This window comes from Zingiber officinale, chromosome 6A (genome assembly GCF_018446385.1).
Source record: "Zingiber officinale cultivar Zhangliang chromosome 6A, Zo_v1.1, whole genome shotgun sequence".
Classification (NCBI taxonomy): Eukaryota; Viridiplantae; Streptophyta; class Magnoliopsida; order Zingiberales; family Zingiberaceae; genus Zingiber; species Zingiber officinale.
This window is the reverse complement of record NC_055997.1, coordinates 63,148,889-63,220,776: the sequence shown is the minus strand read 5'-3', so window position 1 is coordinate 63,220,776 and position 71,888 is coordinate 63,148,889. Positions and strand designations below refer to the sequence as shown.

The 71,888-nt window shown below is 41.6% G+C and overlaps 4 protein-coding genes across 4 annotated transcripts; all 4 read right to left on the bottom strand.

Annotated features, from left to right (window-relative positions):
* Window positions 1-77: 77 nt before the first annotated feature.
* LOC121996448 (1-aminocyclopropane-1-carboxylate oxidase-like) lies at window positions 78-1,746 on the bottom strand. The gene is made up of 4 exons (XM_042550431.1): window positions 1,399-1,746; window positions 1,044-1,294; window positions 786-933; window positions 78-686 (listed from the first exon to the last, which is right to left on the bottom strand). The coding sequence occupies exons 1-4, from the start codon at window positions 1,498-1,500 to the stop codon at window positions 240-242; spliced, it is 948 nt and encodes a 315-aa protein (XP_042406365.1). The 5' UTR covers window positions 1,501-1,746; the 3' UTR covers window positions 78-239.
* Window positions 1,747-8,180: 6,434 nt separating this feature from the next.
* On the bottom strand, window positions 8,181-9,505 carry LOC121996447 (1-aminocyclopropane-1-carboxylate oxidase-like). The gene is made up of 4 exons (XM_042550429.1): window positions 9,395-9,505; window positions 9,048-9,294; window positions 8,799-8,950; window positions 8,181-8,699 (listed from the first exon to the last, which is right to left on the bottom strand). Exons 1-4 carry the CDS (start codon window positions 9,494-9,496, stop codon window positions 8,253-8,255), a joined length of 948 nt encoding a protein of 315 aa, XP_042406363.1. The 5' UTR covers window positions 9,497-9,505; the 3' UTR covers window positions 8,181-8,252.
* A 17,489-nt stretch (window positions 9,506-26,994) lies between these two features.
* LOC121996446 (1-aminocyclopropane-1-carboxylate oxidase-like) lies at window positions 26,995-28,556 on the bottom strand. Its single transcript, XM_042550428.1, has 4 exons — window positions 28,333-28,556; window positions 27,978-28,228; window positions 27,737-27,884; window positions 26,995-27,637 (listed from the first exon to the last, which is right to left on the bottom strand). Exons 1-4 carry the CDS (start codon window positions 28,432-28,434, stop codon window positions 27,191-27,193), a joined length of 948 nt encoding a protein of 315 aa, XP_042406362.1. The 5' UTR covers window positions 28,435-28,556; the 3' UTR covers window positions 26,995-27,190.
* Window positions 28,557-48,407: 19,851 nt separating this feature from the next.
* LOC121996445 (1-aminocyclopropane-1-carboxylate oxidase-like) lies at window positions 48,408-49,978 on the bottom strand. The gene is made up of 4 exons (XM_042550427.1): window positions 49,750-49,978; window positions 49,395-49,645; window positions 49,149-49,296; window positions 48,408-49,049 (listed from the first exon to the last, which is right to left on the bottom strand). The coding sequence occupies exons 1-4, from the start codon at window positions 49,849-49,851 to the stop codon at window positions 48,603-48,605; spliced, it is 948 nt and encodes a 315-aa protein (XP_042406361.1). The 5' UTR covers window positions 49,852-49,978; the 3' UTR covers window positions 48,408-48,602.
* Window positions 49,979-71,888: the final 21,910 nt, after the last annotated feature.

Sequence of the window (71,888 nt, the reverse complement as noted above, 5' to 3'; positions counted from 1 at the left end):
TTTCCGCAAATAAAATATATCACATGCTCTTTTCAAATATAACTCTTTAATCTGACATATGATAAAATGTCGATTAATTGACAATAATGCAACAACGGCAATTATTCATTTTATTCCTAACTCGAATCATTTCAAACTTTCACAAATTATTGCTACTGATAACAGTCCACGTAACGATACATAAAACCATAAACCGATAACAATTATAATTAACCGTTGTATAGTTAATTAACTCCTAGTTAATTAATTGCTTTGACCGCCTCAAATCTTGGTTCTTTGGGCATGTACTTCTGCTTCACGTACACGTCCATGTAGTCCCCGAAGAGAAACTCAGGGTAGGCGCCAATGGTCTCGTCGACGGCGGAGGCCGAAGCCGGACAAATGACGGCCTTCACTGAAGGGTTGTAGAAGGAGGCGACGGAGCGGCGGTTGCCATTGCCGGTGGCGAGCACGCGGTGCCACACGCTCTTGTACCGCCCATTGCTGACCACCTCGATCTGGTCCCCGGTGTTAATGACGATGGCATTGGCCAACGGCTGCACGTCCACCCACTCGCCGTCCTTGAGGATCTGCAAGCCTCCGACACGGTCATCTTGGAAGAGGAGGATGACGCCGCCAGCGTCGGTGTGGGGGCGGAGGCCCAGCTCCACAAGGTCCAACCGCGGGCAAGGCGGGTAGTGGCTCACCTTAATTCAATGACGCAACATCAGAATTAAAATTAATTGTTTTATTTATAATTACAGTCTCTCATAGCTCTGTCAAATGTCGATCAATATAATTCTCACCTTGGTGCCGAAGAACGGCTCGTGCTCGCCGTTTCCGGTGAACTTGTTCTTGAAGGTGCCCTTCTCCAGCCCCAGGTTTTCTTCCATGGTTTCCATCAACTTCTCGGCTAGCTTTTTCACCTCCGTTCTGTACTCCCTCATCGTCTCCCTAATGATCAATCGATCAATCGAATCAATCAATTTAAATAATATATATAATAATTGTCATGAAAAATTCATGGTGGTGTGATATATTTAATTAATTAATTAACTAATTACTTGAATTGGGGAGGATGGGATGGCCATTGGTTGTCGTCTTGGAGAACAAAGACGTCCTCCCAGTCCACATCGTCGAACTTCTTCTTGTTGTTGTTTACTTCTCCAACGACCTCTTCTTCTTCCCGAACGAGTTGGTCGAGGAGCTGCACCGGCCTGGACGCCTTGAAAGCCTCGGCTCTGTGCCTGTAGCACTCCGTGCACACCTTCTTCACGTGTTCAAGCAGCTCCACCGGAATCCCATGGTTCACCAGCTGCAAAAACATTAATTTTAGTAACTTTAATTAATTCCCAAATTAACTGATCTAATTAAAACAGTAGCAATCTAATTAAATGACAGAGTCATAAAACAACAGACCTGGAAGAATCCCCACTGTTGGCATCCATTGTCGATCTGAGCCAGAGTCTCAGCCCTCTCCTTCCCTTCCAGCTTGGAGAAGTCAATTACCGGAATTGCCATGAAGAGAGAGAGAGAGAGAGTACTGGTGGTCGGCTTTTGCTGGGCTAGCTAGCTGCTATACAACTGCTGCTGCTGGAGTAGTACTGCTCGATCAGTGTGAGAAATTCACGACGAGCGAGGGGGCGTTTTATAGAGAATTAAGGATCGATGATAGTTCAGTGTCCACATCACGAGGAAGAAACGGAGAAGCTACCCCAGGAGTTAGCCACCCACGAGACGGAGCAATAGTTTTGTTCAAGTTGTTTTCCTCTTTTGTTGTAAGAAGCATGTGAGGAAACAGCAGCCTCCGTCGTCTTCTTTAACACAGGTTTTCTGGTGGCCAGTGCAATTATTCAACGAATTATTGCAGGAGATGGAAAGATATGCATTAGAATGATGATGGTGTAAAATGTGGTGGAAAATATTTACATTTTTTTTCTTTCAGGAATTATATAATTGTCCGAATAATGCATAATTAATGTCAATGATTGCGTGTTGATGCCCATTATATTGACCAACTCAGTACAGTCAGTGGCATGTAAACGAGTCTACAGATCGCATATATATCCCTATCCATGTAAGGAGCTCTTTTTTTAATACTACGTTAAAAGTAAAATTTTTTATATATTTTTTCATTATTAAAAAATCACTCAACAATTTTTTCTCATGTTTTTTTCATTATATATATTTATTATCTCTCCTTCATTTTTTTTCCATATAAATATTTAAAATATAATAATTAAAAACTAAAAAAATTGACGATGAAGCGGCTCCGCGTTTACAGAGCCGCTCGTCGTTTGACGGATGGACCTCCTAGTGGGAGCTTCAGACTATGAATGCTCTAAGTTCCAAGGTCAAGTTCAATTATATTTAAATAATTATTTTCAAATCATATCCATAAAATTCATATATGGTTACTCTTAACTTATTATTTTTATTTTCAATACAAATGAAATTATAAATGTAACTTTAACGAAGTTAATTAACCGAGTTGAATATGATCTTTTGCTTATCTTATTGGGTTTGTTATATATATGATCGAGCTTATTTATTGAAATTATTTATGGGGTTTGAAGGAAGAGTTGAATCTTTTATTAAGCTTAACTAATAAGGGTGTCTTGCTTTATTAACAATTAGGGCACCAACTATATATTTACCTCTATGTCATCTTCATGGTCCTAACAAAAACTTCATTAGTCTTGCAAAACATTTTAAATGTGCATCATTATCTTTTCCCATTTAGCATAATAATCCTTAAAAAATATTTTTTTTTTTTGTCAAATTTAGATTTAGTTTATAGGTCATATTTATCATATTGAAAATACTTGTTTAAAAAGAACCCACGGAGAGATTTAATTTTTGAATGAGAATTTTACCTTTTTTGGGAGAGATTTAATTTTTGAATGAGAATTTTACCTTTTTTGGTTAAGGGCGGCAATGAAAATTCATATATAATCGACTAACTTAAGTCAAGTTAGATTTAGATACTCAATTATATTCAATAATCGAGTTTAAGTTTGCTTAAAATTATAGGTACCCATAGTTGCCCATAAGTTTAGACACCCATTTATTATTACAAATGGACATATATAATGGATATTTATTGTGTACAATGATATGTTATCACTAAACTAGTTACGATAAAGATGATACAGTAAACATATGACCTAATTTGTGAAAACTCCTCACTACCGTTCCATTAAATTATTTAACAAGGTTATTAGTCGAGAACAAACAACATAAACAACAAAACTTTTGACATTTTTAAAATTATAAGGGGTGCTTTGAATAGCAAGTGAGTATTAGAGGTACAATGAAACAAAAATCTAACTGATAAAAAACGATAAGAAAAGAAAGACATGTTGACGTTCTAGAACCAGATTTGATTAAGCTAACCGATGTTTTTCAAAATTATGGCACATTTATCATTAATTACATGCTGATGATGAATCAAATATTGGTATAGTTAACTGTCACTATCTCTGGTTGATAAGATAGTGGTGCCACGTATGATAGTCTTGTCCTTTTCTTTTAAGTTTTTTCTTCACCTGAAAATCTATCTTTTTTTTATCTTTCTACTAAGGTACTCCCTTGCTATTGTTTGCTCAATCAATCTTGTCCGAAATTAAATATTAGATATTAGATATTAGTGTTGGATTTGACGGGATCTAATACATAATATATGTTGACTTACAGATTATAATTAGTTGGGTTATTATTTAATAATTTATTTAATTAGTTCAATCATTAAAGTTTTGATGAACGAACTAGTGATTGTATTTTTTATTGGGTTGGTCCCATCTCTTGCTCTACCTATTAAGAATTATGATTTGTTGTTATTATAAATAGACACTTAGGTCTAGTCTATTTGAATGCTTATTACATATTCCTACACACGACGGCTTACGACAATCCTAAGAAGTACACATGAGAATCCATATCCCCTCGTAGAGCGAAAGAGGTGAAGATCGAGTCTTCAATGATGTCGGCGCTCAATGTAGGTAATTCTTATTCTCTAAATTCGTTCATGTGCTTGATAAGATCTGCTTTACGGTAGAAATCTTGATTATGGGATCAAGCTTATGTCACGTTCTACTGCCTTAAGATAAATCTAACATTTGGTATCAGAGTGAAGGTTGATTCAAGTATATGAATTGAGATAATACATTATTACCTATCGACATGTTATATCTAGTCGTTTGATGTCTTACAAACAATTATGAAGGTAAATAACTTATATTCACAAGGAAGAATATATTTCAATCTCGTTTGTTTGAATCTGAATTAATTGTGATTTTAGTCTTGAAATGATAGACATGCATTAATAATAATCTGAGTTTGAGTTACTTATTGCACCGAGCACAAAGAACTTATGATTAGGTCATACTTAGGTTACTCCACAATAGTGCTTATCAATGAAATTAGTTGATAGAGTTAGGTGAATGCACTAGGAATTATGAAACACTATCAGGCGCTCATGAACATAGTTTGCAGCCTTTTGCTTGAGGACAAGTAAATTAGAGGTTCAAATCTGGGGGTGTGATGTGCGTAAATATTATGATCGTTTATGCATATTTTAATGCACATTCACTTGCTTTATATGTATATATTTTTTGCATGATCACCTTTTTTATCATGTACTCATCATATATACTCTTTTGTTCAGATATCTGCTCTTTGTTTGATTTTGTGTTGAAAGGGATAACTTTCGGAGGAAAAACAGTGATTGTCGATGCACTGGAACAAGCCAGAGAACACGGCCGTGAAACCTTGCACGACCGTGTGGCCAAATAGAAGAGGATTAGTGCACAGCCATGCAACTCTTGCACGGCCGTGCGACCAACCAGAGGCAGATCAACCCTGCACGATCGTACCCCCCCCCCCCCCCCACGACCGAAGCCAAGCAAGGAACGGTCGTGCAACCCTGCACGACCGTGTCCCAGCAGGCGAGCCCGAAGTTCACACGGATGTGCCAATTGGCATGGTTGTGTAGTGCAACCAGAGACAAGAAAGGGCACGGTCGTGCCATATTGTCACGACCATGTTGCCGTAGCTGCGCCCTAGCCTATAAAAGGGTTTTAACCCTTTTCCTCAAGGGAGGAGAGCGGGGAAGCGAGCCGTCAGAGAGAAAATTGACTTGGTGTCGTTCCACGCCGTCCAAGACCTCCGTCCAGTGATCCTTCATCACCACATCAACCCCAGAAATAAAAAATTGGATCCGAAGATCACTCGTCATCGTTGGATAAGCGTCTTTTCTCTTTCTCTTTTCTTGTTTGAGAATTATATGCTTAACATTATGTCTTCAGGTTTTTCTCCGGCATCTATGGAGTAGATTCCTTCTTCTAGGATGAGGAAGTAGTTGTGGATTGGTTTGATGTAAGACTCATACTTATGCCTCTATTTCATTGGATGATTTCGCTTGCTTTGTTTTGACTACTCGATCTCTATATCGTGTTAATAGATTGTGTACGAATTGCCTATCTCGTAGAGAGAATATCTTAGATTCTACACCTGAGGGGCACTAGTGACAGGGGTAACCCATTCATGGACATCTAGGGTACTTCCTTGAAAGAAGAGACAACTCCTCCACAAGGAAGTAAGAGACCAAACTAAGCTCCTTATATCTATCCTTAGTGACACCAATTAGAGTAGTATTCTTGTGATCTACCAAGGTGCCCTAGTAACAGGGGTTAACCGTAACAGGATTTCATAGGGATCTTCTTTATTTGGTACCTAAGAATAAATACTTCAGCTTCCGGCGAATGCATGTTGATGGACAATAAGTAAAGGATAGAATGTGATACATCAATACCACAACAATGAAACTGAACTCCTAGGACTCTTCATAAACCAAGTCTATTACTTCTTCTTTGCTAGTTCTCATTTCCGTTTCCAAATCTCTTTTCTTTAGATAATTTACAACCGTCGGTAGTTTAGCTAATCCTAAGTGAGCCATCGCTAGTGCTTATAACCAGTCCTCGTGGGATCGATAATCTTTATTACTGACGACGAATCCGTGCACTTGCATAATCGTAACAACCTCATAGTGCGCAGGTGGAGGAGATCATCCAGGGGATCACCGAGCCCTCGTTGATCCACGGTGTTCCTCATTGGAGTTCATCTTTCCATGATGGTACCTCGCCAGAGTTCAATTTTGCAAGGTATTGTTCTCAGATTCACTTTGGTTTTCTCGGATCTATTATTCTGCATTTAGACTCTTGTGAGGTCCACTGTGATTTTCTCGGATCCTCCTCTGTTTGACGACATCATAGTCATTATTCGTCACCGTTCATCGTCGTCCAACGCTTCATCTCGCAAGCTCTCAGACAGGATCATTTGGAAAGGCCCTCCCCAGAGCTAATCTCGGGGCACCAATCCCGTATTATCACCACACATACACATATACATCCCCATATCCTTACATGCTACTCTTTTTTTATTATTTCTATCATTCCTTAGCAAGTTTCATGAACATTTCGACATTCATTTCATACTTCATAGGCATTCATGCATAATACTTTAATTAGCTTTCATGAAAAGAAACAATGAGAACCTCATGCATTTCATACAGGTAGAATATCTTCTAAACATACTTAAATTAACTTTCATAAAAATGGAACCCCATGCTAATTAAGCAAAGAAATGCACCTAGGCCCCTCTAAATCTAGTTTCACCATTGGGTCTTATGTTAATTGGGCATTTAACAAATTTTCACCATGCCCAATCTAAGAGAACCATGGAAAGAAGAATAGCCACCAAATCAACCCTCTCCCCATTTGATCACAACAATACAAATATGATAAGTTAAACTAATAAGCTTTCGCTCAACATTATAAATCATCCATTAGCCGAAAGAATCATGGAATGCAACAATCTTAAATGACACAAGTCACCCTCTACCAAATATGTCACAAAAATATCCAACTAACAAGATTAAACAAGCACAAGTTGAAATCACAGTAGGAACTCACTAAATAAAATCTGAAATACCAAGCTATCATGATTAAGCTAGCACTCATTGAAATCATCAGCAATAAATCATAGTATCAATGAAATGCCAAGAAAACATGATTAAGCAAGCATGCATTGAAATCATTATAGGAATCACAAAAATCCTTTGGAACATAGGGTATGACTTAAAAGATATTCTTCCTTCCCAATTTTTTTATCCTTCATTTAACTCCAAGATCATAGTCAAACCATCAACTCAACACCAAACCAAAACAAAGCATCCCAAATCCATCCGGATTCAATAGAGAATCACCCACTCCACTCGAAGGTACCTACCCTCTTACCCCACAGCTTCATGCTTAACAAAAGAAATATGAATAATGCTTGCCTTTCCTTTAGGATGGAGGAGTAATTAGGTTTCAGAACGTGATCAAACCTTCCATTCCCACTAGCGAAGCACCTTTCCTTTCCCTATTGGTGCCGCCATCGGGAACCTTAGGCTAAAGGAGATCGCATCGCTGTCAAGAACTCTTGCCTAGGAGAAATCACATTGGCGACGATGAAGAGAGGAGAAGATGAGGGTGGAGGCGACAACGAGGTCCGAAGGTGAGGAAATGACAAGAAAAGAGAGAACTTAGGGGTTTTCCCTAGGTCCCTTAAATAAAACTTTAGCTTAATCAATTCAATCAACTCTCATCTTAATTGATATTCCAATTGACTTTCTCAATGCCTAATAGATTTATCCCCATAACCATGTCCTACGAGTTCAGTTTAAATCCTAAAAAAAATTTCAAAAATTTACAAAATTTTTTTTATAAGTTAATTCCTTAATTAAGGTCTATTATTTTATTTTAACCTGACTTGAGAGACCTTACATAAAAGATATGTATGATACAACTATTAATGTGATGAAGTCTATTGATTTTATTTTTATTTGCTATTGATAAATAGCAAATCTCGACTAATTAAATACAATAAACATGACAATATTATCATTTGCTATTGATTTGGATTAATCTATGATGTTAAATAAGGTAAATCTCGACTTATTAAAATCAATTTGAGATATTGGTTATTATTATATTGCTGTCATTATACACCGATCCAAACAAGTGCTAAAACATTAGTTACGGCTAGAGTATATATTACCAGCTCCATTATTTATTTCAAACTTTCACAAAGTGTTGCTGCATGCAGCTTCTCAAAAGGAACAAACAATGGCAGTCCACAGAATGAGGAAAAAAAAAAAGGAAAAAACATAAACCCGGTAACAATTATAATTAATCATATAATTAACCATTGTATAGTTAATTAGCTCCTAGTTAATTAATTGCTTTGACCGCCTCAAATCTTGGTTCTTTGGGCATGTACTTCTGCTTCACGTACACGTCCATGTAGTCCCCGAAGAGAAACTCGGGGTAGGCGCCAGTGGTCTCGTCGACGGCGGAGGCCGAAGCCGGACAAATGACGGCCTTCACTGAAGGGTTGTAGAAGGAGGCGACGGAGCGGCGGTTGCCATTGCCGGTGGCGAGCACGCGGTGCCACACGCTCTTGTACCGCCCATTGCTGACCACCTCGATCTGGTCCCCGGTGTTAATGACGATGGCATTGGCCAACGGCTGCACGTCCACCCACTCGCCGTCCTTGAGGATCTGCAAGCCTCCGACACGGTCATCTTGGAAGAGGAGGATGACGCCGCCAGCGTCGGTGTGGGGGCGGAGGCCCAGCTCCACAAGGTCCAACCGCGGGCAGGGCGGGTAGTGGCTCACCTTAATTTAATGACGCAACATCAGAATTAAAATTAATTGTTTTATTTATAATTAAAGTCTCTCCTAGCTCTGTCAAGTGTCAATCAATATAATTCTCACCTTGGTGCCGAAGAACGGCTCGTGCTCGCCGTTTCCGGTGAACTGGTTCTCGAAGGTGCCCTTCTCCAGCCCCAGGTTTTCTTCCATGATTTCCATCAATTTATCGGCTAACTTTTTCACCTCCGTTCTGTACCCCCTCATCGTCTCCTTAATGATTAATCGATCGATCGAATCAATTAACATATATAATAATTGTCATGAAAAATTTATGATGGTGTGATATAATTAATTAATTAATTAATTACTTGAATTTGGGAGGATGGGATGGCCATTGATTGTCGTCTTGGAGAACAAAGACGTCCTCCCAGTCCACATCGTCCAACTTCTTCTTGTTGTTGTTTACATCTCCAGCGACCTCTTCTTCTTCCCGAACGAGTTGGTCGAGGAGCTGCACCGGCCTAGATGCCTTGAAGGCCTCGTCTCTGTGCCTGTAGCACTCCGTGCACAACTTCTTCACGCGTTCAAGCAGCTCCACTGGAATCCCATGGTTCACCAGCTGCAAAAACATTAATTTTAGTAACATTAAGTAATTCCTAAATTGACTGATCTAATTAAAACAGTAGCAATCTAATTAACAGAGTCGTAAAACAACAGACATGGAAGAATCCCCACTGTTGACATCCATTGTCGATCTGAGCCAGAGTCTCGGTCCTCTCCTTGCCTTCCAGCTTGGAGAAGTTCATTACTGGAATAGCCATGGAGAGAGAGACAGAGTACTGGTCGGCTTTTAATTTGCTCCGCTAGCTAGTTGCTATACAACTACTGGAGTAGTACTTGATGTGGATAGGTATCAAGGGCAGAGGGGTGATTAATGGGAGAGGAGGAGGGTATTTTGGTCAATTTACTATAGCAACACTATTAGGGGACTGTTCACAGCAAATGAGAAGAGGCTGCTTCGTGGGTGAGGGCCAGTCGCCAGGATGGGTTTCTTCCTCATCCTCGCACGACTCCTCGCCGACGTCAACGTCGGCCGCCGGCCATCACCTCTCTTCCCCTCCTTCTCCTTGACACCAGCCATAGCCTTCCTTTCTTCTCCCGCTAGACACCACGCCGCCAACAAGAACGGAGGAGAAGACTTCCTCCTTTCCACACTCCTCGCGACGCCATCGTTGAAGCCGACGCCGACAACCAACCCTCCCTCTACCTCTCCTCGTTGACAATACCGACGCCGCCCAGTAGCATCTCTGCCAGCTCCCTCCCTCGCTAGCGACGACGCCATCTCCTCCTTCGAGTTCTCACCACCGACCGCCACTCCTACTCCTCTCCATCTCCTCCTCGCTACGCCGCTGCCGGCTCCTCCTCGCTGCGTTGCCGCCGGCAGACTGCCACCCCTCTTCTCGCTCTCGTGCACACCGCCGTTTAGGCCTATCGTCGTCGGAACAGAACCCTCCCCTTTTTCCCGATCCTTACGCAGCAACCCCGCTAGTTGGCAGTCATCGGGCACCGCGGCCTTGCTTGCCGATGCCTCCTTCGACTCGTCACGCCTCCACGCGCTGTAGCCTCTCTGACCAGCAGCCCCCGAGCGCCGACAGTCCACGTGCCCGCCGTCCTTATGCCGATTTCGTCCCGGCTCTGATTCCGTCTCGTTGTGTGCCGGCCTTCGTGCCGTTATCTCGTGCCAGCTTCGTGTGTTGTGGTGTTTCAGCCTTTGTGCCTTGGTTATTGTTGGGCACCACTGATGTTCCTGTCTGGAAGCTGAGAAAACGAACCTGCCGGTGTGATGTGTCTGGAAGGTTGACCGCATCCCCATGACCCGGGGGTGATCTGTCCTCTACGTTGACCAGATCGTCAGAAGTCCTCCTCCGGTCAACTGTACCTGCAGCTGTGACCGGGTGCCCCGGTCTCTGGTACCTCGGTGCTCGAGGAATCCCACAGACATATAAATAACCGCATAATAATATAGCATAATTAACTGAATGTAGAAAAGGTACGAGAACGTGGGCGCCCTCGGATGGATGGATGAGCTGGTCGAGCTAATGATCAAGTCGTCGTGGTCCCGGATCCGGCGACATGTAGGCCGAGACATAATGGCCGATACGCGGCACGCAGGCCGGATAACACAGATAGCTCGTAATCATAAGAGATGCACAGAGTGAAACCCAACGACTCAATGGCCGGAACAACCTCGGCTCGATGGCCGAACCCAACCTCGGCGCGATGGCCGGAATAACCCAAATAGTATCGAGCTGCGGCTATCTGGAAGGTGACGATATCCACTAAAGACAGCGGCAGTAGATGCGAGATGGGGAAGATGCGGCTGTCGGCGGCGACTGTGGCCGCGGGAAAAGGCAACGTTGGCTGCCGGTGGCGGCTATGGACGCGGGGGAAGGCAGCAGTGGCTGCCGGCGGCGGCTGTGGCCGCGGGGGAAGGTAATAGTGGCTGCCGGCGGCGGCTGTGGCCGCGGGGGAAGGTTGCTGTGCGCGCGGAGGCTGCCGACGAGAGGGGAGAGGAGGAGAAGAAGAGTAGCGCCGGCGACTGCATCGGGCGCTGACGAAGGATGTGAGAGGGAGAACGTTCCTCCCTGGCTGGCGGCGGAAAATCACCACACGAGAGCCCCCTCTTGCGCTGTGTGAACCGTGCTCTTTATGAGCAAAAACCCTCAATCAATGAAATGACAAAACTGCCCTTTCCCTATTCCCTAACCACTCTTATGCCATCCACTTACATCCGGATCACAAGCCCCCCCTTCAAGTCTAGTCGAAGGAGGCGTGAGTCCGACTGACTGGACCGTCTATTGCAAAGAGTTGAACCACTCTCGATGTCAAAACCAAATCGCTAAACCAATAATATAATGTCGCTCGAGCGGTCGCTATAATAGTGGTGTCGTAGGAGATGGTAGCGATACAGAGCGGACCAAGTCTGTAATCGGTCCAATGCCGAGTGCGCAGCCACGCAGATACTGACCGGGCGATCGAAGAGATGACGATCGGGTGGATAGACGATCAAGCGTGTGGCCGAACGGACGATCGGAAAGATGTCGATCGAGTGAGTAGATGGCGAGCGGACAATACCGAACGGGCGACAGAGAAAATGACGATCAGTCGATCATGAAATGCTGGCCCGACGCACTGAATGAGCCGCACCGAGAATGGTCAGCGAGCGAACATAAAATGCTGTTCTAGCAATCGAGTAGCGATGAGTGGACAATGCTGAACGAGCGATCGGACGGATGCCGATCGGATGGATAGATGTCGGACGGACTATGCCGCGCGTGCGACCGGAATGATGTCGATCGGTCGGATAGATGCCGGATCGATCGGATAAATGTCGGGCGGACGACAACAAGCTAAGTGATAGACATGTAAAATGACAGCCAACCGAATGACACGTGGGATGCCGGGCGGACGATGCCGCGCGTGCGACCGTGGTGACGTCGATCGGTCAGATAGATGCCGGGCGGACGATGCCGCGCGTGCGACCGTGGTGACGTCGATCGGTCAGATAGATGCCGGGCGGACGATGCCGCGCGTGCGACCGTGGTGACGTCGATCGGTCAAATAGATGCCGGGCGGACGATGCCGCGCGTGCGACCGTGGTGACGTCGATCGGTCAGATAGATGCCGGGCGGACGATGTCGCGCGTGCGACCGTGGTGACGTCGATCGGTCAAATAGATGCCGGGCGGACGATGCCGCGCGTGCGACCGTGGTGACGTCGATCGGTCAGATAGATGCCGGGCGGACGATGCCGCGTGTGCGACCGTGGTGACGTCGATCGGTCAGATAGATGCCGGGCGGACGATGCCGCGCGTGCGACCGTGGTGACGTCGATCGGTCAGATAGATGCCGGGCCGCAAGGACTGCTCGACCCCGAACGGGAGAGATAGATGTATGATATACTGGTCCGATATACTGGTCCTCCCGGCCGAACGGCTCGGGGGCCTTCGGCTTCGAGCCCGTGGCTCGGATATAAACCTCCCGGCCTAACGGCTCGGGGGCCTTCGGTGATAACTCGACCCCGAACAGGGGAGAGAATATATGATATGCTGGTCCGTGCAGAGGTCTTGCCCGGGAGGTTTATAGTCGCCGGCCATTGCGCCGCTCGACTCTTCGGCCGGAGGTTTATAGTCGCCGGTCCGACTTTCGATTTTAACGACGGCGGTGCTCGTCGTAGCGGATATTTATAGCGGTCGGGCGGCTCGATTTTAACGGCGGTGCTCGTCGGCGCGGATATTATAGCGCGGTCGGGCGGCTCTCGATTTTAACGACGGTGCTCGTCGGCGCCGGATATTTATACGGTTTAACGCTGGGCCTCGATTTTAACGGCGGTGCTCGTCGGCGCGGCTTTATAGTCGGCGCGGATATTTATAGCCGGTCGGCGCGGCTCTCGATTTTTACCGACGGTGCTCGTCGGTCTTCAAGTGAGACTATATACCCGGCCGAACGGCTCGGGCCTTCACATCGAGCGCTGGGCTCGGATACCATATACCCGGCCGAACGGCTCGGGCCTTCACATCGAGCGCTGGGCTCGGATACCATATACCCGGCCGAACGGCTCGGGCCTTCGCTCCTAGGCAATAACCTCCCTCTATCATCCTGAACAGCGCAGGGTTTTGGTTTCCCATCCTGCCATAATAGTATGCAGCCCGGTCGAACGGCTCGGGGTCTTCGTGTTTGAGCCTGTGGCTCGGATATAAACCTCCCGGCCGAACGGCTCGGGGGCCTTCGGCTTCGAGCCCGTGGCTCGGATATAAACCTCTTCGAGCCTGTGGCTCGGATATAAACCTCCCGGCCGAACGGCTCGGGGCCGTGCACGTGGCTCGGATATAAACCTCTACCGAGCGGCTCGGGGCTTCGAGTTCGAGCCCGTGGCTCGGATATAAACCTCGGCTCGGGGGCCTTGAGTTCGAGCACGTGGCTCGGATATAAACCTCTCGAGCATGGCTCGGGTATCCTCCCGGCCGAACGGCTCGGGGGCCTTGGCCGAGCCTGTGGCTCGGATATAAACCTCCCGGCCGAGCGGCTCGGGGCCTTGAGTTGAGCACGTGGCTCTGTATAAACCTCCCCGCGGCTCGGGGCCTTGATGTTCGAGCACATGGCTCGAGATATAAACCTCCCGAGCGGCTCGGGGCCTTGAGACTAATCTGGATCATATACCGCCGGGATAAATACGGAAAAAGCGACCGTGATCATGAGGATGGCGAGAACTATCCGTCGTTCATCTTCACGTTCCGGATCGAGCGCGTTCCACGGACGGCGCCATTTTGTTCTGCCCTGGAAGCGGAAAGCGAACCCGCGGTGTGATGTGTCCGGAAGGTTGACCGCATCCCCATGACCCGGTCGATGATCTGTCCTCTACGTTGACCAGATCGTCAGAAGTCCTCCTCCGGTCAACTGTATCTGTATCCAGCGACCGGGTCGCCCCCGGTCTCTGGTACCTCGGTGCTCGAGGCGAATCCCACAGACATATAAATAACCGCATAATAATATAGCATAATTAACTGAATGCAGAAAAGGTACGAGAACGTACCCTGGCCCAGGGGGGCGCCCTCGGATGGATGGATGAGCTGGTCGAGCTAATGATCAAGTCGTCGTGGTCCCGGATCCGAAAAGCGACATGTAGGCCGAGACATAATGGCTCGTAGGCCGATACGCGGCACGCAGGCCGGATAACACAGATAGCTCGTAATCATAAGAGATGCACAGAGTGAAACCCAACGACTCAATGGCCGGAACAACCTCGGCTCGATGGCCGAACCCAACCTCGGCGCGATGGCCGGAATAACCCAAATAGTATCGAGCTGCGGCTATCTGGAAGGTGACGATATCCACTAAAGACAGCGGCAGTAGATGCGAGATGGGGAAGATGCGGCTGTCGGCGGCGACTGTGGCCGCGGGAAAAGGCAACGTTGGCTGCCGGTGGCGGCTATGGACGCGGGGGAAGGCAGCAGTGGCTGCCGGCGGCGGCTGTGGCCGCGGGGGAAGGTAATAGTGGCTGCCGGCGGCGGCTGTGGCCGCGGGGGAAGGTTGCTGTGCGCGCGGAGGCTGCCGACGAGAGGGGAGAGGAGGAGAAGAAGAGTAGCGCCGGCGACTGCATCGGGCGCTGACGAAGGATGTGAGAGGGAGAACGTTCCTCCCTGGCTGGCGGCGGAAAATCACCACACGAGAGCCTCCTCTTGCGCTGTGTGAACCGTGCTCTTTATGAGCAAAAACCCTCAATCAATGAAATGACAAAACTGCCCTTTCCCTATTCCCTAACCACTCTTATGCCATCCACTTACATCCGGATCAACTGATTTGACCGTATTCCGCTCCTGATATTGTCCCGGTCTACGTGCCGGTGTCTTCTCCCGGCCTGCCCGCCGATGTCCTATCCTGATCTGTGTCAATAGTGTAACCCGACCTGCGTGTCGATCTCGTGTCCTGGCCTGCGTGTCGATTTCGTGTCCTGACCTGCGTGTCGATTTCGTGTCCTGACCTGCGTGCCGTTAGTACTTCCCGACCTGTGTGCCGGTGTCTTATCTCGGTCTGCATGTCGTCTTCCGGTTCTGTACCGCGTTCGGCTTCGCGTCACCAAATCCATCTCTTCATCCTGATCAGAGTCAGCTACTCTTCCGAGTCATGACAACTCGAGCCGCGTCCCATCCGAGGGAGCCCCCCTGGGCCAGGGTACGTTCTCCGTTCATATCCTATGCATATTTCATTATTTTATGGCTTATCTTGTACTCATATATTCGTTGGATCTGCCTTGAGCATTGGGATACCGGGGCCGGGTCAACCCGGTTGCTGGCTGCAGGGTAGCGTTGACAAGAGGACTTCTGAAGATTTAGTCAACACAGAAGCCATCTCAGCACACCTCCTCTCCGGGACGTCGCGATTCAGTCAACATTCTCACCACCTCACCTGGCGGTCCGTCTGACTCAGCTTCCGGACGGGATCAAATTTGGCGCAATCTGTGGGAACATCCTTCACCTGTTTTGGAACGTGAAGATGAATGACATCGGGAGGTTCTCTGCTATTATCACAATCCTGGAGGATCTCGACACATATATTATATTCTATCCTCACTCCACTGGTATTCGAGAGTTGAGGGATCGAGTGGAGCTTCAGCCGGCTGACAGGTTAGTTTTTTCATTATGTTTTTTCCCTGACTCCAAGGGTATTCGGGAGTTAAGGGACCGAGACAAACCCTTAGTCGGTTGACACAGCTTCCCGATCAGGTATGCTACAAGCTCTGCTCCCTTTTTACGATTATAGGAACGGATATAGCTCCCTGATAAAAGAGTAAAATCCTAGTTCCTTGGTCAAAGACTAGGGTCTTCGATTTTTGATCGGACACTAGGGGCCCAGCTCCCCGCACAAACACTTGGGACACAACTCCCCGCTCATACACTTGGGACACAGCTCCCCGCTCTTGCACTAGGGACCCAGCTCCCCGATCATTGACTCGCAGTACGACTTCCCGACCAGGATCTAAGGGTCTCGCTCTTTGATTACAGGCTAGGGGCCTTACTCTCTAATCAGGGACCGGGGACCCAACTCCCCGATCAGGTGTATTATAAGCTTTGTACCCTTCGCCATGAGGTTCTGCATCCTCTTACTACTATCGGCTCTGCACTATAGGCTCTACACCCTTCACCATGAGGCTCTGTATCCTCTTACTGCTACAGGCTCTGCACCCTTTATCATGAGGCTCTGCATCCTCTTATTGCTACAGGCTCTGCACCCTTCGTCAGGAGGCCTTGCATCCTCTTACTACTATAGGCGCTTCACTCTATTATTATTATATGCTCTGCATCCTTCACCTGTTTTGCAGTCTCTTACATCTACAGGTGCTGCTACCTGCATCCACAGTGCTCTGCTTCCTTCTATGGTTATGGACTCTGTTCTCTTATATCGGCTTCACGCTTTTTATCCTCCCCCCTCGCTCCATGGGTATTCGGGAGTTGAGGGACCAAGATAGATCCTCAGTCGGCTGACACCACTCCGCGATCAGGTATGATACGCGATCAGGTATGACAAAGGCTTTATTCCCTCATGTTGTTACAGGCTTCGTTTCTAGGGGCTTCAAGGCTTATCCTCCCCCGTTTGCGGTCGAGATATCACCACTGGTCTCGGACCAGAGTATCACCACCGGTCTCGGATCGGAGTATTGCTAACGATCTCTCGGTCGGGCCTCCAGACCAATTCCCGGTCGGTCTTCCAAACCAATTCCCGGTCGGGCTTCTATATCAATTCCCGGTCGGGCTTCCAGACCAATTCCCTGTCAGATCTCCAGATCAATTCTGGGTCGGGCCTTCAGATTGCTTTTTTATCAGGCCTTAAGACTGTTTCCCGATCAAGTCTCCAGACCAATTCCCGGTCAAAGCTCCAGATCAATTCCGGGTCAGGCCTTCAAATTGCTTTTTTGTCAGGCCTTAAGACTGTTTCCCGATCAGGTCTCCAGACCAATTCCCGGTCAGAGCTCCAAATCAATTCCGGGCGAAGCCTTCAGATTGCTTTTTTGTCAGCCTTAAGACTATTTCCCGATCAGGTCTCCAGACCAATTCCCGGTCAGAGCTCCAGATCAATTCCGGGTCAGGCATTCAGATTGCTTTTTTGTCAGGCCTTAAGACTGTTTCCCGATCAGGTCTCCAGACCAATTCCCGGTCAGAGCTTTAGATCAATTTCGGGTCAGGCCTTCAGATTGCTTTTTTGTCAGGCATTCAGAATGTTTCCCGGTCAGGCCTCCAGGTCAGGTCCTGGTCAGACCTTCAGATCAATTCTTGGCCAGGTCTCCAGATCAAGTACTGGTCAGGCCTCCAGATCACCTCTCGGTCGGGATTCCAGACTCTCGCCTTAGTTCGAGTTATAAGTGAGCATGGTTCTCACGCCCAACGACCTTCCCGATCGGCTATCCCAGACTCTCGCCTCAGTGCGAGTTATAAGTGAGCACTGCTCTCACGCTCAACCCCCCAACGACCTTCCCGGTCGGCTATCCCAGACTCTCGCCTCAGTGTGAGTTATAAGTGAGCTCTGCTCTCACGCCTCCAGACTCTCGCCCTAGTGCTAGTTATAAGTGAGCAAGGCTCTCAAGCCCAACGACCTTCCCGGTTGGCTGTCCTAGACTCTCGCCCAGTGCGAGTTATAAGTGAGCAAGGCTCTCACGCCCAACGACCTCCCGGTCGGCTGTCCCAGACTCTCGCCCCAGTGCGAGTTATAAGTGAGCAAGGCTCTCACACATAATGACCTTTCCCGGTCGGGTTCCAGACTCTCGCCCCAGTGAGAGTTATAAGTGAGCAAGGCTCTCACGCCCAACGACCTTTCCCGGTCGGGTTCCACTCTCGTCCCAGTGCGAGTTATAAGTGAGCAAGGCTCTCACGCCCAACGACCTTTCCATGTCGGTCATCCCAGACTCTCGCCCCAGTGCGAGTTATAAGTAAGCAAGGCTCTCACGCTCAACGACCTTCTCGATCGGCTGTCCCAGGCTCTCGCCCCAGTGCGAGTTATAAGTGAGCAAGGCTCTCACGCCCAACGACCTTTCCCGGTCGGGTTCCAGACTCTCGCCTCAGTGCGAGTTATAAGTGAGCAAGGCTCTCACGCCCAACGACCTTTCCAGGTCGGTCGTCCCAGACTTTCGCCCCAGTGCGAGTTATAAGTGAGCAAGACTCTCACGCCCAACGACCTTTACAGGTCGGGTCCCAGACTCTCGCCCCAGTGCGAGTTATAAGTGAGCATGCTCTCACGCCCAACGACCTCTCGGTCGGTGCTCACCGCTCACTTACAGCTCTACCTGACACTCATCACGCTAGCTTCACTCGCCGCTCTACCCGACACGCATTACACTTGATCCACTTGCCGCTCTGCCCGACACTCTCAGCTCACATTTTCGCTCACTGCTGTTGCTCGGTCGGCACTGACTCACTCGCCGATCTGACCGGCACGCATCACATTTGATCCACTTGTCGCTCTGCCCAGCACTCTCAGCTCACGTTTTCGCTCACTGCTGTTGCTCGGTCGGCACTGACTCACTCGCCGATCTGGCCGGCACGCATCACATTTGATCCACTTGTCGCCCGGCTCAGCATTCTCAGTTTGCGTTTTCGCTCACCGCTGTTGCTCGGTCGGCACTCATCGCTTCACTCTCCACTCTGCTTGACACTCATCGTTCGCGTTTCGCTCGCCACTGTCGCTCGGTCGACCCTCTCCCGGTCGCGATCATGGCTTTGCTCGTCCATCACTCGTTTTGTTGCCAAGTCGTGATTTACTGTCGCTCGGTCGCGCTCACGACTTTGCACGTCCATTATTCTCTCTATCGTCCGATCGCGATTTACTATCGCTCGGTCGACACTCTCTCGTCTGTGCTCACGGCTTCGCTCATCCATTACTCTCTCTATTGCCCGGTCACAGTTTATGGACGCTCGGTCAGTATTTTTCTCGGTCACAATCACAGCTCGGCTCGTCCATCATTCTCTCCATTGCTCGGTCGCGATTTATTGACGATCGATCAGTATTTTTCTCGTTCGCACTCATGGCTTCACTCGTCCATTACTCTCTCTATCGCCTGGTCGCGATTCATTATCGCTTGGTCGGCACTTCCTTGGTCACACTCACGGATTTACCCGCATTGATCGAGATTTATGCGAACGACATTTTCTCGATTGCGCACTCAACTTTGCTCGTCTATCGTCTTTCGTCTCGCTCGGTAATCGCTCGATCACACTGCTCGGCCTCGCCCGATTATCGTCTCGATATCGTTCGACATCTGCTAGATCGCTCTTTTGACACTCGCTCAGTATTGCTTTCACCACTTGGTCTCTCTGTCGGGCACTCGTCGTTTGCAGCTACTCGTTCGACGTTATATGACATGTCCTGCTATATGACTCTGCATTCAGTAGCGATTCTATTTTTTGTTTGGCTAGGTCTAGTCAGTCGGACTTGCGCCTTCTTCGACTAGACTTGAGGGGGAGGCTTGTGATGTGGATAGGTATCAAGGGCAGAGGGGTGATTAATGGGAGAGGAGGAGGGCATTTTGGTCAATTTACTGTAGCACCACTATTAGGGCACTATTTACAGCAAATGAGAAGAGGCTGCTTCGTGGGTGAGGGTCAGCCGCCAGGATGGGTTTCTTCCTCATCCTCGCACGACTCCTCGCCGGCGCCAACGCCGGCCGCCGGCCATCACATCTCTTCCCCTCCCTCTTCTCCTTGACGCTAGCCATAGCCTTCCTTTCTTCTCCCGTTGGACACCGCGCCGCCAACAGGAACGGAGGAGAAGACTTCCTCCTTTCCACACTCCTCGTGACGCCATCGCCGGAGCCGACGCCGGCAGCCAACCCTCCCTCTCCCTCTCCTCGCCGACGATACCGACGCCGCCCAGTAGCATCTCTGCCGGCTCCCTCCCTCGCTAGCGACGACGCCATCTCCTCTTTCGAGTTCTCACCGCCGACCGCCACTCGTACTCCTCTACATCTCCTCCTCGCTGCGTCACCGCCGGCAGACTGCCACCCCTCTTCTCGCTCTCGTGCACGCCGCCGTTTAGGCCTATCGTCGTCGGAACAGAACCCTCCCCTTTTTCCCGATCCTTACGCAGCAACCCCGCTAGTTGGCAGTCATCGGGCACCGCGGCCTTGCTTGCCGATGCCTCCTTCGACTCGTCACGCCTCCACGCGCTGTAGTCTCTCTGACCAGCAGCCCCCGAGCGTCGACAGCCTACGTGCCTGCCGTCCTTACGCCGATTTTGTCCCGGCTCTGATTCCGTCTTGTTGTGTGTCGGCCTTCGTGCCGTTATCTCGTGCCAGCTTCGTGTGTTGTGGTGTTTCAGCCTTTGTGCCTTGGTTATTGTTGGGCACCACTGATTTGACCGTATTCCGCTCCTGTTGTTATCCCGGTTTACGTGCTGGTGTCTTCTCCCGGCCTGCGCGCCGATGTCCTATCCTGATCTGTGTCAATATATAGTGTAACCCGACCTGCATGTCGATCTCGTGTCCCGACAATCACCTCTCTTCCCCTCCCTCTTCTCCTTGACGCTAGCCATAGCGTTCCTTTCTTCTCCCGCTGGACACCGCGCCGCCAACAGGAACGGAGGAGAAGACTTCCTCCTTTCCACACTCCTCGCGACGCCATCGCCGGAGCCGACGCCGACAGGCAACCCTCCCTCTCCCTCTCCTCGCCGACGATACCGACGCCGCCCAGTAGCATCTCTGCCGGCTCCCTCCCTCGCTAGTGACGACGCCATCTCCTCCTTCGAGTTCTCACCGCCGACCGCCACTTCTACTCCTCCCCATCTCCTCCTCGTTGCGCCGCTGTCGGCTCCTCCTCGTTGCGCAGCTGCCGGCTCCTCCTCGTTGCGCCGCTGCTGGCTCCTCCTCGCCGCGTCGCCGCCGGCAGACTGCCACCCCTCTTGTCGCTCTCGTGCACGCCGCCGTTGCGACCTATCGTCGTCGGAACCGAACCCTCCCCTCTTTCCCGGTCCTTACGCAGCAGCCCCACTAGTCGTCAGTCATCGGGCACCGCGGCCTTACTTGTTGACGCCTCCTTCGACTCGTCACGCCTCCACACGCTGTAGCCTCTCTGACCAGCAGCCCCCGAGCCCCGACAGTCCACGTGCCGGCCATCCTTACGCCGATTTCGTCCCGGCTCTGATTCCGTCTCGTTGTGTGCCGCTCTTCGTGCCGTTATCTCGTGCCCGCTTCGTGTGTTGTGGTGTTTTAGCCTTTGTGCCTTGGTTATTGTTGGGCACCATTGATTTGACCGTATTCCGCTCCTGTTGTTATCTCGGTCTACGTGCCAGTGTCTTCTCCAGGCCTGCGCGCCGATGTCCCATCCTGATCTGTGTCAATAGTGTAACCCGGCCTGCACGTCGATCTCATGTCTCGGCCTGCGTGCCGATTTCGTGTCCCGACCTGCGTGTCGTTAGTACCTCCCGGCCTGCGTGCCGGTGTCTTATCCCGGTCTACATGTCGTCATCCGGTTCTGTACCACATTCGGCTTTGCGTCGCCAGATCTATCTCTTCATCCTGATCAGAGTCAGCTACTCTTCCGAGTCGCGACAACTCGAGCCGCGCCTCATCCGAGGGCGCCCCCCTGGGACAGGGTACGTTCTCCGTTCATATCCTATGCATATTTCATTATTTTATGACTTAATCTTGTACTCATATATTCGTTGGATCTGCCTCGAGCATCGGAGTACCGGGGGCCGGGTCAACCCGATCGTTGGCTGCAGGGTAGCGTTGACCAGAGGACTTCTGAAGACTTGGTCAACATCAAAGTCATCTCACCACACCCCCTCTACGCGACGTCACGATTCAGTCAACATTCTCATCATCTCACCTGACGGTCCGTCTCACTCAGCTTTCGGATGAGATCAATACTGCTAGATCAGTGTGAGGAATTCATGACGAGCGAGGGGGCGTTTTATAGAGCAGGATCAACGATGGTTCAATACACGAGGAAGAAACCGAGAAGCTACTAAAGGAGCTAGCCATCCAACGGACTGAGCAATAGTTTTGTTCAAGTTGTTTTCCTCTTGTTTAATTTGTAAGAAACATGTGAGGAAAACAGCAGCCTTCCTTTCCTTGTCGTCTTCTTTAACACTGGTTTTCTGGTACCCAGATTATATTGTAGAAATTATTCAAGGAATTATTGCAGGAGATGGAAAGATATGATGATGATGATGATGATGATGATATTATTATGTAGTAGAATGTTGAATAATTCATAATTAATGGCAATGATTGAGTGGTGATTTTGAATTTGTTATATATGCTCGACCTTACCTTAAAGTTTTTATTGTGTTCAACTAATTATATCGTTTGAATTAGTTTATTTTCTTTATATTTATTTGTGAGAATCATATATTATTTAAGGGCACCAACGATTTTTCATGGTCCAAACAAAAATGAATCATATATAATTTTCATTTCCCAAATGATAAAAAACTAAAAGAAAAAAAAACATGTTAATGTTCTTGAACTAGATCTGACTAGTCAAACCGATGTCTTTTCAAAATTTTGACAAATTTATCATTAGTTACATGTTGATGATGAACCACATATTTGTATAATTAATTGTCGCTATCTATTAGTGATAATATAGCTATACCATATATCATACTCTTGTCCTTTTCTTTTTTATTTCTTCTTCAGTAGAAATAATTCTCTGTTTTTATCTTTCTTCCTAGATACTTCCTAAAGATTATATTGTTTGGTCGGTCGGTCAATCTTGTACCATATTAGAGCTATCAAATGGATCCGACCTCAAGTACCCCACTCAACATGCACGATAACATAATGTCCCTAATCGATGCATTAGACTAAAACTCTAATTCAAGTCAAAAACCTTACTCGATTTTTGATTCAGTCACTTGCTATTTCTAAAGCTCTATAAAATTCTAGAAAATGACTGTAATGTGTAATGTTAGATGCATTAGACTAAAACTCTAATTCCATCTATAGTGACATCCATGTTGAATTCAAAGGGAAAATTATAAAGCTTCTTATCTTTTTTAATTTCTTTAATAATTCTAACATTTTGATGCCGGACAGAATTATGATTATCTTGTAAGCTGACGAAAAGAGGAAAGATTGAGGAAAATATAAGAAGAGGAACCTCGAAGAAGGAAACTTTTTATTAAAATTCGAGACTAATTCCTAAACATCTAAACATGACTCTTATATAGACCACAATCTAAGACTCAAATAAGAAAAAAAATTATAATTAACAAATCTTAATTCCAATCTTATAAAGAAAGAAATAAATTTTTGTCCAAAAATGAAAATAATTATCTTAACTAATATCAAGAAGAGGATTAAGACAAATCCTCTCTAAAAAATATCAGAAATATAAAAATTACCCTAAATATCAAAAAAAATAAAAATTATCAAAAATGGCAAAAGGACCCTGAAAAGGGTTCAAATGGCAGAAATTGCGACTGAAAATTTGACAGTTACGGTTTCACTAGTAACAAATATAGATTTTTGAATTCTGCACGCATGACGACAGACAAATCCTGATTGCGAGTCCCGAATCAAAAGTTATGCCTGTTTGAAGTTTAAAAGTTCATATTGGGCTTCAACATGGGTTGAGCTTGCATCAGTCTCCTCGACTTGAAAAGAACTCGCCCTCGAGTTCAAATTATCTTCATTAGCAATCGTCAAATAAGGAGTTAGATGTTTCATATTAAAGACATAAGAAGTCTTCAGATGACTAAAAAGGTGCAACCTGTAGGCATTATTGTTAATCTTCTACAGTATCTCGCATGATTTGATTTTTCAATCCTTTAGATTATTATATTCTCCAATAGGGAAACAATCATAAGTTAATACAACCCAGACAAAATCTCCAATCTCAAAAAGTACCTGTCGACAATGACGATCGATTTGAGCCTTATACTTAGTATTGCTTTCTATAATTGTCAGTTCTACCTGTTCATGAATACCTCTAAGATACTCTGTCATCTCATCTACTTTAGGACTAATTCGCCCTACACGTGGAACAGGGGCTACTCTAGAACTCCTGATGGATTTCAGCCATAGACAATCTCAAAAGGACTGAATCCCGTGGTCCTATTTTTCGATATGTTGTAGCCAAACTCTGCTTGAGGTAACGCCAAGTCCTACTTCTTTGATTTAGTTCCTGAAAGGCATCTCAGAAGATTGCCCTAACTCTGATTCGCCACCTTGATTTGTCGATCTATCTAAGGATGGTAAGCACTGCTAAAGTTTAACTGTATTCGCAATTTCCCCTATAAGCTCTTTCAGAAGTGACAAATGAATTTGGTATCTCGATCTGAAATCATGGACTGAGGAACACCATGTAAACACACAATCTCCTTAAAGTAAAGATGGGCAATCCACGCAGCATCTATAGTCTTCCTACAAGCTACAAAATGTGCCATCTTTGATAATCTGTCAACGACAACAAGAACTATGTCTAAGGCTCATTGGGTGCAGGGTAACCCTAATACGAAATCTATGCTGACATTGAGCCAAGGAGCTTCAGGAATGGGTAGGGGAGTGTATAAGCCTGCATTGGTTAGAACCCCCTTAGACCACTGGCATACAAACATCGATCAACAAAGTGAGTCACATCGTTAGTCAACTTAGGCCAATAGCAATTGGCAGAGATGAGGGACAACATCTTATCACATCCAAAGTATCCCTCATTATGAAGCTCGCTCATAATATGCTACTTGGAGAGTAGTCTGGAATCACAACTGCAATCCACGAAATAGATAATTAACTATTATGTTAAGTAAAATCATGTCGGTAACCATCATGTACCTCTTGGAATATCCTTCCAAATGACGGGTCTGTTGGTGCAGTTTGCACTAATGGTCTAACTCAGATTTGATGAATGACAAAGTAAATTAAGTTAGATATTGTTGTCATCTAACCACTTTACTGAGTGAGCAGGAGTTAACCAAATAGGTCGACGAACTGATCGGATATCTGGTGAGAAGTCCAGATAGGTCGACGGGCCGACCAAATATCTGGCGGAAAGTCCAGCTAGGTCAACGGGCTGACCGAATAGCTAGTGTGAAGTCAAGTAAGGTCAATGGGCCGACCAGATAGCTGGTGCAAAGTCTAGATAGGTCGACGGGCCAACTAGATATCTAGCAGAAAGTCCAGTTGGGTCTACGGACCGGACAACTGGAAAGTAAAGGTAAGTCACTGGAGGAGAGTGACTAAGTGAGGACGCGCCCCGATTAGGGGACAGTAGGCATCGGTCCAAGTTATGACTATTTCGGATCCCTAATATGAGATCTTGACTAGCTCCTGGTCCTAGAAGGACTTGAACTAACTACTACTGCTCATTATTATTGTGCTAACCCTTATCTTGCAGGTCATTATTTGATTTATTATACTAATGTTGTTTTGTAGGACAAAGGAGCAAATTTGTCTTCAGATGAACAGTGTCCGAAGGTGCCTTCCAAGGATGAATTTGGACGAAGTCGCGGATAGAGGCCAGACTGTTCAGGATCAACTTTCTCAAGTTGGAGGCGCCTTCAATGGGTATAGAAGGCACCCTCAATGCCCTATATAAGGCAGTCTCGAGAAGCTTCAAAAAATAACACATATACGAGCTACTACGCATTCATTTGAAGTTTTGATTGCTCTAGGCTCCTAATTTGACTCTGTTACGAAGCTGCTGCACCTGACAATTGCTCCGATGACTTCTGATCGTGGCCAATAGACCGACATCGACACATGAATAAGCTACTTCATTTCAAAGTGTCTGTAACAATTTTTGTACTTAAATTCTGCAAATGGGAAGTGCAGTCTGTTGCACTTTTTCGATTTTCTTTGTACTCAATTCTCTCTTCCTGAGGTACTGGAAGAGGTTTTTAGCGAATTACCCATCGATAGGTTCGCGAGACATGAGTCTTGTAGTAGGAGTCACCGAAGGCTCCGAACCAATTAAATCGCCTATGTTTCCTTGTGTTATTCTTTTTAGTTTTTTGCTGTGTACTTGTTTTTTTAAGACGATAAAACAAGATTTTCAAAAACTACGTAATTCACCTCCCCCCTCCCCTACCCTCTCATATGCATATCGATCCAACAAGTAGTATCAGAGCAGGTTCTGCTCTGAATTAGTGCAATCACCAATCAAGTCAGGGGGATTTATTTTTTTTGGTTTTTTTCTACTCAGATAATATTTCTCGTTCGGATTTAACCTGAAGCTGGTGCAACACCACTCAAGTTCTTCGGAATATTTTTTTTCTTCTCAAACTCTGCTATTTCAAGAGCAAGTCTTGGTACCTCTCTTTAGTTTTGTTTTACAACTCTAAAATGACACAAAACGAAGGATATAGCACTGCTCGTCCCCCACTCTTCAACGGGGAAGACTTCTCATACTGAAAAAAGCATATGAAGATGTACCTAAAGCAATATCGGGTCATGTGATCATAGTGGCATATTGTAAGACACATATAATACTTCGGAAGATATAGGGGCCAGCCATTAATGTATTAGTTACATGTCGAAGATTAAATATAGATTTCTAAAATTGACAAACATGTTTTGAAAGTCGAAAGCTATGAGAGTTATTTATCCATGTTGTCCAAATAATAAATCATTAATTAAATATGACATAATTATAAAAATTATAATCATATTAACAAATATGATAAATATGAAAATATTATCATTTACTATTGATTTGGATTGATCTATATGACCTTAAATAAGGTAAATCTCGACTTATTAAAATCAATTTGAGATATTTGTTATTATTGCTGTCATTATATACCGATCCAAACAAGTGCTAAAACATTAGTTACGGCTAGAGTATATATTACCAGCTCCATTATTTATTTCAAACTTTCACAAAGTGTTGCTGCATGCAGCTTCTCAAAAGGAACAAACAATGGCAGTCCACAGAATGAGGAAAAAAAAAGAAGGAAAAAACATAAACCCGGTAACAATTATAATTAATCATATAATTAACCATTGTATAGTTAATTAGCTCCTAGTTAATTAATTGCTTTGACCGCCTCAAATCTTGGTTCTTTGGGCATGTACTTCTGCTTCACGTACACGTCCATGTAGTCCCCGAAGAGAAACTCGGGGTAGGCGCCACTGGTCTCGTCGACGGCGGAGGCCGAAGCCGGACAAATGACGGCCTTCACTGAAGGGTTGTAGAAGGAGGCGACGGAGCGGCGGTTGCCATTGCCGGTGGCGAGCACGCGGTGCCATACGCTCTTGTACCGCCCATTGCTGACCACCTCGATCTGGTCCCCGGTGTTAATGACGATGGCATTGGCCAACGGCTGCACGTCCACCCACTCGCCGTCCTTGAGGATCTGCAAGCCTCCGACACGGTCATCTTGGAAGAGGAGGATGACGCCGCCAGCGTCGGTGTGGGGGCGGAGGCCCAGCTCCACAAGGTCCAACCGTGGGCAGGGTGGGTAGTGGCTCACCTTAATTTAATGACGCAACATCAGAATTAAAATTAATTGTTTTATTTATAATTAAAGTCTCTGCTAGCTCTGTCAAGTGTCAATCAATATAATTCTCACCTTGGTGCCGAAGAACGGCTCGTGCTCGCCGTTTCCGGTGAACTGGTTCTTGAAGGTGCCCTTCTCCAGCCCCAGGTTTTCTTCCATGGTTTCCATCAATTTCTCGGCTAACTTTTTCACCTCCGTTCTGTACTCCCTCATCGTCTCCCTAATGATCAATCGATCCATCGAATCAATTAACATATACAATAATTGTCATGAAAAATTTATGATGGTGTGATTTAATTAATTAATTAATTACTTGAATTGGGGAGGGTGGGATGGCCACTGGTTGTCGTCTTGGAGAAGAAAGACGTCCTCCCAGTCCACATCGTCCAACTTTTTCTTGTTGTTGTTTACATCTCCAGCGACCTCTTTTTCTTCCCGAACGAGTTGGTCGAGGAGCTGCACCGGCCTGGACGCCTTGAAGGCATCGGCTCTGTGCCTGTAGCACTCCGTGCACACCTTCTTCACGCGTTCAAGCAGCTCCACCGGAATCCCATGGTTCACCAGCTGCAAAAATATTAATTTTAGTAACATTAAGTAATTCCCAAATTGACTGATCTAATTAAAACAGTAGCAATCTAATTAATTAACAGAGTCATAAAACAACATACCTGGAAGAATCCCCACTGTTGGCATCCATTGTCGATCTGAGCCAGAGTCTCGGCCCTCTCCTTTCCTTCCAGCTTGGAGAAGTCGATTACCGGAATAGCCATGGAGAGAGAGAGAGAGACAGAGAGTTCTGGTCGGCTTTTAATTTGCTCGGCTACCTAGTTGCAATACAACAGCTGTTGCTGGAGTAGTACTGCTCGATCGGTGTGAGAAATTCCCGACGAGCGAGGGGGCGTTTTATAGAGCAGGATTAACGATGGTTCACTACACGAGGAAGAAACCGAGAAGCTACTGAAGGAGCTAGCCGTCCAACGGACTGAGCAATAGTTTTGTTCAAGTTGTTTTCCTCTTGTTTAATTTGTAAGAAACATGTGGGGAAAACATCAGCCTTCCGTTCCTTGTCGTCTTCTTTAACACTGGTTTTCTGGTACCCAGATTATATTGTAGAAATCATTCAAGGAATTATTGCAGGAGATGGAAAGATATGCATCATTAGGAGGAATATAATTATGAGGATGAATGGATGACGATGATGATGCCTGAATAATTCATAATTAATGGCAATGATTGAGTGTTGATTTTGAATTTGTTATATATGCTCGACCTTACCTTCAAGTTTTTATTGAGTTCAACTAATTATATCGTTTGAATTAGTTTATTTTCTTTATATTTATTTGTGAGAATCATATATGATTTAAGGACACCAACTATTTTTCATGGTCCTAACAAAAATGAATCATATATAATTTTCATTTCCCAAATGATAAAAAACGAAAAGAAAAAAAAAACATGTTAATGTTCTGGAACTAGATTTGACTAGTCAAACCGATGTCTTTTCAAAATTTTGACACATTTATCATTAGTTACATGTTGATGATGAACCACATATCTGTATAATTAATTGTCGCTATCTCTTTTTTTAATCTTTCTTCCTAGATACTTCCTAAAGATTATATTATTCGTCGGTCGATCAGTCGGTCCATCTTGTACCATATTAGAGCTGTCAAATAGATCCGACCTCAAGTACCCAACCCAACACGCACATTAATGTCCCTTGGACAAATTTGTATTAATTTGACAATGTGCTATTAATTCAGATGTCATGCGTCCGTCAAATGACTTAGACCACAACTCGATTGAGCTGCTTAGATGTGAAGCATGACACGAAGAGCTTCACCTTCTCGACACCAGAAGTAGCCATCCTCATCTCTTATTCTTGTTCTCATAATTCATCTTATGATAAATCAACATTGCAAGTGAGACAGAAGTAGCCATGCATGTTGAGAGCATCTTAAGAGGAGCTTGGCCACAATAATTTTTATATATTAGTCAGAATGAATTATTATAGAAAATAAATATGGGCATAATCAAAAGAGCCGCATAATTATTTTAGATAAATATTTAAATATTAAAGAAACATGCACTAAATTGATATATTTTAATTAGTTATAATTTATATTAGTCATGTTTTTAATGAAATTGCATGGCTAATTAAAATACTTTTATTTAAATAGATGGTCAAACACTAAGCTTGAACTATTAGCGTACAATTCAACCCACCATAAGTATTCGGTCATCTTAATTTACTATGAACCTCCTTGTGAGCATTCGCATTTAGTCATCTTGACCTGCTCTAGGCCTCCCCTCAAGTATCCAGTCACTCTGACTTGATTTGGACCTCCCCACGAGTATTCGGTCACTCATGGCATGCTTCAGGCCTCCCCGTAAATATCGGGTCACCTTGACTTACTCCGAATCTCCCCACGAGCATCCGGTGACTCATGACCTGCTTTGAGCCTCCCCGTGAGTATTCGGTCACCCTGACCTACTTGCCTCCCCGCAAGTATCCGGTCACCCTGACCTGCTTCGAGCCTCCCCACAAGCATCTGGTCACCTTGACCTGCTCTGGGCCTCCCCACGAGTATCCGGTCACTCATGATCAGCTCCGGGCCTACCCCTCAACTTCGTTCAAGGCCACCCCACATGACATATGGTCTGGACTATGACTCTAATACCATTTGTCAGAACCAAAAGTGATTTAGATATCTCTATAATAGCATGATATTGCCCACTTTGGGCCTAGGTCCTTATGGCTTGGCGTTTGGGCTATCCCCAAAAGGTCTCACGTCAATGGAGATATCCTACATCCTTTTAAACTCATGATCTTTTACCAAATCTTTCCAATGTGGGACTTTGATTAAATCCTAACACACTAGTAGAACATTTGTCTTTAGGAGATCTGCCCCAATCTGCATTACTATAGGTATTCAACTCTAGTTAGGAATGACAATATCAAAGAAGACCATATAAACTTGTACATTTGAGATAGCGAAGAATTCTCTTAAAACCTTCTCAATGGTGCTCAATAAGAGAATGCATAAATTGATAGACACAATTAACTACAAAAGTAATCTTGGGTCTTGTAACAGTGTCATATTGTAAGTCACTAATAATACTTCGAAAGATCTTGGGGTCAGCCATTAAAGGAGAATATTAAGGTTCAGTAAAGCCTCCTTCAATGATCGGTGTGGAGATAGGACTTGCGTTATTCATTTTAACTCGTTGAAAAAGTCCAATAATATATTTGCTATCAGAGAGAAGACAACCTTCATAATTTGAAAGAAACTCATGCCAAGAAAAAAAAGCGAGTTTAGCCGAGATTCATTCTTGATTAAAAAGATGGAGTAAAAAAGTGATGCCTTCTTGATCAGTTATTAAAATATCAGCCACGTAAATTAGAAAAAAAAATGGTAAATTTCCCATGCATTTGTAGAATATGGAACAATCGATTTTTGAGCCAAAAAATCTCTGAATGTAAAGCCAATTAAATAGATAATGAAATCATGCATGAGGTACTTGTCAAAGACCATTTATAGATTTCTAAAGTTGACAAACATGTGTTGAAAGTTTTGGATGGATGAAGCTTGGTGATTACTCCATAAATATAATTTTCTTCAAGTTTACCATGAAGGAAATCATTGAAAACATCTAATTATCATATCGATCAATTGGAACTAATATCTATAGATAGTAACAATTGATAGTTGTAATTTTGATGATTAGACTAAAAGTATCATTGAAGTCAATATCTGATTGTTAATTAAAGTCTTTAGCAATAAGGCGAGCTTAGCTTTGTAATGTTCAATGCATCTGTCTGCGTGATACTTGATTTGGTAAACTCATTTAAAGCTCATAATATTCATTGATGAAGTACGAGAAACTAAGCTCCATGTTTCATTTTGATGAAGAGTATTAAACTCAGTAGCCATTGTAGCACACTAATTTGGATCATTGACTATGTTGGATCGTGTAATTCGATAGAGGGGGGGGGGTGAATATTGATCGGAAAGTCGTAGAGTAAGCAGCGGAAAACACGAAAACAGAGCAATGCTAACATGAACCATTTTACTTGGTTCGGAACCTTGCTCGACTCCTACTCAAAGACCCGTACTCGCTGAGTGCTTTCGTTGGGCAATCCACTAGCAATTCAAATAATTGTTTTATAAATAATTGTTTTAATTGTTACTATCTATTAGTGATAAGATAGCGATACGATATATCATACTCTTGTCCTTTTGTTTTTTATTTCTTCTTCACTAGAAATAATTCTCTATTTTTATCTTTCTTCCTAGATACTTCCTAAAGATTATATTGTTTGGTCGGTCGGTCAATCTTGTACCATATTAGTGTTAGGATCGATGATCGCGGCTAGAGAGGGGGGTGTGAATAGCCAACCCCAAATCTCGTTCGTTTCGTTCTCAATACCCGTCGACGTAACGAGGTTCGGAGATGAAACTCCTACTCCTCGGCGTGTCCGTAAGGTGGACGAAGCCTATCAATCCATCGGTGGATGAGTCCCCGGAAACCCGGCTAACAATCACTCCTTCTGGGTGGAGAAACCTCGCCACAATGTCTTGCAACAGCAAGATGAACAGGAGTACAAGAATATAGCAAGAAACTAAGTACAATACACAAATGTAATAACCCTAGCTTGCCTTCTTGTCGACTGGTTGAAGCAGCAACTTCACGAGACGCCTACAACAACAGGAACCCAGTCGAAGAAGCTCACACGAAGCTTCGGAACTCAGGAAAGCTCAAGAGCACACCAGCAGCTCAGTAGAAAGGAGAGGAAGAAGTCCTTCAAACTAGCCGTTGCTCCGCAACGGCTAGGATGTGGACCGATCAGGCTCCATCCTGATCGGTCCACAGAGCTCCTGATCGGTCATGGGGACCGATCAGGCTAAGCCCTGACCTTTCTGTGCTTAAGGTCTGGACCGATCAGGCATGCTCCTGATCGGTCCAGCTTCATCCTGATCGGTCCAGGGACCGATCCCCTTCCTTTTCTCCCGAGCTTCTTGCCTTCTGATCGTTGTTTCCTGATCGGTCTGCAGACCGATCAGATAACACTCAGTAGGCTACTGTTTGGTTACTGATCGGTCACCAGACCGATCCAGATACCCAGTGTATCACTGGATCGATCCACTGATCGATCCAGAGCTTGATTTTTGCCCAAACCAAGTCCCAAGCCTTCCAAACCAATATCCGGTCAACCTTGACCTATTGGTATCTCATGCTTAGCATCTGGTCACTCCCTTGACCTGCAAAGACTCCCTACCAAGTGTCCGGTCAATCCCTTTTACCCACTTGGTCTTTCCAACACCAGATGTCCGATCATCCTTGATCCATCTGGATTTTCCTGCGCTTCACTCACGGGACTTTTACGCTTCACCGTGGTTTCCATCCGCCCTCACGGGACTTCAAACGCCTAGCTTCACTCACTAGGTCTTTCCCACCTGGCTTCCTCACGAGTCTTTCTCCAACCGCCTGCTTCACTCACGGGACTTTCACTTTACCTAGCTTCACTCACTAGGATTTTCTATCGCCTTCCGGTCTAGAGAGCAAGCTACCGAGCCCCTCTCGACCTAGTCCGAGAACGAGCAGCCCTCGGCTTCCACGCCAAGCTTCCATACTTGGACTTCTCCGTGCAAGTCTCCATACTTGACTTTTCCCGTGCCAGCTCCCTGCTTGGACTTTTCCGTGCCAAGTCTCCATACTTGGACTTTTCCCGTGCCAAGCTTCCTGCTTGGACTTTTCCGTGCCAAGTCTCCATACTTGGACTTTTCCCGTGCCAAGCTCCCTGCTTGGACTTCTTGAAATAGATCAACTCAAGTCGGGTCAACCAGGTCAACCTTGACCAAGGGTTGCACCCACAACCTCCCAAGTTTCTGTTCTTGTCAAACATCAAGATACAACTTGAGTCAGGTCAACCAGGTCAACCTTGACCTAATGTTGCACCAACAATCTCCCATCAAAGTACAACTCTCTTCTGTTCTCGTCAAATATCAAAATACAACTCGAGTCAGGTCAATTCGAGTCGGGTCAACCAGGTCAACCTTGACCTAAGGTTGCACCAATAATCTCTCCCTTTTTGATGTTTGACAAAATCATAACCTAACTTAGGTTTTCTAATGTTCTTCCTTGAACATTCTCCCCAAACCTAGACTCTCCCCCTTTTTGACACACATCAAAAAGAGTGAATCAAGGTCAAGAGTTTCTTCCTAATGAAAGTCCCATACCTTTCATTGAAACCCTTAATTTCCCCCTTGATACTAAGGTCAACAATTAACTTAGTGATAATCCCATATCACTCAAGTCTTTAGGAGTAAAAACTCCCCCTAAAAGTCAACTCCCCTTGACTAATAGGTAAAATTCCCCCTAAAGGTCAACTCTCCCTTGACCTTTGCACCAACAATGTCTTGGAGAGTTTCAACCCTTTAGAAATCCAAAACATCAACTTCAATTTCAGAAATTTCAAACAGCACAGTCGAAACTGGCACACCCTGATCGGTCACCAGACCGATCAGGTCTTCCCTGGATCGGTCACAGTGACCGATCCATAACTGCCTGGACCGATCAGACTCCCTTCTGATCGGTCCATAACCTCTGATATCAGTTTCTGAATTTCCTTCCGAAATTCAGAAACCCCTACAAAATTTCAGAAAATTCCAGAAATTATAAAACTTTAAGGATACATTCCTCATAACATATACTATCATGGAAAAATAGTTTTCTATGAAAATAACTTCCATTTTCAAATCTTGATACAAAGTTCAAAAGTCTTTGAAATATCTCAAAGTTAACTCATCTTTGTATCACCTTGTTGAATGATGAATGCTATCACTAGAAAAGCTTCATCAAGGTTTTTCAAGTTAATTTTGAAATGATTTTAAAAACCCTTCAATTTAGGATCATAATCTTAGGGCTAAATGTACATGACTTGTACACAAGCTTTCCCTATGATCCTCCAATTTAGAATTAGGCTCATCTAGGTACAAGAACTATGCACCTTGATCCTAACTCATCATCCTAATATCTCACACACATCTAAGGTGTATCAAACACATCCAAGTCAATTTTGATGTGAGATATGGGTTTAGGTCATCTTAGGCTAAGTTCTCATGCATTTTTCTAAACAACAATTTGATCTCCATATCAAATTGTGTTTCTTATCCTTAAATCAAGTTAATTGATCATTAATGCACAAGATGATGACATGACATATAATTGTATCATAAATGGAAACATGTGCCAATGTCATGATGTCATGGCATAAAGTATGAAACTTAAATAAAGCATGACATTTAACCAACCTAAGCATTATCATGACATTTTAAATGATCAGAAAATAAATATGATGTCATGACATGGCATATGGCAAGCAATATATGGCAAATAACATGTAAAGGTATAGAAGATACCTAATTCTAGCCTTAGTTGCCATTTTTGATAAGTTTGATCATTTTGCCATAGGTTCTATATTCCTAAGTGTAATAGATCTAAAATCATATACCAAAGATTTTTAGATCACTATGTGCCAATTAGATTGACTCTAGAAAACTCCTTAAATTTGATTGGCACATTCTAATCACCTTAGGAATAATTTTCAATTTCATTTTCAAGGCTTGATTGCACCTTGAAAATTCCTAAAGTGCCACCTTTTGCCATGATTAGGTTAACTACCTATTCAAGTAAGGTTGGCACACCCTAACTCATCTAGCGTGATGAAATCACGCTCCTAGGAACCCAATACCTATTGGAGCTCATTGGGTTCACTAAGTATTCACTAGGGATGACTTCCCTAGCAACCCTTCTAATAACCCTCCTAGGCTTTAAAGCCTTGGTCATTTGGGACTCATCAAGATCCACTCTAGGGGTGACTCCCCTTGTGACCTTGGTGTTGTTTTTCCTAGCCCTAGATTTTGTTCCATAATCGAATGGAACATTATGATAAGTGGGCTTGACCACTTGGGACTTAGGTTTGTGACCCAAACCTTTCTTGTCCTTGGACTTGGGTTTTTGTCCCCTAGACCTTAGAATCAAATCCTCAAGAGCCTTTTCTAGAGAGTCAAGTCTTGACCTCAAGACTTGATTTTCTTTCTCTAATACCTCAAGCTTTAATTTATCATTTTTCTTTGAGGTATTCCTAGGCATATGTTTAGAAGTTTTGGGATTTCTATCTAGGTTTCCCTTAACCTTAGATGAGTTGATCCTAGGGTTGGCTTTCCTAGTGTTATCCTTATCTAGGCTCACATGTTTGGCACCTAAGCTCATGTATTGATTTCTAAGGTTAACATGTTTATCATTATTGGCAATTGCAATAAGGCTACTAGCATCTGTCTTATTATAATTGCAAAAATGAGCCTTAGAGGGTACCTTAGGGTTTGCCTTAGCTCCCCCTATTGATGTGCTCGATCTCTTGTCCTTGTGAGATTGCCTCCCCCTCGGACATTGGCTCCTATAGTGTCCCTTTCGCTTGCATTGGAAGCACACGATGTGCTCCTTGCCCTTGCGTATCGGGACTCCGGCTTCCTTGACCTTTGGCGCCGGTGGAGTCTTCCTAATCCTCCTTGGCCACTTACTCTTGTAGTGCCCAAATTCCCTACACTCAAAGCACATTATGTGTAATTTGCTAGAAATTAAAATGCTTGAGTTACCTAGGTTTGAGGATGGATGAACGCTCTCTTCTTCATCCCTTCCGGAGGTAGAAGCTTCTTCTTCTTGCTCCGAACTTGAAGAAGAACTCTCCTCCACTTCATCCTTAGATGTTGAGTGGCCCTCAACTTCTAATTCGACACTTCCATGATGTGAGCTACTTAGCTCACTTGACTCCTCTTCATGGCTTGAATTGGAGCTCTCCTCATGGAACTTCGCCAAGTTGTTCCACAACTCCTTGGCATTGTTGTAACCACCTATCTTACACAAGATATCGTTAGGTAATGAGAATTCAAAAATTTTCAATACCTCTTCGTTGACTATGGATTGGTGGACTTGTTCCTTGGTCCACTCCTTCTTCTCTAGGGTTTCTCCTTTCTTGTCCATCGGAGGCTTGAAACCTAATTGAACACAACTCCAATTTTCAAGGTTAGTCATAAGAAAGTACTTCATTCTTACCTTCCAAAACGCGAAGTCGTCGCGATCGTAGAAGGGTGGAATCGTGACATCTTCTCCAAATAGATCCATTCTCTAGCTCGTGCTCCCCCGGGTGTTGATCCAACGAAGAGCGACCTCGCTCTGATACCACTTGTTAGGATCGATGATCGCGGCTAGAGAGGGGGGTGTGAATAGCCGACCCCAAATCTCGTTCGTTTCGTTCTCAATACGCGTTGACGTAACGAGGTTCGAAGATGAAACTCCTACTCCTCGGCGTGTCCGTAAGGTGGACGAAGCCTATCAATCCGTCGGTGGATGAGTCCCCGGAAACCCGGCTAACAATCACTCCTTCTGGGTGGAGAAACCTCGCCACAATGTCTTGCAACAGCAAGATGAACAGGAGTACAAGAATATAGCAAGAAACTAAGTACAATACACAAATGTAATAACCCTAGCTTGCCTTCTTGTCGACTGGTTGAAGCAGCAACTTCACGAGACGCCTACAACAACAGGAACCCAGTCGAAGAAGCTCACACGAAGCTTCGGAACTCAGGAAAGCTCAAGAGCACACCAGCAGCTCAGTAGAAAGGAGAGGAAGAAGTCCTTCGAACAGTAGCTCCTCAATCTCTTTTATAACCTGCGAAGAAACACAGAAGAAACTAGCCGTTGCTCCGCAACGGCTAGGATGTGGACCGATCATGCTCCATCCTGATCGGTCCACAGAGCTCCTGATCGGTCATGGGGACTGATCAGGCTAAGCCCTGACCTTTCTGTGCTTAAGGTTTGGACCGATCAGGCATGCTCCTGATCGGTCCAGCTTCATCCTGATCGGTCCTGGGGACCGATCAGATCTTTCTCTGATCGGTCCAGGGACCGATCCCCTTCCTTTTCTCCCGAGCTTCTTGCCTTCTGATCGTTGTTTCCTGATCGGTCTGCAGACCGATCAGATAACACTCAGTAGGCTACTGTTTGGTTACTGATCGGTCACCAGACCGATCCAGATACCCAGTGTATCACTAGATCGATCCACTGATCGATCCAGAGCTTGGTTTTTGCCCAAATCAAGTCCCAAGCCTTCCAAACCAATATCCGGTCAACCTTGACCTATTGGTATCTCATGCTTAGCATCTGGTCACTCCCTTGACCTGCTAAGACTCCCTACCAAGTGTCCGGTCAATCCCTTTTACCTACTTGGTCTTTCCAATACCAGATGTCCGATCATCCTTGATCCATCTGGATTTTTCCCTTGCCCGGCTTCACTCACCAGGACTTTTACCTGGCTTCACTCACTTCCATCCTGGCTTCTCACCAGACTTCTTCAACCTTCACCTACTGGTTTTCCCTTGCCTGGCTTCACTCACCAGGTCTTTCTCCAACTGCCTGGCTTCACTCACCAGGACTTTCACTTTCACCTAGCTTCACTCACTAGGATTTTCTATCTGCCTTCCTGGTCTAGAGAACGAGCTACCGAGCCCTCTCTGACCTAGTCCGGAGAACGAGCTACCGAGCCCTCTCCGACTTCCACATGCCAAGCTCCCATACTTGGACTTCTCCGTGCCAAGTCTCCATACTTGGACTTTTCCCGTGCCAAGCTCCCTGCTTGGACTTTTCCGTGCCAAGTCTCCATACTTGGACTTTTCCCGTGCCCTGCTTGGACTTTTCCGTGCCAAGTCTCCATACTTGGACTTTTCCCGTGCCAAGCTCCCTGCTTGGACTTCTTGAAATAGATCAACTCAAGTCGGGTCAACCAGGTCAACCTTGACCAAGGGTTGCACCCACAACCTCCCAAGTTTCTGTTCTTGTCAAACATCAAGATACAACTTGAGTCAGGTCAACCAGGTCAACCTTGACCTAATGTTGCACCAACAATCTCCCATCAAAGTACAACTCTCTTCTGTTCTCGTCAAACATCAAAATACAACTCGAGTCAGGTCAACTCGAGTCGGGTCAACCAGGTCAACCTTGACCTAAGGTTGCACCAACAATTAGAGCTATCAAATGGATCCGACCTCAAGTACCCCACTCAACAAGCACGATAACATAATGTCCCCCTTACTCGATTAGATGCATTAGACTAAAACTCTAATTCAAGTCAAAAACCTTACTCGATTTTTGATTCAATTACTTTGCTATTTCTAAAGCTCTATAAAATTCTAGAAAATGACTGCAATGTGTAATGTGTAATGTTAGATGCATTAAACTAAAACTCTAATTCCATCTATAGTGACATCCATGTTGAATTCAAAGGGAAAATTATAAAGCTTCTTATCTTTTTCTTTAATAATTCTAACATTTTGATGCCGGACAGAATTGTGATTATCCTGCAAGCTGACGAGAAGAGGAAAAGATAAAAAAAGGAACCTCGAAGAAGGAAACTTTTTATTAAAATTCGAGACTAATCCCTAAATATCTAAACATGACTCTTATATAGACCACAATCTAAGACTCAGATAAGAAAAAAAAATTATAATTAACAAATCTTAATTCCAATCTTATAAAGAAAGAAAGAAATTTTTGTCTGAAAATGAAATTAATTATCTTAACTAATATCAAGAAGCGGATCAAGACAAATTCTCTCTAAAAAATATGAAAAATATAAAAATTACCCTAAATATCCAAAAAAATAAAAATTATCAAAAATAGCAAAAGGACCCTAAAAAGGGTTTAAATGGCAGAATTTGCGACTGAAAATTTGACAGTTACGGTTTCACTAGTAACAAACGTAGATTTTTGAATTTTGCACGCATGACGACAGACAAATCCTGATTCCGAGTCCCGAGTCAAAAGTTATGCATGTTTGAAGTTTGAAGGTTCATATTGGGCTTCAACATGGGTTGAGCCTGCATCAGTCTCCTCGACTTGAAAAGAACTTGCCCTCGAGTTCAAATTAACTTCATTAGCAATCGTCAAATAAGGAGTTAGGTGTTTCATATTAAAGACATCAGAAGTCTTCAGATGATTAAAAAGGTGCAACCTGTAGGCATTATCGTTAATGTTCTACAGTATCTCGCATGATCCGATTTTTCGATCCTTTAGATTATTATATTCTCCAATAGAGAAACAATCATAAGTTAATACAACCCAGACAAAATCTCCAATCTCAAAAAGTACCTGTCAATGACGATCGATCTGAGCCTTATACTTAGTATTACTTTCCATAATTGTCAGTTCCACCTATTCATGAATACCTCAAAGATACTTTGTCATCTCATCTGCTTTAGGACTAATTCGCCCTACACGTGGAACAGGGGCTAATCTAGAACTCTTGATGGATTTTAGCCATAGACAATCTCAAAAGGACTGAATCTCGTGGTCCTATTTTTCGATATGTTGTAGTCAAACTCTGCTTGAGGTAACGCCAAGTCCCACTTCTTTGATTTAGTTCCTGAAAGGCATCTCAGAAGATTGCCCTGACTCCGATTTGCCACCTTGATTTGTCGATCTATCTAAGGATGGTAAGCACTACTAAAGTTTAAATGTATTTGCAATTTCCCCTATAAGCTCTTCCAGAAGTGACAAATGAATTTGGTATCTCAATCTGAAGTCATGGACTGAGGAACACCATGTAAACGCACGATCTCCTTAAAGTAAACATGGGCAATCCACGCAGCATCTATAGACTTCCTACAAGATACAAAATGTGCCATCTTTGATAATCTGTCAACGACAACAAGAACTAAGTCTAAGGCTCATTGGGTGCAGGGTAACCCTAATACGAAATCTATGTTGGCATTGTGCCAAGGAGCTTCAGGAATGGGTAGAGGAGTGTATAAGCCTGCATTGGTTAGAACCCCCTTAGACCACTAGCATATAAACATCGATCAACAAAGTGAGGCACATTGCTAGTCAACTTAGGCCAATAGAAATTGGCAGAGATGAGGGACAACATCTTATCACATCCAAAGTGTCTCTCATTATGAAGCTCGCTCATAATCTGTTACTTAGAGAGCAGTTTGGAATCACAACTGCAATCCACGAAATAGATAACTATTATGTTAAGTAAAATCATGTCGATAACCATCATGTACTTCTTGGAATATCCTTCCAAATGACGGGTCAGTTGGTGCAGTTTGCACTAACGGTCTAACTCAGATTTGATGAATGACAAAGTAAATTAAGTTAGATATTGTTGTCATCTAACCACTTTGCTAAGTGTGCAGGAGTTAACCAAATAGGTCAACGAATTGATTAGATATCTGGTGAGAAGTCCAGATAGGTCGACGGGCCAACCAGATATCTGGCGGGAAGTCCAACTAGGTCAATGGGCCAACCGAATAGCTAGTGTGAAGTCCAGTAAGGTCAACGGGCCGATCGGATAGTTGGTGCAAAGTCCAGATAGGTCGACGGGCCAACTAGATATCTAGTAGAAAGTCCAGTTAAGTCTACGGACCGGACAACTGGAAAGTAAAGGTAAGTCACTGGAGGAGAGTGAGTAAGTGAGGACGCGTCCCGATTAGGGGATAGTAGGCGTCGGTCCAGGTTATGATTATTTCGGATCCCTAATCTAAGATCTTGACTAGCTCCTGGTCCTGAAAGGACTTGAACTAATTAATACTGCTCATTATTATTGTGTTAACCCTTATCTTGCAGGTCATTATTTGATTTATTATACTAATGTTGTTTTGTAGGACAAAGGAGCAAATTTGCCTTCGGATGAACAGCGTCCGAAGGTGCCTTCCATGGCTATGGAAGGCGCCTTCCAAGGATGAATTTGGACGAAGTCGTGGATAGAGGCCGGACTATTCAGGATCAACTTTGTCAAGTTGGAGGCACCTTCAATGGGTATGGAAGGCGCCCTCAATGCCCTATATAAGGCAGTCTCGAGAAGCTTCAAAAAATAACACATATACGAGCTACTACACATTCATTTGAAGTTCCGACTGCTCTGGTCTCCTACTTTGACTCTACTACGAAGCTGCTGCACCTGACAATTGCTCCAAGGACTTCTGATCGCGGCCAATAGACCAACATCGACACATGAATAAGTTGCTTCATTTCAAAGTGTCGGTAACAATTTTTGTACTTAAATTCTGCAAACGAGAAGTGCAGTCTGTTGCACTTTTTCGATCTTCTTTGTACTCGATTCTCTCTTCCCGAGGTACTGAAAGAGGTTTTTAGTGAATTACACATCGATAGGTTCGCGAGACATGAGTCTTGGAGTAGGAGTCACCGAAGGCTCTGAACCAAGTAAAATCGCCTGTGTTTCCTTGTGTTATTCTTTTTAGTTTTCCGTTGCGTACTTGTTTCTTTTAAGACGATAAAACAAGATTTTCAAAAATCACGTAATTCACCTCCCCCCATCCTCTCATGTGCATATCGATCTAACAAGTAGTATCAGAGCAGGTTCTACTTTGAATTGGTGCAACCACCAATCAAGTCAGGGGGATTTGTTTTTTTTTTTTGTTTTTTTTTTCTACTCAGATAATATTTCTCGTTTGGATTTAACCTGAAGCTGGTGCAACACCACTCAAGTTCTTCGGAATATTTTTTTTCTTCTCAAACTTTGCTAATCCAAGACCAAGTCTTGGTACCTCTCTTTAGTTTTGTTTTATAACTCTAAAATGGCACAAAATGAAGGATATAGCACTGTTCGTCCCCCACTCTTCAACGGGGAAGACTTCTCATACTGGAAGAAGCATATGAAGATATACCTAAAGTAATATCGGGTCATGTGATCATAGTGGCATATTGTAGGACACATATAATACTTAGGAAGATATAGGGGTCAACCATTAATGGAGAGTTTGAAGGTTTAGTAAAACTTCGTCCTTCAATGATTGGTGTGGAGATAGGACATGAGACATTCATTTTAGCTCGTTGAAAAAGTCTAATAATATATTTACTCTAAAAGAGAAGACAACTTTCAAAATGTAGAAGAACTCATGCCAAGGATAAAAGTGAGTGTAGTTGAGATCCACTCATGATTTAAAAAATGGAGTAAAGAAGTGATGTCTTTTAGATTATTACCAATTATTAAAATATTAACCACATAGATTAGCCAAAAAATGATAAATTTTCCAATCCAGTTGTAGAATAGGAAAGAGTTAGTTTTTGAACCAGAAAATTCCTAAATATAAAGCTCATTAAATAGATGATTGATCCTGTCTGAGAAGTTTGACAAAATGGAAAGCTGGGAGAAAACCTCACCGCTGATGAAGAATAACCCTGTGGAATACCGATCTGAAAAACTCAAAGCGGATCTGGAAGAATGAACCCACAGGATGCCCTCCTTGTACCAAGATCCAAAGACGAAAGGAAAGCTTTAGTGAAAAATGCCAAGATCCGGAACTCCGATGACTTCCTGCACACAAGAGAACCGCCAACACTATCGTCAGTGACCTAAGACCGGGGTTGAAATCCCTGGCTAGGCCCTCCGACGCTCAAGTTAGTGATCTCTCTTGGTGTGGACAGCAAGAAGGAAGAAGATGAACAGTGTTTGAAATTAGGGTTTGTAATGTGGGTTGCGAGTGTGAGCATATGCCTGAGCATACCTGGCCAACGGAGGAGATTCCCCTTTTTATACTACTTTATATAACCTCCGTAGTCATGAAGTGGATCCTGGTTTGTTAGAGTTTGTTATGCGATGATGTAAGCCATGTACTTGTAGAAAGTAATTTTTTAAGGAATCTTTATTTTACCCTAGATGTACCTTCTTTGTCGCCTAGTGCCTGTAGAAGAGTCTAGAAACATTCTTCCCGCCAAATTAGCAAACCTGTTATACAATCACATACTACAGATATATTTATAAATATTCTCGAAATATTTGTTACCTTGGCCGATATTGACTTATATTTTCTTAAGTATGTTGTCCCGGCCGATATTAATCTATATTTTCTTAAGCCTGTTATCCCGGCTGATATTGACCTATATTTCCTTAAGTCTGTTATCCCGGCCGGTATTGGCCTATATTTCTTTAAGCATGTTATCCCGGCCGATATTGATCTATATTTCCTTAAGCATGTTATCCCGGTCGGTATTGGCCTATATTTCCATAAGCATGTTATCCCGGCCGATATTAGTCTATATTTCCTTAAGCATGTTTGTAACGCTCCGCCCCTTCCTGCTTAAGCTGACGGGGGTTACTTATCTTTTCTTCTTAAAACAACGGAAGTCTTATCTATAGTATAATTTTTTTCTTTAAAACTTTTTCTTTACTTTTCAAATCATCATCACTAACTACCTATCATATGAGTCACATAACATACTTAACATAAATTTAAACCATAATACCAAAGAGCATGATGAAATGTCATGGAGTCATAAAAGAACGACATAAATATAATTCTTATTAACTAGAAGCAGGTCTTTCTCTTTAGCCGAGTCACTACTACACACGTCCTTCTTGCCCCCTCCTGCTGCTCCCTTAGTACATCCATTCTTTGCCCTTATCTGTGGTACAAGGAAAGTAAGCTGTGAGCACACAAGGCTCAGTAAGGTCCTTTCCTACTCACAAAAACTGTATAGCATAACTAAATCTCCAAGGCATAAAGCATAAAGACAACTCATCATATCATGTATAGAAGCATCATATCATAACATAATCGTAAGGTATCATGACATATCATAACATGCATCCTAGCATAACATAATCATAATCATAGCATATCGTAACATGATCATAAAGTTCATCCTAGCATAACATAACATAATCATAAGCATTATAGCATATCATGATATAATCATAAAGTGCATCCTAGCATATCATAATCATGATCATAGCATATCATAACATAATCATAAAGTTCATCCTAACATAACATGTCATAATCATAAGCATCATGGTATATCGTAACATAATCATAAAGTGTTATGTGAGATGACTTTCAAAAACATGATTCATGCAATAATATATGCAACATGTCCTTTGAAAACTTATTACATACATACTTAAACATAATCATAACATGATTAGGGCCCTGGCTTGTACCACATACATAAATGCGCGCGTCCTGTGTAGGTCCAAGGTAGCAAGTCTTGAACCCTACAAGGCATACATACTAGGCCCGTTTCTTAGTCCATCGACCTAGGGGCACTTAGGAGCCCATCCCTAACGAGGCCCGTTTCTTAGTCCATCGACCCCGGGGCGCTTATGGAGCCCACCCTTGGTACAAGCCATATAAAGTAAAGTAGCATGTCATACATATCATGGTTCTTAATATTTCATGCACATCGTATTTCTTATCATATCATACCATACAGAATTTGGGCACACAGCACATCATAATGGCATGTAAAATTTGGGCACATAGCACATCATAAATACATGCATAGTTTGGGCACACAGCTCATCATAAATAGCATGCATAATTTGGGCACACAGCTCATCATAAATAGCATGCATAATTTGGGCACACAACTCATCATCATAACACACAGCATAGCATAAGGGTTACCATCATACATAGATCATAAGTGTACATAATTAAACATAGAAGCATAGCAAGCTCTTACCACATCATAAAACATTGCATGTGAGATACATGGGAATCATATTTAGATTTCTAACCCTAATGTCATATAGTGGCCGAAACATATAGTTGAGATTTAGGTAAAAAAACTACATACAAGCATGTGAACCCTAAACCAATATCATATCATATACCATAAGGAAACATCATGAGCATGTTTAGGTAGGGTTCTAGGTTTCTTAAGCTTATAAACTTATCATGGCCGAATCTTATCAAGCATTACATTGGGTTAAAATCATCATTCAAACATGTGAACCCTAAACCAATTTTGTAGCAAATATTACAAGGAACATCATGAGCATAATTAGGTTAGGTTCCAAGTTTCCTAGGCCCTTAAACTTGTTGTGACCAAAACCCTTAAGGCTTGGAACTAGGTTTCAAGTGTCATAAAGCATGGAAACCCTAAACAAATTTCATAGCAATTATTTCAAGGAACAACATGAGCATAATTCGGTTAGGTTCTAAGTTTCCTAGGCCCTTAAACATGTTGTGGCCGAGACTTGTAAGGCTTGAATCTAGGGTTCAAGTGTCATAAAAGCATGAGAACCCTAAACAATTTTCATAGCAATTATTTCAAGGAACAACATGAGCATAATTAGGTTAGGTTCTAAGTTTCCTAGGCCCTTAAACATGTTGTGGCCGAGACTTGTAAGGCTTGAATCTAGGGTTCAAGTGTCATAAAAGCATGAGAACCCTAAACAAATTTCATAGCAATTATTTCAAGGAACAACATGAGTATAATTAGGTTAGGTTCTAAGTTTCCTAGGCCCTTAAACATGTTGTGGCCGAGACTTGTAAGGCTTGAATCTAGGGTTCAAGTGTCATAAAAGCATGAGAACCCTAAACAAATTTCATAGCAATTATTTCAAGGAACAACATGAGCATAATTAGGTTAGGTGCTAAGTTTCCTAGGCCCTTAAACATGTTGTGGCTGAGACTTGTAAGACTTAAAGCTAGGGTTCAAGTGTCATAAAAGCATGAGAACCCTAAACAAATTTCATAGCAATTATTTCAAGGAACAACATGAGCATGCCATATTAATTTCATAACTTGTCTTAAGGAGGATCATGGCATAATTAGTTTAGGTTTAACAATTTTTCTAGGCCCCTAATCCTATCATGGCCAAATACATATGAGCATGGAATGAAGTTTAATCATCATATAGGCATGAGCATATCATGTTAACAACTTCCTCATCATGAGGCACATATCATAAAAAAAAATAAGAAACATGCTTGGTTTGAGTCTTAACTTACCTATTTCCTTTATTCATGTTTGGCCGAGAGTCTAGGGGTATGACTCTAAGTTCTAACCAAACATTCTAGCATATGAACATTAGATAAATCCCTACCATAAGATACATGTTACAAGAAACATGTTGAGCATGTCAAAATTTAGGTCTTTACATTTCCTAGGTCATTCTTTTTAGTCTTGTCTTGGCCGAAAATTTCATAAAGGTATCCTAGGTTTTTAGGCAACCAAATCTCATTAAAAAAAAATACACAAGCTATTGTACCACAGGTGAGGGAAACTTACATCCTTTCGCTTGTGGTCTTTCCTAAGGAAAAAGGTATCCTAAGTGCCAAGGAAGAAGAGAGCTTCTTCTTCTTGTACCTCCTTTTGCTTCTCTTGCTTGGAAAGGATAGATCTTGAAGGCTTCTTCTCTAACTTTAGTTTTCTTGGAGAGGAACTTAGCTTAGCTTTTGGAATAAGGAGAGGGAAGGGGCTCTTGGTTTCGGTGGAGAATGAAGAAGGAGAAGGAAGGAGGAAGAAAAAGATTTAATCTCTTGTTTTTTCTTCTCCCAATCCAATTTATTCCTATGTAAATGAAGCATGTCTTCATTCATTCCCTCAACTCCTCTTTTCCCTCACTCCTTTAATTTCCACGAAAATAGAGAGAGGGAGGGAAGTAGGCAATTCATCTTTTGCTTACTTCTTTTCTTAACCAAGAGGAAAGAAGGTAAGCAACTTGGTTTTCTCTTGCTCTTTTGCTTAGTTTTTCTTTTATTTTCTTCTCATCTTTAACTAAATTTTCATTCCTTCCTATCTATATATTATTCATTATTCTAGTGGTTATCATACATCAATTTATCTCCATTATTTGTGGGAGGTTCAAGGTTCAATCCTTGACCTCACCTCTTTTATTCTATTTTTGGTTTCTATTTTCCCTTTTCTCTTATCCTTTTTATTTCTATGCTCTAAAGAAAATAATACCCATATACTTATTTTATAATTTCGTGGGTGTTACAATGTTATCACGGCCGGTATTGGCCTATATTTCCTTAAGCATGTTATCTCGGCCGGTATTGGCTTATACTTCCTTAAGCATGTTACCCCGACTGATATTGACCTATATTTTCTTAAGCCTGTTATCCCGACCGATATTGGCCTATATTTTATTAGACATGTTATCCCGGCCGGTATTGACCTATATTTCCTTAAAGTCTGTTATCCCGACCGGTATTGGCCTATATTTCATTAAGCATGTTACCCCGGCTGGTATTGGCTTATAATTCCTTAAGCATGTTACCCCGACCAATATTGGCCTATATTTTCTTAAGTCTGTTATCCTGACCGGTATTGACCTATATTTCATTAGGCATGTTATCTCGTCCGATATTAACTTATATTTCATTAAGTCTGTTATCCCGGCCGATATTGGCTTATATTTTATTAGGCATGTTATCCCGGCCGATATTGACTTATATTTTTTTAAGCCTGTTATCCCGACCGATATTGGCCTATATTTCATTAAGCCTGTTACCCCGACCAGTATTCATACCTGCTCGATTCTGCTATCTTTTTCTCCCTTTTCACCGGGGACCTACTAAATCTAACCCATATCAATGATGAAACAATGTATTAGTTACTTGTCGAAGATTAAATATAGATTTCTAAAGTTGATAAACATGTTTTTTGAAAGTCCAAGGCTATGAGAGTTATTTATCCATGTTATCCAAATAATAAATCATTAATTAAATATGACATAATTATAAAAATTATAATCATATTAACAAATATGATAAATATGAAAATATTATCATTTGCAATTGATTTGGATGGGTCTATGACCTTAAATAAGGTAAATCTCGACTTATTAAAATCAATTTGAGATATTTGTTATTATTGCTGCCATTATATACCGATCCAAACAAGTGCTAAAACATATTAGTTAGGGCTAGAGTATATATTACCAGCTCTATTATTTATTTCAAACTTTCACAAAGTATTGCTACATGCAGCTTGTCAAAATTAAAGGAACAAACAATGACAGTACAGAGAATGAAAAAAAAAAAAAAAAGGAAAAAACATAGACCCGGTAACAATTATAATTAATCATATAATTAACCATTGTATAGTTAATTAGCTCCTAGTTAATTAATTGCTTTGACCGCTTCAAATCTTGGTTCTTTGGGCATGTACTTCTGCTTCACGTACACGTCCATGTAGTCCCCGAAGAGAAACTCAGGGTAGGCGCCAGTGGTCTCGTCGACGGCGGAGGCTGAAGCCGGACAAATGACGGCCTTCACTGAAGGGTTGTAGAAGGAGGCGACGGAGCGGCGGTTGCCATTGCCGGTGGCGAGCACGCGGTGCCACACGCTCTTGTACCGCCCATTGCTGACCACCTCGATCTGGTCCCCGGTGTTAATGACGATGGCATTGGCCAACGGCTGCACGTCCACCCACTCGCCGTCCTTGAGGATCTGCAAGCCTCCGACACGGTCATCTTGGAAGAGGAGGATGACGCCGCCAGCGTCGGTGTGGGGGCGGAGGCCCAGCTCCACAAGGTCCAACCGCGGGCAGGGCGGGTAGTGGCTCACCTTAATTCAATGACGCAACATCAGAATTAAAATTAATTGTTTTATTTATAATTACAGTCTCTCCTAGCTCTGTCAAATGTCGATCAATATAATTCTCACCTTGGTGCCGAAGAACGGCTCGTGCTCGCCGTTTCCGGTGAACTTGTTCTTGAAGGTGCCCTTCTCCAGCCCCAAGTTCTCTTCCATGATTTCCATCAATTTCTCGGCTAACTTTTTCACCTCCGCTCTGTACTCCCTCATCGTCTCCCTAATGATCAATTGATCCATCGAATCAATCAATTTAGGTAACATATATAATAATTGTCATGAAAATTTCATGGTGGTGTGATATAATTAATTAATTACTTGAATTGGGGAGGGTGGGATGGCCATTGGTTGTCGTCTTGGAGAACAAAGACGTCCTCCCAGTCCACATCGTCCAACTTCTTCTTGTTGTTGTTTACATCTCCAACGACCTCTTCTTCTTCCCGAACGAGTTGATCGAGGAGCTGCACCGGCCTGGACACCTTGAAGGCCTCGGCTCTGTGCCTGTAGCACTCCGTGCACACCTTCTTAACGCGTTCAAGCAGCTCCACCGGAATCCCATGGTTCACCAGCTGCAAAAACATTAATTTTAGTAACATTAAGTAATTCCCAAATTGACTGATCTAATTAAAACAGTAGCAATCTAATTAATTAACAGAGTCATAAAACAACATACCTGGAAGAATCCCCACTGTTGGCATCCACTGTCGATCTGAGCCAGAGTCTGGGCCCTCTCCTTGCCTTCCAGCTTGGAGAAGTCGATTACTGGAATAGCCATGGAGAGAGAGAGAGAGAGACAGAGAGTACTGGTCGGCTTTTAATTTGCTCGGCTAGCTAGTTGCAATACAACTGCTGCTGCTGGAGTAGTACTGCTCGATCAGTGTGAGGAATTCACGACGAGCGAGGGGGCGTTATATAGAGCAGGATCAACGATGGTTCAGTACGCGAGGAAGAAACCGAGAAGCTACTGAAGGAGCTAGCCGTCCAACGGACTGAGCAATAGTTTGGTTCAAGTTGTTTTTCTCATGTTTAATTTGTAAGAAACATGTGAGGAAAACAGCAGCCTTCCTTTCCTTGTCCTCTTCTTTAGCACTGGTTTTCTGGTACCCAGATTGTAGCAATTACTCAAGGAATTATTCCATGAGATGGAAAGATATGCATCATTATAGGAGGAATATGATGATGATGATGATGATGTAGAATGTCTGAATAATTCATAATTAATGGCAATGATTGAGTGGTGATTTTGAATTTGTTATATATGCTCGACCTTACCTTCAAGTTTTTATTGAGTTCAACTAATTATATCGTTTGAATTAGTTTATTTTCTTTATATTTATTTGTGAGAATCATATATGATTTAGGGGCAGCAACTATTTTTCATGGTCCTAACAAAAATGAATCATATATAATTTTCATTTCCCAAATGATAAAAAACGAAAAGTAAAAAAAAAAACATTTTAATATTCTTGAACTAGATTTGATTAGTCAAACCGATGACTTTTCAAAATTTTGACACATTTATCATTAGTTACATGTTGATGATTAACCACATATTTGTGTAATTAATTGTCGCTATCTATTAGTGATAAGATAGCGATACCATATATCATACTCTTGTCCTTTACTTTTTTTATTTCTTCTTCACTAGAAATAATTCTCTCTGTTTTTAATCTTTCTTCCTAGATACTTCCTAACGATTATATTGTTTGGTCGGTCGGTCAGTCGGTCCATTTTGTACTATATTAGAGCTGTCAAATAGATCTGACCTCGTACCCAACTCAACACGCACATTAATTTCCCTTGGACAAATTTGTATTAATCTGACAATGTGCTATTAATTCAGATGTCATGCGTCCGTCAAATGACTTAGACCACAACTCGATTGAGCTGCTTAGATGTCAAGCATGACACGAAGAGCTAGCTTCACCTTCTCGACACCAGAAGTAGCCATCATCATCTCTTATTCTTGTTCTCATAATTCATCTTATGATAAATCAACATTGCAAGTGAGACAGAAGTAGCCATGCATGTTGAGAGCATCTTAAGAGGAGCTTGGCCACAATAATTTTTATATATTAGTCAGAATGAATTATTATAGAAAATAAATATGGGCATAATCAAAAGAGCCGCATAATTATTTTAGATGAATATTTAAATATTAATGAAACATGCACTAAATTAATATATTTTAATTAGTTATAATTTATATTAGTCATGTTTTTAATGAAATTGCATGGCTAATTAAAATACTTTTATTTAAATAGATGGGCAAACACTAAGCTTGAACTATTAGCGTACAATTCAATTCAACCCAACACATTATTTACTATCTTCTTGTCATGCCCAACTTAACATTAGGCATCTAGGCTTTAGACGACCAATCTTTTCCTATTGCTACCTCCATATGGAGTAGGAAAAATATTTATATGTTTCAAATGTTAATTGAACTCAAACACAATAAAAAAAATATTTTACTATGTAATATTTCTATTGAAATATAAACAAAATGAGATTATTAGCTACTCGAATTTGACTTAAACAAATCGGATGTATAATAGATAAGCAATTATTAGATATTCATCTTCATTCCTAGTCAAAAACCTTACTGGATTGTTGATTCAATCACTTGCTATTTCTAAAGCTCTATAAAATTCTAGAAAATGACTGCAATGTGTCATGTTAGATATATTAGACTAAAACTCTAATTCTGAAATGCCTCTGGTCGATCGGACAGGGTTGAGTTATCCAAAGCCGTCATTAAGCTATTGTCGAAGTGGATAAAGCTTAATGGCATGCCAACATCATCCAAGCGACCAGAAAGTGTCCGGTCAACTGGAGATGTCACGTAAGCAAGCACAATAGTCTGATCGAGATGAAGATTATGAACTAGACTAAAGCTCGAAGATCCAAAACAACACACTCAAATTGGTTGTTTATATTCTCTATTGTCTTTACGATCTACACTTGTGCTAAATTGCTATAAGAGGTTTCTCCTCCTCTGGGTCGTTTCCGAAGAAGGAGAAGATAGAGGAGGTTTCATAGTTCTAAGTCTAATAACCCGAGGGTTATTACCAAGTAATTCTTCGTGTCCTCTTTCTTTTTATGTTGTGTTTATTTTCTTATAACTAGTGCATGCCCTTGCTAAATCGTTAGCAAGAGAAAAGATTTCTTACAATTTGTAGGTCGCTTTTCACCCCTCCTCTCTAGCGATCCGAATCATTTTCGTCGTACCAACAAAATGTAAATTGTATTATTTTAGTATGTTATTCGAGTATGTTCCCTAAGTTAATTACTTGTGTCATTACTTAGGTTATTTTAATATCATATCAACAGAGAAAGATGGAAAATAATATTCTATCATTCTTTTAATCAATAATTGATAATCTTTCATCATCCAAGAGGACTAAGACTAATACTGTAGGACTGTAAATATCCTTGGGGGGGGGGGGGGGGGGGGGGGGGTTTTTTTTGAAAATCGCAAGTTAAAAGGAGTTGCGCAGCTGAAAAGGGTAGAGACGAAAAGAAAATGCTAACATAAGTGGTTTTATTTAGTTCGAAGTCTTTGACGACTCCTACTCCAAGACCCGCACTCGCTGAGTGCTTTCAATAGACAATCACTATAATTACGAAGCAATTATAGAATTTAAATACAATTGCATAAATTAAATTATACCGACATACGACTTTGAAAACTTAAGCGCAGATTGTCGGTGTAGCTTTTAGGTATCCTAGAGACCTTTTCGGATCAACGCGTGAATATAAAAGTTGTAGCAATTGTTGTTCTTAAGTTTCTGGTCAAAACCAAACCTAGGCCCCTCCTAATCTGGTTTCACCATTGGGTCTTATGTTAATTGGACATTTAACAAATTTTCACCTTGCCCAACCTGAAAGAACCAAGGAAAGAAGAACAGCCACCAAATCAGCTCTCTACCCATTTGATCACAGTAATATAAATCTGATAAGTTAAACTAATAAGCTTTCCCTCAACATTATAAATCATGCATAAGCCGAAAGAATCATTGAAGGCAACAATCTTAAATGACACAAGTCACCCTCTACCAAATATGTCACAAAAATACCCAACTAACATGATAAAGTAAGCACAAGTTGAAATCATAGCAGGAACTCACTGAATAAAATCTGAAATACCAAGCTATCATGATTAAGCTAGCACACATTGAAATCATCAGTAAGAAATCATAGTATTAAATCCAAAATGCCAAACAAACATGATTAAGCAAGCACACATTGAAATCATTGCAGGAATCACAAAAATCCTTCGGAAAACAAGGTATGACTTAAAAGATATTCTTCCTTCCCAAGTTTTTTCTCCTTCATTTAATCACGAGATCATAGTCAAGCCATCAACTCAGCACCAAACCAAAACGAAGCATCCCAAATCCATCCGGACTCAACAGAGAATCGCCCACTCCACTCAAAGGTACCTCCCCTCTTACCCCACAACTTTGTGCTTAACAAAAGAAATATGAATAATGCTTGTCTTTCCTTCCTGATGGAGGAGTAATCAGGCTTCGAATCGTGATCGAACCTTCCTTCCCACTAGCGAAGCACCTTTCCTGTCCCTGTTGGTACCGCCGTCGTGAACCCTAGGCCAAAGGAGATCGCGCAGCTGTTGGGAGCTCTTGCTTAGGGAAAATTGTGCAAGCAATGATGAAGAGAGGAGAAGATGAGCGTGGCGGCGACAACAGGGTCAAGAGGTGAGGAAATGAGAGGAAGAGAGAAATTAGGGGTTTTTTTTCCTAGGTCCCTTAAATAAAACTTTAGCTTAATCAAATCAATCAACTCTTATCGGTTTTCTCAATGCTTAATAGGTTTATCCCTATAAACATTTCCTACGAGTTCGGTTTAAATCCTAAAAAAAATTTAAAAATTCCTAGAAATTTTTTTTATAAGTTAATTCCTTAATTAATGTCTATTATTTTATTTTAACATGGCTCATGAGACCTTACAACTCTTCTCTCCTTAAAAGAATTTCATCCGCAAAATTTGACATACCAAATAGTTCGGGTAGCAGTTGTGCATGTCTAACTCAGTCTCCCAAGTACCTTCCTCCATAAGCTGAATTCTCCATAAAACCTTCACCATTTTGATCTCCCTGTTACTTAACTTTCGGACCTGTCAATCAAGGATTTGATTCAGCATTTCCTCGTAAGACAAATTAGCATCCATTGCACGAACTTGTGACAAATCACATGAGAAAGATAAGGAATATACTTCCTAATCATGGAAATGTGGAACACGTTATGAACTCCTGATAAGTTTGGTGGTAAAACAACTCGACATGTTCGAGTTCCAATCTGGTTTAGAATCTCAAAAGGTCCAATAAACCTTGGATTGAGTTTTCCTTTTTCTTTTTTTTTTTTCTGATTCTCAGTACCCCCTTCATCGGTGACACCTTAAGGAAAACATGGTCTTCCACTTCAAACTCCAAACTCTAAATTTCTTCACCGTTGATCAGCATAACTCTTCTAACAACTTTGTGCTGACTGCATTCTTTCTTGAATCTTAGCCACTAAGCTCACCGTGTGAATCACAATATCTGGACCCAAAATTGGCATCTTGCCTACCTCATCCCATACAATGCTTCATACGAAGCCATACTTATAGTAGCTTGATAGTTGTTGTTGTAGGTAAACTCCACGAAGGGAAATATGGACTCCCAACTTCTCGGGAAATCGATCACACATGCATGGAGCATAACCTCAAGGATTTGATTGACTCGTTCCGATTGACCATCCGTCTAGGGGTGGAATGCAGTACTAAAGGTAAACTTCGTACCTAATCCATGGTGTAGGCTTTCCTAGAATCCAAAAGTAAATTTTGGATCTCTATTTGACATGATCTGAGCTAGAATTTCATGTAGCCGGACAATCTCTCATATATATATTTTTTTTCATATTGTGTCATAGTGAAGGTGATCTTTATCGGTAGAAAGTGTAAGTACCCCGTTGTGATTTTGGTGTGATCAACCAATTCTAATTAGGTCCTATATATGTTTGATGCCTTGTGTCTAAGTGTGCAAAAACGTAGGAATATAGGAAGCCGAGCGAAAGACACAGTTAGTGAGAAGGATAACATGGGAGAGAGTCAACGGGCTCAGTGCGTCTGATGAATGAGGTGATGTGGAAGAGTACGCTGCCAGATGAGAAGTGCTCGACATTTCTGAGAGATGAGACGTCGGCGCAGAAGCTTGCTTGAGGAGAATATTGAAAAATAGGTTCGAATGAGCCCTATTCAGGATGTCCAAAATCACCCAAGCGAATGGAGCCAAAATGGAGGAGAACCGGATAGTCAACAAGGTGTTGACTATTCGGGCTCTTGGACCAAGTCCAAGTGCTCGGACGGTTCGGGCGCCTGGACTGGTCCAAGTGCTCATACTGGTCCAAGCGTCCTGACTCCCTAGGTGTCTACAAATATGTATGGACGAATGCTTGTTGAAAAAAAAATTCTCTCTATGTACTAAAAAAAATAGCAAAAAAGAAAAAAAAAAGACAGAAAAAAAGTTGAAAAAGAATAAAAAGAGAGGGAATAAATTCTCAAGCATTTGTTGTTTTGTTAGTGATGAACAAGAAGGAACGTCTCCATGGAAAGATTGATGTATACTCATTTTACATTGTTATTGAGAGATTCTCATGAGAAGTTGTTAATACATACATGTATTTTGGAGTTGTTATAGTGGTTGATGTATATCACAATGAGAATGTGCAAAGAGAGTTGAGTGTTGGATGTTTGGGTGAGTTTTTGATACATTATTTGATTGTATTCTTCATGTTGATTACTCCAATGCTCTCATATTCTCTTTGAATTCCTTTATGTCTATCCTTCTTGTTCTATTGTTTGCATTTGTGGTTTCATTATTATTCATGACAAGTCCTCTTGATTTGTGTGCACTTATGTTTACAATAATGGAGAAGTAGAAAATAAGCAAGTATATGGTAGTGCAATATCATGAGTTGCTTTGGAGAGAGCTCCACTTTCATATCTATTATTTATGTGAGCAATAGTGCCTATACCCATTTTGTGAGGTTCTATCATGCTTAGTCTATTCAAGTAGATTGAAATTACCATGCTTGTTGACTTTTGTGAGAATTGAAACCATGAATACCTTGATTCTTAAAATTTGATGATCCTAAGTAACTTTCTTTTACTATTTTCAGAATATTGATAGGGAATTGATAGGGAGATAAGTTTTTGGTTGCTTCCTAGTTTTATTTTATTTGCTCGAGACGTGCAAGAATAAGTGTAAGGGATGCAAATATGTATGGACGAATGCTTGTTGAAAAAAAATCTCTCTATGTACTAAAAAAAACAGCAAAAAAGAAAAAAAATAAAGAAAAAAACATCAAAAAAAAATAAAAGAGAGGAAAAAAAAAGTTCTCAAGCATTTGTTATTTTGTTAGTGATGAACAAGAAGGAACATCTCCATGGAAAGATTGATGTATACTCATTTTACATTGTTATTGAGGGATTCTCATGAGTTAAGTTGTTAATACATACATGCATTTTGGAGATGTTATAGTGGTTGATGTATATCGTATTGAGAATGTGTAAAGAAATTTAAGTGTTGGATGTTTGGGTGAGTTTTTGATACATTATTTCATTGACTCAAGCCTTTAGGTTCAATTTGGCTCAACTTGAGCTCAATCCCTAGAAAATAAAAGTGCACAATTATAAGTAGAAATCCATAAAAATAGGAAGAATTATAACACAACCCATAATATGAATCCAACTTAATAAACATGATAAAAATAAACAATTAATCATATGGAAGGATTAAAACATGAAAATTAAAGGAAGAAATAATGCATCAAAATGCTAATTATCAGTGTCCCCCAGGTGTCCCCAACAACCGAACCGAAAAAATTATCCCCAACCGAACCGTTGTAATGCGGATAAAGTTTTATCCACTGCTAGGTGCTTGGAGCCCTTCTAGACGCCCAGAGATGTCACGTCAGTAAATGGTCAGATTCGACCAGCATTCTATAAACAGCGTTGTACTCTCAGTAGTTCAGTACAACACTTGAAAATGATTTTCTTTCTATTCTACTTTGTGATCTAGTGCTTAAACTGTTGTAAGAGGCTTGTCTGCCAAAAGGAGATCTGATAGTGAGCTTTCAACATCTTAAACTAGCAATCCTTTGATTGTAAACTAAGTAAAAAGAACTGACTCTTTTCTCTTTCTTGCCAATTAGTTTATTGTTAAATAAGTGTTTCTTAATTTAATTATTTTGAAAAATCGAGAAAGGCTTGATTTTTATTGTCAGGTCAATTCACCCCCCTCAGTGGGGATGCTTTAGAAGGACTAACCATCGACCAAAGCAAAGAAATCAATGGTTGGACCAAGCCTTAACCCGCCAAAGTTCGAGGGAGAGTTGACACTAGAAACGCCGAATGCAGGTATTCCTAAAAATTGATTTTAAAATACTCTTAATAATAATGTATGGTTTTGTAGTTTCTAAAGATCAACAAGGAGATGAGAAAGAAGATTACCTTTGAACAAAGAATGAGCAAAGTGACTTTGTAGCCAACAGTAAAGTGAAATATCACTTACTAAGTGTATTACCGTCTCAAGAAGTCAATTGCATTGAAAGATACACCTCGGCCAAAGATCCCTGGGAGAAATTCCTAGAACTCCATGACGACACATCCAAAGCAAAGCTTGCACAAGGGGACATTCTTCTAAACAAGTTAACGAACATCTGTTTGGAAAAAGGTGAGAAGGTAGCCCAACTACACGTGAAAATAAAGGAGCTAATCATCGGACTAGTCAACCTTGATGAAATGGTAACCAACTGGGACTTGGTATGCTATGCACTCAACACATTTCTCAGAACTCCAGATTGGACTTCAATAATAGACTCCTATTACATCTCTAAGGACTTGGAGGTAAGTACCTTAGAAGAACTCTTCTCTACATTAGAGCTACTAAAACTAGATGTGCAGGTACAACAAAAGAGTCAAGCCAGAACTTGACACTAAGAGCCACCAAGAAGGACGAACCCGAGTCAGACTCAGATTTCGAAGCAGACCAAGAAGCTTATATGGTAATAAAATTTAAAAGGTTTTTTAAATTTAACAAATTTAAAGAAATATAGACCAAAAAAAATCTAAGAAACAAGAGAAAGAACTGATACTACCATTGCTAAAAAGAAGGAAATATAAAGGAAAACTGTCCAGATCTCAAGAAGGAGAAAGACAAAGGGCTACAGTGAAACAAGCACAAAAATCTCAAGGCCATTTGGGATGAGAGTTCATCATCCGAGTTAGAAATTGAAGCATATGCTAAACTAGAACTAGTGGCGAGTCACAAAGAACAAAGCGACTCAGAAGCTAGCATCGATGAAGGAGGAGCAACATCAGATGAATGTAGTGATACAAGGACAAAATCTAGCTTCAGATCCTACATGGCAAGTGAGGTATGTGTAAGACCCCATGGTAGTTTTGATGTGGTCAACCAAGTTAAGTTAGGCTCTATGTGTATTTGATCCTTATGTCTAAGTATGTAGGAGCTTAGAAACACAAGAAGACGAGCGGAAGACGCAGCTAGGAGAAAGATGGTACTGGAAAGGAGTCGACGGACTCGGTGCATCTGAAGGATGAGATGCTACCGAAGAGTACACCAGTGGATGAGAAGGACGTGTGCGACATTCAAGGGATGAGAAGTCAGGGAGGAAGCCTTCTTGAGGAGAAGGTCAGAGTTGGGTTCGAGTGAGCTCAACTCTGGTTAGCCGAAGAATCACCCACGTGAAGAGACCAGCTACTAAGGAGCTGCTCTACCTTTTGGAAGGCACCTTCTATGGCTTGGAAGGTGCCTTCAATGAACATTATGAAGGAGTCTTCCAATAGTCGTTAACTACAAATACAATTTTATCCTCAATGGATAAAACTTATCTAATGGAAGGCACTTTAAACCATCTTGAAGGTGCCTTCAAGCTACGAATATCTTCTAGGGGCTATAAAAAGACCCATGGAGCTAGAAAATATTCAACAACTCTTGTATTCATTTCTTAGCATTTTTCTGAGCGTCCAATGAGTGTAAGAGACTTATCCGCATTCAAAGAAGGAACTTTTTTTTGTACTTTCTTTTTGCCTTGGATTAACAACCATGTAGGTTGTAACTAAGTAACTTTTTAACCTCTTTTATTTTTAGTTGTTTAATTGCATTATTATAATTGGGCCACTAATCTAAGTTAAAAGGTCAAGAAAGGTTAAGTTTTTATTTTACAGGTAATTCATCCCCTCTTGTCGGTCCCATTGCACCAACAATTAGTATCAGAGCCTAATTGCTTCAGAAGAACTAACCGCTGATTAAAGTACAAAGAATATGGTCGGATTGAGCATCTACCCGCTAAAGTTTGAAAGAGACTTCATGTAATGGAAGCGCCGGATGGAGGTATTTTTTAAAATAGATTTTAAGATTTTTTTTAATTATAAAATATGGTTTTGTAACCTTCAAGGGCCAACAAGGAGCTAAAAAAGAAGAGTATTCATGGACAAAGAAAGAGCAAGTGGACTTCGCAGTAAATGGATGAGCCGAATTCTATCTGCTGAGCGTGCTACCTCCACATGAAGTTAGCAGAATTAGTGTCTATGGATCAGCAAAGAAACTTTGGGAGAAGTTTTGGAACTACATGAAGATATGTCCAAAGCCATGCTCACAAAAAGGAATCTACTCAGGAACCAACTGACCAACCTCCGGCTGAAAGAAAGAGAGTCAGGAGCATAACTGCATGCCAAGTTGAAGGAGTTAATATCCAAACTTGGAAATCTTGGAGAATAGGTAACAAACCAAGATTCCTTAAGGTACGCTTTAAATGCTTTCCCTAGGACAAAAGAATGAATGTCTATAATAGACTCCTATTATATTTCAAAGGATCTAAAGATAAGTTCTTTAGAGAGTTTATTTTCTACTTTAGAATGTCACGAATCTAGATGTACAGAAGTAAAGAAGCCAAGTCAAACAATTGCCCTGAAGGCAAGAACAGAAGATCAAGATTCCAAAGCATCCATTGATGAAGATTAAGTAGCATTATTGGTAAGAAAATTTAATATATTTAATAAATCTAATAAATTTAAGTCGCGGATGAAAAAATACTTATGGAGTAAAAGGAAGATCTGATACTACAATTGCAACGAAGAAAGGTACATCAAGGATGATTACCTAAAGCTGAGAATGAAGGAGAAGAAGAAAGAGCCAACCAAATCAAGACACAAAAACTTAGAAGTAACATGGAACGAGTCATCATCAGAGTCAAAAATCAAAGAATATGTTAGACAATCTCTATTGGTGAACCACCAAGGAGAAGATGAATTTAGCTCAAAGATGAGCAACGATGAAAGGGGAGGATCCTCAAAAGAAAGCTACAATGAAGGGGGAGCGTCAGAACATGAGACAAGTGAGGTACGTGCACTATCTCCTAAGCAATCTTTTGAATTTATCAAGATGCTATCGAAAAATATAGTACAACTAGAAAAAGATAATGCTAGGTTAAAATTGAACTTAGAAATTCATACCCATTATATATGTTTGATAACTTAAATTTAGAAAATGAAAAATTGAAAGCGCAAATAGAAAAATTGAAAAATAGCCATGCATGTTCAAAAAATTTGTAAAAAATCAATATTTAGAAATTGTGATAGAGTCAATTGTACATAAGAAGTCACTAAGGATAAATTAGAAAAATCCTTAAAAATTATGTTCTACCAAAATTCCTAATTAATCCAATAGGAAATAGCTTATATTGGATTCCAAAATTATGTCTAGTATAATTGAAGTTAATCTTATGCTTGCTTTTGATTTTCATGTATTTTTCCTTCCACCTTGTTTAAACAAATTATTTAAATATCTACTATTCATATTTTGAGATGGAATTTTTTTTTATGCTATCTGATGATTTAATATACAAATGGAAATTTTTAAAAAAAATATTGAGGGATTTATTTTTGTAAATGAATTGCGTTAGTAAAATAAATAATTTCTGTTAGACTAAATCATATATTTTTATGAAAATTTTTTCTACTGGTCTAACTTATATTGCTTAGTTTCAATAAAAATTTTCAAGATTTTTCAAAATCTAAAAGCAATTTTTAAATAATTCTTTATCAAAATAGTATTATTTTGATAAAGAATTATCAAAAAGGTGAACGAAACCGGAGCAAAAGACCTGGGCTTAAAAAAGTCAACGAGGTTGACTTTCTCGCCCAGGGCACCCGGACCGTATCGGGGTTCCCGGAGCGTACCGGGGGGCTCGGACCGTACCGGGACACTCGGAGTTGACTTTTGACCAGATCGAGTTTTGACTCGATCTGAACGTTGAGGGATAAAGTTTATCCCCCCAGGGCGCCCGGAACCCTTCGGGGTGCCCCGACCAAGGCTATAAATATAGCCTTGGTCTAGATGCCTTTCATTAATTCAGAACTCAAGCATTCTTTCTACACTTGTGAGCTTTTTATGTAGTTTAGCTTCTGTTGTGCACTTCATTGCTGTAAAAGGCTTCTCCGCCTGAAAGAGATACTAGTGCTACACTTTCCTTGGATTAACAACTTCCCCGGTTGTAACTAAGTAAATCTCGGTGTGCCTTTTACTTTTCTGAGTTATTTTTCTGTTTATCTATTTATGCAAGTGTTAACTTAAGAGTTCGAGAAGGGTTGGTTTTTGTTTTTGTATTTATAGGGCTATCCAACCCCCCCATCTAGTCGACCGCAACGGTCCTACAAGTGGTATCAGAGCCGAGACGCCTCAGAAGGACTAACCGCTGACTGAAGAAAAAAAACGATGGTCGGAGAAAGATAAGGAATATACTTCCTAATCATGGAAATGTGGAACACGTTATGAACTCCTGATAAGTTTGGTGGTAAAATAACTCGACATGTTCGAGTTCCAATCTGGTCAAGAATCTCAAAAGGTCCAATAAACCTTGGATTGAGTTTTCCTTTTTTTTTTTTTTTTTTTTTTCTGATTCTCAGTACCTCCTTCATCGGTGACACCTTAACGAAAACATGGTCTTCCACTTCAAACTCCAAACTTGTAACGACCCAAATTTCCTCATTCTGAGCCCTAATAATACGTAAAAATATTTATAAATGCTTTAGAAAAATTCTAGAGATTTTTAGAAATTTTTAGAGTATTTTTATGCAATTTTTGGAGTTCGTTTGGTATTTTTACTAAAAGAAACAAGTTGCAAAAAAATAAAGAAATTAAGCCGAGGTTCGAACTAGAGACCTCCGGTTAAGCAAAGCCTTAAGTTGTCTCGGCTGACCAAGTACCCAAGCGGGCGTTGCTGAATAAAAGAAGAGAGAAAATTATTTAAGTAGTAGTTAATAAACAGGAAATAAATAGGAATAAAAGGTTGCGGCTGAGATTTGAACCCGCGACCTCCAACCCGGCCCAAACCTTAAGCGAATCCGGCTGACCAAGAATCCAAACGGACGGATCTATTTAGAAAAGGTAGCGAATTTATTTAAGATAGTTAACAAAAATATTAGGTATTAAAAGGGAGAACTTAGGGGTTATGTTCGGGGAAAACCAAAACCACTCCTCTCCTTTTCTCTCTCGCTCGCGACGGCGGAGCTCGGGCGGAACCGAAGGCAGCTTAGGTTTCTCATCTCCAGGGGTCGACCAAAGATCAATCCGAGGTTCCTTTGCAGTCTCAAGACCCTCTCGTCGGGGAGAGCTCGTGGGCACGAGGAAGAGCTGGGATCTCGAGCTCGCCGAAGCCCTAGAAGTTGTTTCCGGTTGTGAGTCAAAGAACAAGGGTAAGTGCTTCCTCACCTACAGTAGAACTATGTATGATCTATGATTCTATTCTTGGTTTAGCTGTGGGTCTTGCATGGATGCATTTCGATAATGCTCTGCTACTTCAGATAACTATAGATTTATGTGCAACTTAGTTTTGTTTGGATCCAGGCTCAATGGGTTATTTGATTCATGCTTCATTGTGATAGTATCGAATTGAGTAGATTTGGGAGATTACCACTGGATTTCGATCCTGTTTTTCGATTATGTGGATCATAGTGCGTTTTCATTGGTGGTTTCCTGTCCTCCGTGAGTTCTGGAATAGCAGGAGGGTAGGGATGGATTAAAGTTTGATTTGATATGATTTTGTTCCTTTCTATGGTTGAGAATTTCTGTGATTGATCCAATAAGTCCTCAAGTGTTACTTTTTGTTCCTAGTTCTTTGAGGTGTTTCAGATTCTTAGATGGTATGGATGGCTTGGAGGAATGATTCTTTGAGGTTTTGCGTTTAGAGTAAGCTTTGATGGGCAATGTTCTACTTCTTCGTGCAACTGTGCTTTTAGCGTAGGGTGATTGGAGGCTGGTTTATTGGTAACCTTGGTTTCCATGACTTAAGTGTTGATAGGACTGGTAGGTGGAAACATGAGTTCAATGTGGTTTCTTTTCCTCGAGATGTCTTCGAATTTCTTTCCTCTGGGATAAATTTGGTGATGGTTGGTTGAATCATGGTAAGTAGAGATGTGGTTTTGGTGATGTTTTTGGGTTCTTGTATAGATGTAAGTTTTCTACTTTTGTCCTTGATGTACATCTGGATAATGGAGTTGAATTGTTGCATTAGTAATGGTACATACTTTGATGATAGAGTTGGTTTGAAATGGTGTTGAGTTTGCTACATATGTGTTGATAAATAACTTGATGGTGGAGTAGGTTTGTGAGCATGTTTTAAGATTCTGTTTTTGTTTTGCATTTGCATCTCGTGTTGATAGTTGATGCAAATGGGAGGATTTGTGATTGAATTGTAATTTATTCATAGAGATGGGAATTTTGCAATGTCTTAGAAATTGCTATTCCAAAGTTACCTAATGATATTTGAATTTTAAATGAGTTGTTAAGTGATACCACGCTTGAACTCTTTTATATATTAATAGTGCAGTTTATGTGGGACTACGGTCCAACGGGTGGGCTCCCATAGTCGCCCCTAGGTTCAGATAACCTAGTAAGAGCGAGATAAGATAAATCAGCTTATGAATCAGTATTTTACTTTTATCAGTGGCACTGTACTGGACTCTTAGTTGTCCTTGGGTTGGGCTCCCATAGTCGTCCCTACGTTTAGATAACCTAGTAAACCCTACTAGATTCGGGACTAGCTATCTCGGATCTAGTTAAGGATGCGCGCATAGCAAGTATAGTTGTCGGGCCCATCAGCTGCTTGATTAATAATTTTATCTATTATGAAAATAGTTTTCAAAACTTCACAAATCAGTTACGTAAATACAGTTCAGATTCAGCATTAGACTAGGATCAGTTTAGCTCAGCTTATATATCAGTTCAGTTAGACTTATTATTTTGAAGTATAAAAGTATAAGTTTTGAACAAGTAAAATAAGCTTTACATGTTTAGCATTTCAGCATGTCTTGTTTCTTTTGCTATTAGATGAGCATGTGTAGTATTTCCTTTAAAGCATTCAGTTTTAGATTTATTCTTATGCATATTCGAGTTTTGTGAGTTAGATAGCGCTTACTAAGCAATTTTGCTTATAGATGCATTTTCCTCTTACTGCAGATAAAGGAAAGGAAAAGTTATAGCAAAGAAAGGCGAAAAGGAGGTGCGGATGGATGTGTGATGCCTGGACTATAGAAGCCTTGGGATTTAGCATAAGATTTCATTAATATATTTTGTATTTAGACATTTGGGATAGTTTATTTATGTAGATGATTTAATTCATAAGATGACATTATGTACTTAGAATTCTTTAATTTAAATTGTTATGCACATTAGACCTATTATCTGAGTTGTATAATGGTTGCATGCATGTTTAGATTAATACATATATTTCAGGATGACTTGATTGATATGTAGTTTTAGATGTGTAGATTAGTCACTTAGTGTTCCGCTGCCAGTTAATTACATGTTTTTAGAAAATTTATGTATTGATCTTTAGATGTGAACAACCCTAGTTAAGAAAAATTAGTATTCCAGTAGCGCCCCGCCCTCACAGACTAGTAGTGAGGAGGGTGGGGTGTTACAAAACTCCAAACTTCTTCACCGTTGATCAACATAACTCTTCTGACAACTTTGTGCTAACTACATTCTTTCTTGAATCTTAGCCACTAAGCTCACCATGTGAGTCACAATATCTGGACCCAAAATTAGCATCTTGCCTACCTCATCCCATACAATGCTTCATACGAAGCCATACTTATAGTAGCTTGATAGCTGTTGTTGCAGGTAAACTCCACCAGGGGAAATATGGACTCCCAACTTCTCGGGAAATCGATCACACATGCATGGAGCATAACCTCAAGGATTTGATTGACTCTTTCCGATTGACCATCCGTCTGGGGTGGAATGCAGTACTAATGGCAAACTTTGTACCTAATCCACGATGTAGGCTTTCCTAGAATCCAAAATTAAATTTTGGATCTCTATTTGACATGATCTGAGCTAGAATTTCATGTAGTCGGACAATCTCTCATATATATATATATTTTTCATATTGTGTCATAGTGAAGGTGATCTTTATCGGTAGAAAGTGTAAGTACCCCGTTGTGATTTTGGTGTGATCAACCAATTCTAATTAGGTCCTATATATGTTTGATGCATTGTGTCTAAGTGTGCAAGAACTTAAGAATATAGGAAGCTGAGTGAAAGATACAGTTAGTGAGAAGGATAACATGGGAGAGAGTCAACGGGCTCTGTGCGTCTGATGAATGAGGTGATGCGGAAGAGTACGCTGGCAGACGAGAAGTGCTCGGCATTTCTGAGAGATGAGACGCCGACGCAGAAGCTTGCTTGAGGAGAATATTGAAAAATAGGTTTGGGTGAGCCCTATTCCGGCTGGCCGAAATCACCCAAGTGAATGGAGCCAAAATGGAAGAGAACCGAATAGTCAACAAGGTGTTGACTATTCGGGCACTTGGACCAAGTCCAAACGCCCGGACGGTTTGGGCACCTGGACTGGTCCAAGTGCTCATACTGGTCCAAGCGTTCTGACTCCCTAGGTGTCTGCAAATATGTATGGACAAATGCTTGTTGAAAAAAAAAATCTCTCTATGTACTAAAAAAATAGCAAAAAAGAAAAAAAAAAGACAGAAAAAAAAAAGTTGAAAAAAAATAAAAAGAGAGGGAATAAATTCTCAAGCATTTGTTGTTTTGTTAGTGATGAACAAGAAGGAACGTCTCCATGGACAGATTGATGTATACTCATTTCACATTATTATTGAGAGATTCTCATGAGAAGTTGTTAATACATACATGTATTTTGGAGTTGTTATAGTGGTTGATGTATATCACAATGAGAATGTGCAAAGAGAGTTGAGTGTTGGATGTTTGGGTGAGTTTTTGATACATTATTTAATTGTATTCTTCATGTTGATTACCCCAATGCTCTCATATTCTCTTTGAATTCCTTTATGTCTATCCTTCTTATTCTATTGTTTGCATTTGTGGTTTCATTATTATTCATGACAAGTCCTCTTGATTTGTGTGCACTTATGTTTACAATAATGGAGAAGTAGAAAATAGGCAAGCATATGGTAGTGCAATATCATGAGTTGCTTTGGAGAGAGCTCCACTTTCATATCTATTATTTATGTGAGCAATAGTGCATAATACTCATCTTGTGAGGTTCTATCATGCTTAGTCTATTCAAGTAGATGGAAATTACCATGCCTGTTGACTTTTGTGAGAATTGAAACCATGAATACCTTGATTCTTAAAACTTGATGATCCTAAGTAACTTTCTTTTACTATTTTCAGAATATTGATAGGGAGATAAGTTTTTGGTTGCTTCCTAGTTTTATTTTATTTGTCCGAGACGTGTAAGAATAAGTGTGGGGGATGCAAATATGTATGGACGAATGCTTGTTGAAAAAAAAATCTCTCTATGTACTAAAAAAAACAGCAAAAAAGAAAAAAACAAAGAAAAAAAAACATCAAAAAAAAATAAACGAGAGGAAAAAAAAAGTTCTCAAGCATTTGTTATTTTGTTAGTGATGTACAAGAAGGAACATCTCCATGGAAAGATTGATGTATACTCATTTTACATTATTATTGAGAGATTCTCATGAGTTAAGTTGTTAATACATACATGCATTTTGGAGATGTTATAGTGGTTGATGTATATCGTATTGAGAATGTGTAAAGAAATTTGAGTGTTGGATGTTTGGGTGAGTTTTTGATACATTATTTCATTGAATCACGCCTTTAGGTTCAATTTGGCTCAACTTGAGCTCAATCCCTAGAAAATAAAAGTGCACAATTATAAGTAGAAATCCATAAAAATAGGAAGAATTATAACACAACCCATAATATGAATCCAACTTAATAAACATGATAAAAATAAACAATTAATCATATGAAATGATAAAACATGAAAATTAAAGGCAGAAATAATGCATCAAAATGCTAATTATCAGTGTCCCCCAGGTGTCCCCAACAACCAAACCGAAAAAATTATCCCCAACCGAACCGTTGTAATGCGGATAAAGTTTTATCCACTCCTAGGTGCTTAGAGCCCTTCTAGACGCCAGAGATGTCACGTCAGTAAATGGTCAAATTCGAGTAGAATTCTATAAACAGAGCTGTACTCTCAGTAGTTCAGTACAACACTTGAAAATGATTTTCTTTCTATTCTACTTTGTGATCTAGTGCTTAAACTGCTGTAAGAGGCTTGTCTGCCAGAAGGAGATCTGATAGTGAGCTCTCAACATCTTAAACTAGCAATCATTTGATTGTAAACTAAGTAAAAAGAACTGACTCTTCTCTCTTTCTTGCCAATTAGTTTATTGTTAAATAAGTGTTTCTTAATTTAATTATTTTGAAAAATCGAGAAAGGCTTGATTTTTATTGTCAGGTCAATTCATCCCCCTCAGTGGGGATGCTTTAGAATGACTAATCATCGACCAAAGCAAAGAAATCAATGGCTGGACCAAGCCTTAACCCGCCAAAGTTCGAGGGAGAGTTGACACTAGAAACGCCGAATGCAGGTATTCCTAAAAATTGATTTTAAAATACTCTTAATAATCAAGTATGGTTTTGTAGTTTCTAAAGATCAACAAGGAGATGAGAAAGAAGATTACCTTTGAACGAAGAAGGAGCAAAGTGACTTTGTAGCCAACAGTAAAGTGAAATATCACTTACTAAGTGTATTACCGTCTCAAGAAGCCAATTGCATTGAAAGATACACCTCGGCCAAAGATCCCTGGGAGAAATTCCTAGAACTCCATGACGACACATCCAAAGCAAAGCTTGCACAAGGGGACATTCTTCTAAACAAGTTAACGAACATCTGTTTGGAAAAAGGTGAGAAGGTAGCCCAACTACACGTGAAAATAAAGGAGCTAATCATCGGACTAGTCAACCTTGATGAAATGGTAACCAACTGGGACTTGGTATGCTATGCACTCAACACATTTCTCAGAACTCCAGATTGGACTTCAATAATAGACTCCTATTACATCTCTAAGGACTTGGAGGTAAGTACCTTAGAAGAACTCTTCTCTACATTAGAGCTACTAAAACTAGATGTGCAGGTACAACAAAAGAGTCAAGCCAGAACTTGACACTAAGAGCCACCAAGAAGGACGAACCCGAGTCAGACTCAGATTTCGAAGCAGACCAAGAAGCTTATATGGTAATAAAATTTAAAAGGTTTTTTAAATTTAACAAATTTAAAGAAATATAGACCAAAAAAAATATAAGAAACAAGAGAAAGAACTGATACTACCATTGCTAAAAAGAAGGAAATATAAAGGAAGACTGTCCAGATCTCAAGAAGGAGAAAGACAAAGGGCTACAGTGAAACAAACACAAAAATCTCAAGGCCATTTGGGATGAGAGTTCATCATCCGAGTTAGAAATTGAAGCATATGCTAAACTAGAACTAGTGGCGAGTCACAAAGAACAAAGCGACTCAGAAGCTAGCATCGATGAAGGGGGAGCGATATCTGATGAATGTAGTGATACAAGGGCAGAATCTAGTTTCAAATCCTACATGACAAGTGAGGTATGTGTAAGACCCCGTTGTAATTTTGATGTGGTCAACCAAGTTAAGTTAGGCTCTATGTGTATTTGATCCTTATGTCTAAGTGTGCAGGAGCTTAGAAACACAAGAAGACGAGCGGAAGACGCGACTAGGAGAAAGATGGTACTGGAAAGGAGTCGACGGGCTCGGTGCATCTGAAGGATGAGATGCTAACGAAGAGTACACCAGTGGATAAGAAGGACGTGTGCGGCATTCAAGGGAAGAGAAGCCGGGAAGGAAGCCTTCTTGAGGAGAAGGTCAGAGTTGGGTTCGAGTGAGCTCAACTCTGGTTAGCCAGAGAATCACTCACGTGAAGAGACCAGCTTCTAAGGAGCTGATCTGCCTTTTGGAAGGCACCTTCTATGGCTTGGAAGGTTCCTTCAATGAATTATGTGAAGGAGTCTTCCCATAGTCGTTAGGTGCAAATACAGTTTTATCCTCAATGGATAACACTTATCTAATGGAAGGCACTTTGGACCATCTTGAAGGTGCCTTCAAGCTACGAATATCTTCTAGAGACTATAAAAAGATCTATGGAGTTAGGAAATATTCAACAACTCTTGTATTCATTTCTTAACATTTTTCTGAGCATCCAATGAGTGTAAGAGGCTTATGCACATTCAAAGAAGGAACTTTTTTTGTACTTTCTTTTTGCCTTGGATTAACAACCATATAGGTTGTAACTATGTAACTTTTTAGCCTCTTTTATTTTTAGTTGTTCAATTGCTTTATTATAATTGTGCCACTAATCTGAGTTAAAAGGTCAGGAAAGGTTAAGTTTTTATTTTACAGGTAATTCATCCCCTCTTGTCGGTCTCATTGCACCAACAATTAGTATCAGAGCTTAATCGCTTCAGAAGAACTAACCGCTAATTAAAGAACAAAGAATATGGTCGGATTGAGCATCTACCGGCTAAAGTTGAAGGAGACTTCATCAATGGAAGCGTCTGATGGAGGTATTTTTTTAAAATAGATTTTGAGATTTTTTTTAATTATAAAATATGGTTTTGTAACCTCCAAGGGCCAACAAGGAGCTAAAAAAGAAGAGTATTCATGAACAAAGAAAGAGCAAGTGGACTTCGCAGTAAATTGATGAGCCGAATTCCATCTGCTGAGCGTGCTACCTCCACATGAAGTTAGCAGAATTGGCATCTATGAATCAGTAAAGAAACTTTGGGAGAAATTCTTGGAACTACGTGAAGGTACGTCCGAAGCCATGCTCACAAAAAGGAATCTACTCAGGAACCAACTGACCAACCTCCGGTTGAAAGAAAGAGAGTCAGTAGCATAACTGCATGCCAAGTTGAAGGAGTTAATATCCAAACTTGAAAATCTTGGAGAATAGGTAACAAACCAAGATTCCTTAAGGTACGCTTTATATGCTTTCCCTAGGACACAAGAATGAATGTCTATAGTAGACTCCTATTATATTTCAAAGGATCTAAAGATAAGTTCTTTAGAGAGTTTATTTTCTACTTTAGAATTTCACGAATCTAGATGTACAGAAGTAAAGAAGTCAAGTCAAACAATTGCCCTAAAGGCAAGAACAGAAGATCAAGACTCCAAAGCATCCATTGATGAAGATTAACTAGCATTATTGGTAAGAAAATTTAATAAATTTATTAAATCTAATAAATTTAAGTCGCAGATGAAAAAATACTTATGGAGTAAAAGGAAGATCTGATACTACAATTGCAACGAAGAAAGGTACATCAAGGATGATTACCTAAAGCTGAGAATGAAGGAGAAGAAGAAAGAGCCAACCAAATCAAGACACAGAAACTTAGAAGTAACATGGAACGAGTCATCATCAGAGTCAAAAATTAAAGAATATGTTAGACTAGCCCTATTGGTGAACCACCAAGGAGAAGATGAATTTAGCTCAAAGATGAGCAATGATGAAAGGGGAGGATCCTCAAAAGAAAGCTGCAATGAAGGGGAAGCGTCAGAACATGAGATAAGTGAGGTACGTGCACTATCTCCTAAGCAATCTTTTGAATTTATCAAGATGCTATCGAAAAATATAGTACAACTAGAAAAAGATAATGCTAGATTAAAATTGAACTTAGAAATTCATACCCATTATATATGCTTGATGACTTAAATTTAGAAAATGAAAAATTGAAAGCGCAAATAGAAAAATTGAAAAATAATCATGCATGTTCAAAAAATTTGTAAAAATCAATATTTAGAAATTGTGATAGAGTCAATTGTACATAAGAAGTCACTAAGGATAAATTAGAAAAATCCTTAAAAATTATGTTCTACAAAAATTTCTAATTAATCCAATAGGAAATAACTTATGGACTTGTATTATGAACTTGTTGTATCATATTCTTATATATAAATAAAGACATTTGATTTTTGGTTATTATACTTACTTGTATTGGTGCCAAATAAACTAAGTATAATAGCGTCTTTGAGTAGAGGGTTCTTACCTATATCAATCGGTTAGTTTAACCGATAGTGAGATGATATAGGGAACACTACTCTTAATCATTCCTAGTCGAGTATTAACATTCAGGGGCAATGTTAATGCAATAAGACTAGCATGTAGGTCAACTTGATGACTTGATCTCACAAGTCATGGATATAGAGATATCAAGTTGACACATGGGTATGCATTAGAGAATGTATACTAAATGACCCGCCATGAGAAAGTATCATGGATCGTTATATGAGTGTCATATACTTTCTCATGTGGCTATTAGTATGACTACTAGTCCTTAGACCTGAAGTTACCATGGATCCCTATATAAGGAGTTATGTACTTTGGTTTCGTCAAACGTCACCCGTAACTGGGTGGACTATA

Coding starts and splice junctions, on each gene's coding strand:
- LOC121996448 (XM_042550431.1), bottom strand. CDS start 1,500: ATGGCAATTCCGGTAATTGACTTCTCCAAGCTGGAAGGGAAGGAGAGG. Junction 1,295..1,398: donor AACAGTGGGGATTCTTCCAG/GTCTGTTGTTTT, acceptor ATGTTTTTGCAG/CTGGTGAACCATGGGATTCC. Junction 934..1,043: donor TCCCATCCTCCCCAATTCAA/GTAATTAGTTAA, acceptor ATTGATCATTAG/GGAGACGATGAGGGAGTACA.
- LOC121996447 (XM_042550429.1), bottom strand. CDS start 9,496: ATGGCTATTCCAGTAATGAACTTCTCCAAGCTGGAAGGCAAGGAGAGG. Junction 9,295..9,394: donor AACAGTGGGGATTCTTCCAT/GTCTGTTGTTTT, acceptor ATGTTTTTGCAG/CTGGTGAACCATGGGATTCC. Junction 8,951..9,047: donor GCCATCCCATCCTCCCAAAT/TCAAGTAATTAA, acceptor ATCGATTAATCA/TTAAGGAGACGATGAGGGGG.
- LOC121996446 (XM_042550428.1), bottom strand. CDS start 28,434: ATGGCTATTCCGGTAATCGACTTCTCCAAGCTGGAAGGAAAGGAGAGG. Junction 27,885..27,977: donor TCCCACCCTCCCCAATTCAA/GTAATTAATTAA, acceptor ATTGATCATTAG/GGAGACGATGAGGGAGTACA. Junction 27,638..27,736: donor AGCCGTTCTTCGGCACCAAG/GTGAGAATTATA, acceptor CATTAAATTAAG/GTGAGCCACTACCCACCCTG.
- LOC121996445 (XM_042550427.1), bottom strand. CDS start 49,851: ATGGCTATTCCAGTAATCGACTTCTCCAAGCTGGAAGGCAAGGAGAGG. Junction 49,646..49,749: donor AACAGTGGGGATTCTTCCAG/GTATGTTGTTTT, acceptor ATGTTTTTGCAG/CTGGTGAACCATGGGATTCC. Junction 49,050..49,148: donor AGCCGTTCTTCGGCACCAAG/GTGAGAATTATA, acceptor CATTGAATTAAG/GTGAGCCACTACCCGCCCTG.